At 47.8% G+C, this 71,078-nt stretch overlaps 4 protein-coding genes and 1 pseudogene across 5 annotated transcripts; 2 read left to right on the top strand and 3 right to left on the bottom strand.

Annotated features, from left to right (window-relative positions):
- Nucleotides 1–23,841: 23,841 nt before the first annotated feature.
- LOC120677911 (nascent polypeptide-associated complex subunit alpha, muscle-specific form-like) lies at nucleotides 23,842–26,049 on the bottom strand. Its single transcript, XM_039959100.1, has one exon. The coding sequence runs from the start codon at nucleotides 25,596–25,598 to the stop codon at nucleotides 24,249–24,251; it is 1,350 nt and encodes a 449-aa protein (XP_039815034.1). The 5' UTR covers nucleotides 25,599–26,049; the 3' UTR covers nucleotides 23,842–24,248.
- A 4,877-nt stretch (nucleotides 26,050–30,926) lies between these two features.
- On the top strand, nucleotides 30,927–37,917 carry LOC120696046 (annotated as a pseudogene).
- A 370-nt stretch (nucleotides 37,918–38,287) lies between these two features.
- LOC120696045 (zinc finger AN1 domain-containing stress-associated protein 17-like) lies at nucleotides 38,288–38,840 on the bottom strand. Its single transcript, XM_039979207.1, has one exon. It carries the CDS (start codon nucleotides 38,835–38,837, stop codon nucleotides 38,316–38,318), a length of 522 nt encoding a protein of 173 aa, XP_039835141.1. The 5' UTR covers nucleotides 38,838–38,840; the 3' UTR covers nucleotides 38,288–38,315.
- Nucleotides 38,841–40,375: 1,535 nt separating this feature from the next.
- Nucleotides 40,376–45,543, top strand: LOC120677897 (protein SCO1 homolog 2, mitochondrial-like). 2 transcript variants are annotated; one of them, XM_039959096.1, is made up of 8 exons: nucleotides 40,376–40,569; nucleotides 41,494–41,623; nucleotides 41,991–42,066; nucleotides 43,292–43,504; nucleotides 43,894–43,983; nucleotides 44,071–44,203; nucleotides 44,281–44,368; nucleotides 45,016–45,543. In XM_039959096.1, the coding sequence occupies exons 1-8, from the start codon at nucleotides 40,487–40,489 to the stop codon at nucleotides 45,046–45,048; spliced, it is 846 nt and encodes a 281-aa protein (XP_039815030.1). In that variant the 5' UTR covers nucleotides 40,376–40,486; the 3' UTR covers nucleotides 45,049–45,543. The 2 variants fall into 2 exon arrangements, with proteins under 2 accessions (XP_039815030.1, XP_039815025.1); XM_039959091.1 differs by having other exon boundaries at nucleotides 44,281–44,408.
- A 950-nt stretch (nucleotides 45,544–46,493) lies between these two features.
- LOC120677890 lies at nucleotides 46,494–48,075 on the bottom strand. The gene has a single exon (XM_039959084.1). It carries the CDS (start codon nucleotides 47,795–47,797, stop codon nucleotides 46,706–46,708), a length of 1,092 nt encoding a protein of 363 aa, XP_039815018.1. The 5' UTR covers nucleotides 47,798–48,075; the 3' UTR covers nucleotides 46,494–46,705.
- Nucleotides 48,076–71,078: the final 23,003 nt, after the last annotated feature.

Below are 71,078 nucleotides of genomic sequence, written 5' to 3'. Positions count from 1 at the left end.
TGCAACTTGTTATTGTGCCTATCTATTTGTGCATTTAAGTTTACAGGAGTTGACTGGAACCTTAGCTGCATAATCCTAGGTACCGAGGTTTGAACACTAGTATGTGTAGGTCGCTAGTTGGCTATGCTAATGTTCGGTAGAAGTCGAGTGATTTCCTGTCACTCGCGAGAATTATAGGAGTTGAATGTTTACTACCTGTTGCAACCATAAGGCTTACGGGCGGGACTGTGGTACTTGGGGTGTCCCGTCTGTTTAGTGAAATTGGATAAGGCCGCAGTGTGTGGTAGTGGTAGTTAAGCGTTTGAACGTACTAAACACATGCCGAGAATATGGTAATCGGTAAGCTTAAGTACCTGATTGGCCCGGCGAGTGGACTTTTCCCTCACCTTCTTTGAACGTCGTTTCTCATGCGCGCACATGCGGGTGCAGAGTCGTCGTACTCTGTAGTCGAGGACGGTGACCCTGATCCACAACCCGGAAAGAAAGGGGAAATGTTGCACGTGTGACTCTGGGAGTAACCACGTGACGTGTGTTTAGGTCTGCCTTGCAAGGTTAACAAATTCGATTCGAATCGTCCGCCTCTCACGGATAATGGGACTGCTTAACTCTTCTGCTACATAGAGTAAGAAGTGGAACTTGATGATGATGATGAATATGTTTGATTGATGAAAGATAAGTTTTGTCTACCATGTATGTTGTTGGATAGATGCTCACTTAGAATGGTTAATTGAACTAGAACCTGAAAGCTAAAACCTGCAATTAAGGATCCACTCTTTATTGCTTTTCGGCAAGACAAACCCCTCAAGCCAAAAGCCTTGCATGTCTAGGTAAAGGGCTAAGTATACCCTCAGTCGGGTAAGCCTTGCTGAGTATTAGAATACTCAGCCTTGCTTGTGGCTGTATTTTGTTTCAGGTGAAACCTTTGAGGATATGATTGCCAGTTTGACCTGGCCTTGCACTCTTCTGCCAGGTTGGTCCGTGGAGTGGGATGCGTCCCCGGCCAATGATGACAAGAGCGAGCGATGTCTTGTATCGGGCTTTCTCGAGACATCCATATCGTCGTTAGTTCTCGTGTTTACTTTCCGCTAAAATAAAGGACTCTGTTGAACTTCTGTTACGTTGGTTTGAAAAGTACTTTGTTAAATTTGGAACTTGGTTTGTAATTCTGTTTTTATGTTAAACTCTGTGGTGTGATAGATTGTGAGGTGTTGTAATCTCTGGACTCGCCTTCGTGTGAGTTATGCTGCTTTGTTCGATCCAGGTTTAAGTGGTTTTATCGGGATTTTACCCGACAACACTGCCGGATTGCTCCGTTTTAAGTGCGTGTTAATCCTGATTGTCGTTTTGATGATGGTTAGCGCACTTAAGCTGGATTATGTCGGGCGGGGCTGCCACACTCTCTGGAACGCCACCGTCAACAGTATCGCCAACTCCTCTGACCCAAGGATGGAAATGTCCCTCGAAGAAGATGATGGCACGCTGCCGACGGCCATGGATTTGCTCGAGGAGTTCTTTACGGCCGCGAAAAGGCCCACGACCGTGTCCGCGCCGCCGTCTCCCGGCTGTACTGCATCGCCACGCTGGAGCTCATCTCGGCCTGCGTCATCCTTGGCTCTGGCGGATCTTGAGTGGCGCGGCGCGACGAGGGTCTTGGCCGGCGTGGTGCGGATCTTGGCCGACGGGATCCTTGGAGGTGGAGGGTGCGACCGGAGTAGGTGGCGCAGCGCGGATCTGTGCTGTCGGAGTAGTAGCACCTGCGCCACACACGTACATGCTTGCTTCGGACCGGCTGTCGGCCGTCGCGACGCTGGGCTCCTACGGGGGCTCGCCGCCAACCTCGACAGGGTGAGGGCGCAGGTGGCGAAGAGGGGCAGATGCGCAGGTGGGGGACGGCGAGGGGCGGATGGCCGACGCGTCGAGGATGGGTGGCACGGCGGGGTTGTAAGGATCGATGGACCAAGAGGGGGTGAATTGGGCCTTTTTCAAATTTCTAAAACAAAATAAAGCAACTTTAACCTATGTAATGCTAGTAAGGCTCAATTCACCAACCGGCTAACTAAGCAACCTACACAAGCTATAAAGGAAATAACAAGATATAAAGCAAAGCAAGGTAGAGCTAAGTTATAATCTCTATGGTCAAGCACATGAATAAATTGCATGAAAGTAAGTGCTTGAAAGTAAAGAGTTCTCAAGAGACGACCGGATTTCTTGCCGTGGTGTCGATGTGTTGGCACACACCCCTAATCCACGTTGTGACACTCACTAAGAGTCTTGTCACGTCCCATGTCACCAAGACAAGGGTTCTCGCTAAGAGTTTTCGTTCACCATCCCGGCGTGGTGGAGCTCAAGCCACGTACAATCTTTTTCGGGCTCCCACAATCAACTTGGCAAGCTCCGCAAGAAGCATCTCAATCACCAAGATCGCCTAGGTGATGCCAATCACCAAGAGTAACAAGGTAGGGCCTTCACTTGAGCAAGAACCGATCACCAAGAACGGATGCACACAAGTTTCTCTCTACTCAAGTCCTTAGCCTTGCTTCTTGGATGATTGAATGATCAAATGAGTGGAATGTGAAGCTCAAGGTGCCTCTCAACAAGAGAATGAGTGTATGAGTGTTGCCTGGTGTCAAGAGACTTCAAAATGACCCATTAGAGGGGTATATATAGGCAGCTCACGCGGATAGAGCCGTTGGAGAAAAACTGCCAGAAAAAGTACTCAACGCCTGTTAATCTGATGGCCCTCCAAAAGTCATCGTCGGTTCAACCGATGAATGTAAACTGCCCATTTGAAATACTAGCCGTTACAACTCGGGCAATTTAACCGACGTATCATCGGTTTAACCGGTGAGTGTAGTTGTCCACTGATCAACTGAAAAATCAACTCTCTGGACAACTGCACCGACGCTAACTCAAATCCTTCGTCGGTTTAACCGGTGAGTGTAAGCCTGAAAACCCCTGAAAAAACCGACTCTCTGGACAACTGAACCGACGTTAATTTTAAACATCATCGGTTAATCCAGTGAACACTGTGTCCAGACTTCAGCAACTGCGTTTAACCGACGTATAGAAAATTGATGTCGTCGGTTAAACCGGTGATAAGACTTTTTCTTGATTTTGCTTTTTCTAATCTAAGTCTTGAATGAAATACAAATATTCTTGAGATATGAGCTGAATAGCACTTGTTTGAGCTTCCAAGAACCTGAGTGACCAATGTGTGCATCCATTTTTTTTGATTGACCATGTCATTGCTCAAGTTAATTGGCCTTAACCCCTCTTAATAGTGCGACCTCTACAAAACTATAAATCCTATACTAACCTAAGTGTCCTTCTCAACCTTGCGACACTTAGGACTAGAAAGATCCTTAGTCTTGTTATATACTTGAAATGAATACCGAGATCGCCTTTTTGAATAATGAAATTTAGGGGCATCTTTAACATATGATCCAATGAGCGATAAGATTTCATTAAGCTGCACAAACTCATTAGTTATAATAATGGTTGTCATTAATCACCGAAACATACCTTGAGGGCCTAGATGCTTTCAATCTCGCCCTTTTTGGTGATTGATGACAACACAAATAAAAACTTAAAAAAGTAAAGCAAGAAAGGTTAACGCGCGAAAAGAAAAGCACAAAGAACACGAAGGCTTGAACAGAATCCATTGACATGTCATAAAGAGCAACACGCACAAAAGTCTAATATACATGTCCATGAATCAAAAGCCAATGAAGATACAACAATCAAGTCCTGCCATCTACGAGCACTCTGCTAGCTCTACCCTCCCCCTAACTCCAACTCCTCTATGACTCCACCTAACTCTCTCCCCCTTTGGCATCAAAGCACCAAAAAGGCGAGCTACGGGTCCTGCTGTCGCGGCACGGCGAGGAAGCGGTCCAGGTCGTCGTTGTAGTCGTCGGACGGAGAACCCTTGGTGACGGACGGGAGCTGCGGGTCCGAGCTGATTGGAGGTGTAGCTGTTGTGGAGGCTCTCGTGCTGGCACTGCCTGGGAGAGGATCCGTAGAAGTCGTAATCGGGTCAGCAGAAGAGGTGTCAGCATCTGAAGACGTGACTGCTGAGGCTGCTGGCTGCGTCAACTGTGAAAGTAGGGACTCCTCTCCTCCTCCTCCCCCTGAAGGTAGTGCCTGTGGTACGATGGGGAGGGCGACTGACTGAACCGCTGACGGTGAGTCCTTAAAAAGCGTAGTCGCTGACAGTGGCGAGAAGATCCGACGACCAGCAGACCCAAGAAGTGCGGACAACGAGAACATGGTCTCTGGTGTCGTCGAAGAAGCTGGAGCTGTAGTAGAGGCTGGAGCTGGAGTGACTGTACGTGTAGGTGCTCCCATACCTTGAAGACCTGGCTGCTGCGGGGCTAGTCCGGAGTGAGAGTATAGCTATGTGATCATGCCGAACATAGCCATCATACCCTGCTGCATCAAGTAGGCCGACAAACCACACCTCAGATGCAGCTCGCTCTAGAGCAGCCTCCCTCTGGATGGCAGTGAGCCGAGCCTCTGTCGCGAGCCGATCCTCTCTCTGCTGACTGACTAGCTGCTGGAGTAGAGAGGTGAGCTCGGACGGCTGAGTCACCTGAGACTCGGAGACAGTAGTGACTGCTGGCTCAGCTGGCTCTCTGGATCCTCCTGCCTCGTGATCGTGAGTAGCTGGTGCAGGAGGGAAGTACTCGTCATCCTCAGAGGAGTTGGTCTCGATGTCTGACCAGTGGATCTCGTCGTCTCCTCCGGGAAGTTGTGCCTCTGCCTCAAGTAGTGCCTTGTCCTCCTCGGCCACTCGGGCCTGCACCTCAGCTGGTAGTTGTGCCATTGCAGCTCTGTCTGCCTGTCTGCCCCTCCTCCGGTCCTATGGAGCAGTGGGACGGTAGACTGGGAATCGGGGAGCCTCATCCTGGCGGTAGACAGCACTGATCGGCGAGTCAGCGGACACGATCATAGAACAAATATTACTAATCCAGTGTGCATAAGGAAACTGCCGCATGACCCCCATCCCGCCAGTGATCACATCCTCGATCTCAGCCAAAATAAAGTCCACAATGTCAAAAGGCTCATGAGTGAGGATGTGGAGTAGTAGTAGCTACTGCAGTCCTGTGAACCCCTTTGGGTAGCCACTCCTCGGTAACAAGGTCCTCCGGAGGGCCATGTGTACTGTGTAAGCCTCGGCTGACAGCAGGCAGGGGACCCTAGCATAGGAAGCAGGGAACGGCTGACGGAAACACCGAGAGATCGCCTCGTGAGAAGGTGCTATCCCGCCAATCAACGCCCTGCGAGGTGGATCTGCGTCCCCGTAGACTCTCTCGTGCAGGGAGACATCGACCAAGTCGACTCCAAGGATTCCTGCAATCGTCGCCCTCGTCAAACCAAAGACCTGGCCTCCAAACATGAAATGCACGGCTCTATGCTCGGGACCAATCCAGGCTGTGGCATAGAACACTCGGACCCAGTCCTCAATGTACTTATTATGTCCCATCTCAAGCAGTCTAGGCAGCCCTCCGAAGTGAGAAAAGTGCTCTCTGACATCTGCCCCTCCTGCTGCTGTCCTCAGAGAGACCCAGTCAAGCACACGGTGAGGGAAGATCTGGTGGCCCCTCCTCTGATAGGTCTCGTAAAAACTGGCCTGCAACAAGGTCCATAACCTCCTGTCAACACGGCTTTCACGGCCAACTGGGAACCACTCCTCCTCCTCAACGCTCCACCTGAGCGTCTTGACCTTAGCCGCATTGGCTCTGGTTAAGTTCTGGAGCAGGACCCCTGGCTCCAGACGCACGACCGTGTCCATACGGAACATTGCGCGCTCGGCCTCTAGGGCCTTTGCTCTGCGTGCTGCTGCAGCAGCAGCGGTAGACCTCCGAGGTGGCTGAGGCTGGTGTCCACCTCGTGTCCTAGGTCCGGTGCGACGCTCGGTCGCTGGCGACTCTTCTGCCGCTGCTAACGTCTGCAGAGTGCGGCCAGAACGTCGTGGAGTAGGAGAACTCTGCCCCTCTGACTCAGCTGACGGCTCCCCCTCAGACGAATCTCTGTCTGTCTGCTGTGTCGTGGCCCTGGTGGCCCTGCCTACTCTGCCTCTACCTCTGCCTCTGCCCCTGCTGGGCTGCTCCCTGATCTGGAACGAATGAGCATGCCCCGAAGCCTGCTCCTCGGTGGCCTTGGCCACCATCTCGGCCTTCTTGGCCTCCTTCTCTGCACAGGTCCGCTTGTGCACCGGCTTCTCGACGACAACTTCCTTCAACTTTCTCTTCTCACGACCCATCTCGGTGGCGTGAGCACGAGCGATGCACGGCAGGGTTTGCGGAGCGTGAGCGGTGAGACGCGGCACGGTGGTGGCATAGAGCGGCGGAGTGGAGCAGCGAGTGATGGTGCAGGTGGCGTGGAAGACGCGCAGGCGGCACAGGCAACGCAATGCAGCGGCGCGAGCGTCGTGGAAGGCGCGGGCGGCACGGGGGCGGCACTGCAGAGGTGTGCGCGCTGCGGAGGCAGACAGCGGCGGTGCAGGCGAGCGCGGCTGCCGAGGACTGGCGACGGCGTAGACGCGGGCCGGCGCTTGAGGAGCGGCGGCGGCGCTAGAGTACATGGAGATGAGAAGGAAACGGGCGGAAGTGAAGCCGGCGGCACGGGCAAGAGAGATATGACATGTGGGCCTCCGCGATTTTCTTTAACACCGGTCGATCCGACGCTTAGGTTTTGAACACCGGTTGCGTCGGTTCAGTTTACCCGAGACTCCAGCAAATCTGCATCTGAACACCGGTTGAACCGATGAGGTGAAGTTTGATTGCTAGGTCAGAACTGTGTTATGTTCGCCGGTTGATCCGATGCTGTGACATTTGCATACACATTTTGAATGCCTGGATTTGACTGAGCTGAGACAGAACTTAGTAACGCCGGTTAAACCGATGGTGAAGATCCATTAAACGTTGGTTTAACCGGTGAACGCAAAAAACCTTCACTCAGCTCACTCTTCTATGCTAAGTCCAATAAACTTATAAAATTCAACTAAACTCAAGTTAATGGACTTGCATAGGCGACTTTACCCCTCAAAATATTTAGGATAGCATACAAGCCTAATAGTTTTTCTTTTCAAACACAAAGAAAAGCCGCGAAGCGAGACAAAGCGCCAAATAAAATGTATGAGCCATGTCATAGGAATATTGAAGATAGAGAGCTTCAAACTCATCATGACATGACTCACTAGGCAATAACGCACCTAACACTTTGCTCTATTCACTTCTCATGAATTGAGATCTTGCACATGAAACAAGTCTCATTTTCATCAAGTGATTTCCTTTGTGACCCTTACGCATGCAATGATAGTGCAAGCTATAACCACATGCGAGAGAAGTGTAAACATGAAGTGCACATCTATATGACAAGAAATGCATAATAAGAATTTAAGTTCTACTTGTCAAGTTTGAACCCATGGGAAGCTTCTTCATGATGAGCCTTTCTACAAGCCTAGAGGAAAACAAGTGAACCACCACCTCTAACTAAACTCATGCTCATCACTATCTTACCATGGTTAGACAAGTGTCCTATAAATATGTATGCATTTTATATGGTATAGCAACTTTACATGGCGTTTGCCGCATCTAAAATATTTTGCTCATTTCTTAGCCTAACAAAGGTACTCTCGTCTAAAGGTTTTGTGAAAATATCCGCCAATTGCTCCTCGGATCTCACACCTTGAAGAGATATGTCTCCTTTAGCTTCGCGATCACGCAAAAAGTGATGGCGAATATCAATGTGCTTTGTGCGAGAGTGTTGAACCGGATTTTTGGCAATTTTTACGGCACTTTCATTGTCACAAAGGAGTGGAATCCTATCTAGTTTCATACCAAAGTCCAAAAGGGTTTGCTTGATATATAGGATTTGGGCACAAAATGCACCGGCCTCTATATATTCCGCTTCCGCGGTGGACAAAGCCACGGAATTTTGCTTCTTACTTGACCAAGACACTAGAGAACGCCCAAGCAAGTGGCAACCCTCGGAGGTACTCTTGCGATCCACACGGCTTCCGGCAAAATCCGAGTCCGAGTATCCCAAGAGATCTAAGCTAGCGCCCTTGGGGTACCACAAGCTTATGCTTGAGGTGTGCTTGAGATACCGAATGATCCTATTCACAGCCGAGAGGTGTGATTACTTTGGGTTTGCTTGAAAGCGGGCACACAAGCACACACTAAACATTATATCAGGCCTAGATGCGGTAAGGTAAAGCAAAGACCCTATCATAGAACGATAGAGGGATTGATCAACCGGTTTACCGTCCACATCCAAGTCGAGATGCACATTGGTTGCCATGGGTGTCTTGATCGGCTTGCATTCATCCATCTTGAACTTCTTCAAGATATCTTTAGTATATTTTTCTTGATAGATGAATGTCCCTTTCTTCAATTGTTTGACTTGAAAACCAAGGAAGAAGGTCAATTCACCGATCATGGACATCTCGAATTCCCTAGACATCATGATAGCAAATTCATGGCTTAGTAAATCATTAGTTGAGCCAAAGATAATATCGTCAACATAAATTTGACAAATGAAAAGATTCTTGTTGACGTCTTTTGTGAACAATGTGGTGTCCACCCTCCCTATCTTGAAGCCTTGCATGATTAGGAAGTCACGAAGCCTCTCATACCAAGCCCTCGGAGCTTGTTTGAGCCCATAGAGTGCCTTGTGCAACCTATAAACATGGTTAGGATTCCTCGGATCTTCAAACCCGGGAGGTTGCTCAACATAAACAAGTTTGTTAATAAAGCCATTTAAGAATGCACTTTTCACATCCATTTGATATAATTTGATATTATGATGAGAAGAGTAAGCAAGAAGAATTCGGATAGCCTCAAGTCTTGCAATCAGAGCTAAAGTTTCACCAAAATCCAAAATTTCGACTTGAGAAAAACCTTTTGCCACAAGTCTTGCTTTATTGCGTACCACCACCCCATGTTCATCTTGCTTGTTTCGGGCGAACCACTTAGTGCCAATGATGTTCTTGTTTTTCGGAGGAGCTTCGAGGACCCAAACTTCATTGCGGGTGAAGTTGTTCAATTCTTCTTGCATGGCCATCACCCAATCCGAGTCCTCAAGCGTTTCCTCTATGCTAGTGGGTTCAATACAAGAAACAAACGAGTAATATTCGCAAAATGAAGCATGCTTAGAACGAGATCTTACTCCCTTGGAAGGACTACCAATGATTTGACCAATTGGATGATCCTTGGAGATACGACCATGCTTCACTAGCGGTACATGCGTGGATGTTTGTTGAGGTGGATCATGGATGACTTGTGCTTGTAGTGGCACATTTTGCTCTTCTTGTTCTTGCACTTCGGGTGTTGGCGTTGGAACACTTTTTAGAGATTGTAGATCATCTTTTTCTTTATCTTCATCCACTTGGGGTGCCATGGAGGTGCTTGGTGAAGACGAGGAAGGTCATCCCCTTTGATCATTGCCTTCATGCACCTCTTCCGGCTTGATATCCCCAATGGACATCTTCTTCAAAACTTCTTCAATCTCCTCATCACCTACATTGTCATAGCCAATAACCTCCTCTTGTGAGCCATTAGATTCATCAAACTCCACATCACACGTTTCTTCAACTAACCCGGAGGTTTGATTGAATACTCTATATGCTTTGGAGTTTGATGCATAACCAAGAAAGAATCCTTCATCACATCTACTCTCAAACTTACCGAGCCTTTTCTTCTTATAAATGAAGCATTTGCAACCAAAGACTCGAAAGTAGCAGATGTTTGGTTTCTTCCCGGTGATGTGTTCATATGGCGTTTTCTTGAGGAGTCGGTGGAGATACACCCGGTTGGATGCATGGCAAGCTGTATTGATTGCTTCCGCCCAAAACCTCTCGAACGTGCCATAATCATCCAACATTGCTCTTGCTAGAGTGATCAGTGTTTTATTCTTTCTTTCCACCACTCCATTTTGTTGAGGCGTGTAGGTGGCGGAAAACTCATGCTTGATACCCTCTTCATCGCACCATTCTTCAATCTTCATATTCTTGAACTCGGTGCCGTTGTCACTCCGGATCTTCACAATTGGGGAGTTGTACTCCCTTTGAGCTCTTCTTGCAAATGTCTTGAAGACTTCCGGAGTTTCACTCTTATCGCCTAGAAACATGACCCAAGTGTAACGTGAAAAATCATCAACGATTACTAGGCAATAGAGGTTACCACCAACGCTCTTGTATGTGGTTGGACCAAAGAGATCCATGTGAAGTAGCTTGAGCGGCTTGGAGGTAGACAACATCGTCTTGATGGGATGATGTGTTGCAACTTCCTTTCCGGCTTGACATGCACTACATAGTTTGTTCTTGTCAAAGGTGACATCCTTCAAGTCGGTGATCATCCCTCTCTTGTGGGCTTTCTTGAGGTTGCTCATGCCAATATGAGCAATTCTTCTATGCCAAAGCCACCCAAGAGACGACTTGGTGAAGAGGCATGTCATGGGATATGTTTGCTTTGAAGAGAAATCCATCAAGTAAATGTTGTCATGCTTAAACCCCGTGAATACCAAAGACTTATCTTCTTCAAAGGTTACTACAACACCATTCTTGTCAAAGGTACACTTTAGTCCAAGATCACATAATTGAACAATTGAAATAAGATTAAAACTAAGTGATTCTACAAATAAGACATTAGAAATGGATAAATCTTTAGAAATTGCTATTCTACCCAAACCTAAAACTTTCCCCCTTGAGTTATCACCATAGGTGATATGTTCCTGATCAACGTGGTCTTCAAGAGAGGTGAACATGCTATCATTGCCGGTCATGTGTTGAGAGCAACCGCTATCAAATACCTAATGTTTTCCATCGGCATTGTAGTTCACCTACATAAATCAGAATCATTTTTGAGTTTTTGGAACCCAAACAAGCTTTGGGCCTTGCACATGTGTGACAAGAGCTTTGGGGACCCAAAGTTGCTTGGGGAGCTTCTTCTTTGCTTCCTTTGTGATCTTGCCAATGAATTTGGCCTTCACCTTACCCTTTACCTTACTCAAAAGAAAATGGTTGTTTTGATGCATAGATGAGTAATTTTTAGGTAAAATAGGGAGAGGACGTGACGGCAAGGGACACTCCCTAGCGTGGTGTCCGGTGACTTGGCAATGTGGATAATATGATCCAACTTCTTTAATGAAGCTAGTCTTGATCTCCGGAGAAGGAGTAGTGCCTTGATTTGACTCCGGAAATGAACCAAGACCTCTCTTGCCATAGTCACGAGCATTGTTGAAGAGAATTTCCTTGTGGATGTATTCTCCTCGTGAGAGTTTCTCCACACTACTCTTGAGGCTTGCCACTTGATCCATCAATTCCTTTTCCCTAGAGGGAGCAAGCTTGGGCAAAACATTAGTAGCATTTGCATCAATGAGTAGGTCATCACATGAAGTAGAATCATTGACCTTTTCAACATTTTCATTGATAGATTTCTCAAGACTCGGGTCAATTGCTTAATAGGCAAACTCAAGCTCTTGATATTTGTGAGCCAACTCCCTATGCTCTTGCTTGAGTTTCTTGTGGCTCTCTTCAATTTGTTTAGCAAGTGCAAGTGACTCATTGTGCTTTTTAAGCAAGTCATTGTACTTGCCAAGCAAATCGGACTGAGCTAACTCTAGCTTGGCATGAGTGCTCTCAAGGTGCTTGACCTTGCCCTTTTCCCTCTTGATGACGGATGTATACTCATTGATGAGGTTAGCAAATTCATTTGGATCAAGCTCATCATCACTATCACTATCACTATCCTCCTCACAAACCTTTATGTTATCTTTTGCCACGAGGCACATAGGAGGTGGAGGTAGCAATGGTTCTTTATTTGTGAGAGCAATGGTGACGATGTCTTCTTCATCACTTGATTCTTCACTTGATGAGACATCGATCACTCATTCTTGTTTTTCCACCAAGAAGCTTCTCTTGGTGTTGTCTTTCTTCTTTGGAAAGAGCTTGGTCTTCTTCTCATGGCTCTTCTTCTTCGCATATTTCTTGTTCTTGATCTTCATCTCATCTTCTTCATCATCGCTCGAATCATGGCGATGCTTGTTCTTGCTTTCTTTCTTTCTTTTATCCGGCTTGGGGCAATTTGGAAAGATGTGACCATTTTCTCCACAATTGTAGCAAGTTTTGCTCTTGGAATCTCCCCTTGGCCGGAACATCTTTCTTTTAGGGTCAAAATTGTAACCCCTCTTGTTGATCTTGTCGCTCAAGCGTGTGTACTTTCTCATCATGAGGGCAAGTTCTCCATCATCATCTTCATCATCGGATATACTTTCTTGATGATGAACTTCTTCATCGCTTGGGCTAGATTCTTGCTTGATAATCTTGAGCTTGTGGTGCTTGTTGACCTTGGTCTTGAGAGTGATTGATTTGCTTGAAGTTGGCTCTTCGGACATACTAAGAATACCCATTTCATGAGCGCGAATTTCGCCCACAAGTTCTCCCACTTCCATCGTATCAAGATTCTCCTTTTGAAGCATAGCATTGATGATGTTGTATTTGTGCTTCGGAAGGAGCATGAATTGATGATGTCGATCAGGTCGTGTTCAGCGTGGGCACGCGGCCGCCGCCCCCGCGCGTTGCGTATTGACGACCCTCAGGTCTTGGGGGGAGAATTGACGCTTTGTGGTGGATTGGAGGAACACGAGAAGGGAGAGAAACGAATGATAGGAGCTGGTTGATTAAACAAGCAAGTATATGGACGAAAGAGGAGACTGCCATAGGTACCTTGCGCAAATCATGCATGTAGCGAGATTTCTTTAGTCTATCGGCTTGCTCATGTCTAAATAAGGCTGAATGTCTAACCTCAAGGACAACACGTGGACATGCGCTCAGATAGCTGAAATGCCTAGTAGATGTGCATGTAAAGGGCTGGAAGTCAAAACCGACCAAAATGGACAGGCTTCACAACAACAGGAGCTCACTTCACTCTTCTTACCCTCTGTTGACCACCAAAAGCCTAAACTAGTGGCACTGAAGAGACACAAATAGGATCAATATGGTTCAACTCTCAAATGGCACATGGCGAAGCCCGCCTAAACCCTCAGCAACAAAGAGACACCAAGATAAGTCATGGCATGCAGTGTTGACTGTCTAATACGCAACACGACCAAATTTGCATAACATTGATTTCCATACTTAGATTCGAATTGAAATACAAAAACAAAACGGATACTTAGAAATTGGGTTCGAATTGAACTATTGAAGTATGAGTATGGCCCTGTTTGGATACTCTAACTTGGTTAGAAGTTAGAGGTTTCTAACTTAGGACTAACCTTGAACTAACTCTAACCAAAGTGGTGTTTAGATGCAAGGGTTAGAATTAGATTAAAGATACTTTTCCAATTATTGGCTCCTTTAAATACTCTTTCTAGCTGGATTTTGTGTGGCCATCTCTTGTGTGATCTCTTCCATGACCAGAGGCTGCTCCGTGCAGTGATCCTGCTCTTCGTCCCCGGCGTCGTCAAGTGCCTCGAGAAGCCCCTAGCTCTCTGGAACGCCACCGTCAACAGTATCGCCAACTCCTCTGACCCAAGGATGGAAATGTCCCTCGAAGAAGATGATGGCACGCTGCCGACGGCCATGGATTTGCTCGAGGAGTTCTTTACGGCCGCGAAGAGGCCCACGACCGTGTCCGCGCCGCCGTCTCCCGGCTGTGCTGCACCGCCACACTGGAGCTCGTCTCGGCCTGCATCATCCTCGGCTCTGGCGGATCTTGAGTGGCGCGGTGCGACGAGGGTCTTGGCCGGCGTTGTGCGGATCTTGGCCGACAGGATCCTTGGAGGTGGAGGGTGCGGCCGGAGTAGGTGGCGCGGCGCAGATCTGTGCTGTCGGAGTAGTATCACCTGCGCCACAAATGTACACGCATGCTTCGGACCTGCTGTCGGCCGTCGCGACGCTGGTCTCCTGCGGGGGCTCGCCGGCAACCTCGACAGGGTGAGGGCGCAGGTGGCGAAGAGAGGCGGATGCGCAGGTGGGGGACGGCGAGGGGCGGACGGCCGACGCGTCGAGGATGGGCGGCGCGGCGGGTTTTTAAGGATCGATGGACCAAGAGGGGGTGAATTGGGCCTTTTTCAAATTTCTAAAACACAATAAAGCAACCTTAACCTATGCAATGTTAGTAAGGCTCAATTTACCAACCAGCTAACTAAGCAACCTACACAAGCTATAAAGGAAGATATAAAGCTAAGCAAGGTAGAGCTAAGTTATGATCTCTAGGGTCAAGCACATGAATAAATTGCATGAAAGTAAGTGCTTGAAAGTAAAGAGTTGTCAAGAGATGACCGGATTTTTTCCCGTGGTGTCGATGTGTTGGCACACACCCCTAATCCACGTTGTGACACTCACTAAGAGTCTTGTCACCTCCCGTGTCACCAAGACAAGGGTGCTCCCTAAAAGTCTCCGTTCACCATCCCGGCGTGGTGGAGCTCAAGCCACGTACAATCTTCTTCGAGGTCCCACAATCAACTTGGCAAGCTCCGCAAGAAGCACCTCAATCACCAAGATCGCCTAGGTGATGCTAATCACCAAGAGTAACAAGCTAGGGCCTTCACTTGAGCAAGAACCGATCACCAAGAACGGATGTACAAAAGCTTCTCTCTACTCAAGTCCTTAGCCTTGCTTCTTGGATGATTGAATGATCAAATGAGTGGAATGTGAAGCTCAAGGTGGCTCTCAACAAGAGAATGAGTGTATGAGTGTTGCCTGGTGTCAAGAGACTTCAAAATGACCCATTAGAGGGGTATATATAGGCAGCTCACGCGGATAGAGCCGTTGGAGAAAAACTGCCAGAAAAAGTACTCAACGCCGGTTAATCCGACGGCCCTCCAAAAGTCATCGTCGGTTCAACTGATGAATGTAAACTACCCATTTGAAATACTAGCCGTTACAGCTCGGGCAATTTAACTGACATATCATCAGTTTAACCGGTGAGTGTAGTTGTCCACTGATCAACTGGAAAACCAACTCTCTGGACAACTGCACCGACGCTAACTCAAATCCTTCGTCGGTTTAACTGGTGAGTGTAAGCCTGAAAACTCCTGAAAAAACCGACTCTCTGGATAACTGAACCGACGTTAATTTTAAACATCGTCGGTTAATCCGGTGAACACTGTGTCCAGACTTCAGCAACTGCGTTTAACCGACGTATAGAAAATTGATGTCGTCGGTTAAACCGGTGATAAGACTTTTTCTTGATTTTGCTTTTTTCTAATCTGAGTCTTGAATGAAATCCAAATATTCTTGAGATATGAGCTGAATAGCACTTGTTTAAGCTTCCAAGAACCTGAGTGACCAATGTGTGCATCCATTTTTTTGATTGACCATGTCCATGCGCAAGTTACTTGGCCTTAACCCCTATTAATAGTGCGACCTCTACAAAACTATAAAACCTATATTAACCTAAGTGTCCTTCTCAACCTTGCGACACTTAGGACTAGAAAGATCCTTAGTCTTGTTATATACTTGAAATGAATACCGAGATCGCCTTTTTGAATAATGAAATTTAGGGGCATCTTTAACATATGATCCAATGAGCGATAAGATTTTATTAAGCTGCATAAACTCATTAGTCACAATAATGATTGTCATTAATCACCGAAACATACCTTGAGGTCCTAGATGCTTTCAGGGGTCCGGGTGGCGCTCGGAGGAGGGGCGATGCCACGCCCCTAGATCGGGACGGCGAGCACCACCACCCGCCGCCCTGGCGCCCCCGCAGCAAGGGCCGCCTGGTCCGGGGAGGAGCGGGTGTGGGGGCAGCAAGTGGCCGACGGGAGGCGCAGCGAGGGGCGGATGGCGAGGGGGGAGGGGGCGCAAGGAGGGGCGTCGGGTGGGGGGCTGGCGGCGCGGACGGGAGAAGGCTGCCACAGAATGATCTGGAGAGAGGAGAAAAGGAGGGGAAAAGTGAGGCCCACTCCAATCTAACCCAAATAAGCACCCCTTAGAGGGGATAGTTTTTTTTTGGTGGGTTAGATGCATCTAACCCAATCTAACCCACCATGTTTGGATACTTTTGGGTTAGATGACCCCAATCTAACCCAATCTAACTCTAACCCATGGATCTAAACATGGCCTATATAATACTTACGGACCAAGATAACTCCTAGAAAATAACATGTACTCCCTCCATATTGTGAAGGAAGTTGTTTAGGACATCGACACGGTCTCCAAAAATCACTTTAGGACATCAACACGGTCTATAAAAATTACTTTGACCACTAACTTTTTACTACAAAAATTATAAAACATAGTCAACATATACTTTTACGAAACTACATTTCAAAATAAATCTAATTATATCACTTTTATATTTTCAAACTCAACATAAAAAAATTTGCTTATAGTCAAAGTTTAAAATATTTGACTTAAGACAAACTCAAAACGACTTCCTTTATAATATAAAGGAAGTATATTAATAGATGTTTTCAATAATTAAATATATAAAAAATTAAAATCAAATTTAAAACTATGGATAAAAAATATTATTAATAAATAAATCAGTTAAAGAAATTAAAAATCATTTATTGGATAATTAATAAACTTACTATTGAAAATTAATTTGATTTTCCATAATAAACTAATACATCATTAATAACATTAAAATTAATATCTTTAGTCCTTGAGTTTTAATATTTGTCATCATTAGTCAAGGGAATAACATTAGATAATTTCACGTGGCGCCTTATTCTTCACGGATAAAAGAATGATGGCTCTAGATTCAGATAGACAAAAAAGGAAAAAAGTTATAGAATAAATCAATTTCAATAGCCATAGTAGAATCAGATATGGATACTCATATTCATATTCATATTTTCTACTGATATAGATATTGGATTATATGGATTATTTGGCATCCATATCCACCCCTAAACCAATGGACACTATAAGCCTCATGATATGGCCTCAAGCCGGTAGCCTTGATAGGATCTGTGTCGCACTAGCTAGGTTCATCGGAGAAAGTTAGGCCAATCTCAGTGGGAGTGTCATAAGAGTGTCATGAACATTAAATTTACTGACATATACTAATAGTATGAGGAGAGAGAAAAGAGGAGTACCATCAAATATGAGAGGAGTGTCATCACCACGACACTCTACTGGCACAGTTCTTAAGATTCCAGTCTAGATAACGGTGTCGATGACACTCCCACTAAGACTGGCCTTATGCCAGTCTCAATGAGAGTTTCATGTAGGGTTTTATGACATTAATTACCATCACTTTTGCTGACATGGCAAGGAGAGATAATGATGGAGTTTCATGGGATGTGAGGAGAGTTTCATCACCATGAAACCCATCTGGCACAGTTATCTAGTTTTCAGTCTAATTAACTGTGACTATGAAACTCCCACTGAGACTGGCCTTAGATATAAGCTTCATAAATTTTGTGGCGGTAAAAAATGTGGCATCAGCCATGTTGGTGGAGAAAAAGGCACGTCATATAGGGTGGAGACGATGATGTTACGGACTACTACAGTGGCGACAAAATATACCAACTATTGCATGAGATCGGGGTTGGGTTATGGAAATATACCAGTCATATTGATGCATATGCTTACTTACATACATGTGCACACACTCAGTCCTATAAATACATACACGCGACCCTATCCTTCTCTATGAGTACATCCGAGAAACTGAACTAGCAGATTCTCAGAATTCAAAATGTGTGTAGACGCTTCTCAATCAACTGGCGCATTGACTACTACTAAAAGAATTTCATCGGTTAAATACTGAAATAAAAATTTAGAAAAGCATAAATGTTGAGTCCATTAAATCCTGAAGAAAAAATCAGAAAAGCATAAAGGTTGAGTACACACAAACCAGTATACTAACTCTAATCGCTGCAGTTTTCACAGGGCACCGTACTACTCTTGTGGGAGTAGTTGAAACCTCTAGTGAAATTTTAAATACTTTGGAGGCAAACAATTAAACAAAGGTTCCGAAGCCTCAAGCCCGAAAGTATAGCGAGTAAATTCCACCTATGCCATTAGAAAATTGAGATGATCCCTTATGTGCCATTGAAAATTAGCTTATCCCTTCTATGCCATCATTTATAATTTTTCATCCCCTCTATGCCATTGCTGTTAACTTTCCCTACCGGATCCGTTAAAGAGTATTGGGAAAAGACCAAAATACCCCTCCGTTTCACCCCGTTTCAGAGTAACGGACGGGAGACCGCCCGCAGCGCCGCCCGCAGCGCCGCCTCCGTTCTCCCCGCGCTCGGCTCGACCGCCCGCGTCCGGTCGGCATGCCACGCTCACCCCCAATCCAGCGGAGGTCCCAATCCCGCACCACGCGCGAGCGCCAGTCGACGGAGACGCCAGGTCGCCGCCGGGCCCGTCGTCCCGGCACGACTGGGGAGGCTGCGGCCGCCGCAGGAGCTCGCCGGGGACGCCGCCGCAAGCCGAGATGCCGGCGGGGAGCGGGCTGGAGAGCCGATTCCCCGGGAGCGCGTCGAGGCGGAGCAACCCGGACCGTGGGAGGCGGCCGGCCCGTGCGACGCCGGCGGCCGGTGGCTGGTGGCGCACGCCGGGGCTGGAAGAGAGGGCCGGAGGGCGACGACCGACTGCAGCGAGCAGAGAGGAGCTAGGGTTCATCCAGGGACGAGCCTCTGCCGAGCCACCGCCAAGCCGCCGCCGGGCCATCACCGAGCCGCCGCAGATCCGCGGCCAAGCCGCCGCCGAGCCACCGCAGATCCGCGGCCGCTGCTCCGCCGTGGCCATCGGAGGGAGGAGGCACAGCGAGGGAGGAGGGCCACAGGCCACCGCGGCCGGATGAGGCATGGAGCATGGAGGAGGGACGCCGCGGCCGCCACGGCCGCCGAGGCAGGGAGGAGGGAGGGGGATCTGCCGGCGAGGGAAGCTCGAGTGCTCCATGGCAACCGCTGCGCAGACCCCGACCACCGCGGCGTAGGGCCCGGCCGCACCGCCCGCTGGCCCCGGCCGCCGCCGCGCAGGCCCTGGTCCGGCGCGGGGAGGGAGGAGCGCTCGCCGGGGAGGGAGCAGTCGAGAGGAGGAAGGAGGCACCCGCAACCGCGCTGCCCGCGCGGAGGCTGCCCGTCTGCCGGGGTCGGACCGCCCCGTCGTGCCCGCTCCACTGCGTCGCGCCGCCGCGCGCGGACCGCCCTGCCGTGGCCGCCCGTCGATGGAGAAAGCAGGAGGAGGCACTCCGTCGGCCCCGACGTCTACTCCGTCGGCCCCGACAAGCTCACACGCATAGGCCAACGACACCGCCCAGGCTGCGCCGCCGTGCGCCGACCACGCTCCGCCGCCCGGTCGTGCCACTCCGCCCTACCCGCGGCCGCGCGTGTCGCTCTGCCGTCGCCGGCGAGGGAGGGGGAGGAGGGGCGCCGGTGAGAGAGAGAGAGTGTGGAAGGGAGGAAGACGATGGGGACTGTGCGGGAGGAAGACGATGGGGACAGGCGGGGACGGGCCGCGGCGGCTGGGTGGTGCGCGAGGGCGCCGAGGCGAGGGCCGTGGCGGCTGGGCGGTGCGCACGGGCGCAGAGGATGGAAGGGAGTTCGGCAGCGAGAGAGGTCACGGGGGCGGCAGGGGCAGGCGCAGGTCGACAACGCTGCCAAGCTGGGTGCGGTCAGCGCGGCGCCCCGGCAAGGTGCGGCAGGGCGTTCCTTTCCCCGTCGCCCCGGGAGAGGGGAAGGAGAGGCCGAGAGGAGGAAGGAGGGGTAAAAAAGTCTGAACTTGAACCAATTTGACGCTGTTAACGTGTTTTCTGACGGCAATGGCACGGAGGGGATGAAAAATTAAAAACGATGGCACTGAAGGGATGTGCTAATTTTTAATGGCACATAGGGGATGGATTACATTTTCCAGTGGCACACAGAGAATTTACTCAAGTATAGCAGCATGGAGCCCCGGGGATCCGACGGAGAGGAATCCGACCAATCATCCGACCCTACTAGTTGAATTGTCCGCTGCTCCTGGTTCGAGCAGGACCAGCATTGGCGTCAAGGAATAATTGGGTGACGTCGCGCCCATACCATGGCTCGCGGTCTACGAGGCAAAGACCGGCCGGCCGGAGATACAATACAAGACAGGGCATTCCCTGCCCCGGTCGCCGTCGCCCGGTCTGGCAAGCTCATGTGCCCCCCCCCCCCCCCCCCCCCCCTCACGAGCCGCAGCTGATCTGATCGACGGGTGATGGGCGGCGCGTCAATCCGACGGACGGGTGGCGCGGACGTAACGAGCGCGCGGCTACGGGGAAGCAGGCGAAGCACACCGGCACCAGGGCAACACGGGCCACGGCGCCGCGCCCTGCCTAGTCGACATCAGCGAGCATTGCCGCTGCGGCTACAACGGCCTGTCGCCCGCCGGGCACCTCTGCGGGCGGCAGGGCCATCATGCTGGCCTCGACCGGGGGGGCCCGTGCGCGCGTGGCGTGCTAGGCTTCTTCGGCTGCATTCCTTCTCGCGTAGTACTAGTACAGTAGAATTGCACATCAAAGAGTGGGCGCGGCGCACCATTTTCTGCGCGCGCTCGCCGCCGCCGCTGGCCCCTAGTAGGGCGGCCGCATGCTCCTGTCCTCGGCCGCCGCTCGGGCTCGCCATGGTTGATGGTTCAATGCTCTGCGCTCTCGCTCGCCGACGACGACCCTCTGCCTCGTTGCCGTGTTGAGCTAGCGAGGGGCCGGCGCCGCGGGCACGGTACTCGATCGGGCGCCACGCGTGCACGAGGGATGCGGCGGCGGCCGGCGAGCCGTACGTGCTGGAGAAGAGAATCGTTCGGCCGGTCAGCCGGCGCGCAGCAACCGGTGACCGATGGTTGCCGTGTTGCTCCATACGCGCTGCTCGGCGTTTTGGGGGCATCCGCTGTCGCTCGATCGACCGTACGCAGCGGCAGCGCCAGACCAGCCGGCCGGGCACGGGCCGCGGCAGCTATTTCTGTTCTCCCCCCTCGTCACGTCTGTCCCCTCCCGGGGTTGGCACGCCGTACGCCTCGTGCCGCGGCGCGCGCACCTGCTCTGCTCGCACGGGCCTGGGCAGGTGCGCGGCGGCGGCGGCCGTGGCTAACGCGGAGGAAGCCGTGCGCTCGGCCGCTCGTTCAATAAACCGGCGTAAAAGAATCGGAAGCCGCCGGGCGGACGGCGTGAAGTCGTGAACCGTTGGCCGGGAGCAGCCTGGCAGATCCTGGCGGCCGTGCGTGCCCCGGCGAAGGCACGACGGCGGCTATCAACACAACAGGCTGCCGTTGCAAGTACCATCAGCTTCAGTAAACGGGGACGAGAATGTGATTTGCCGGGCAATTGAAGTACTGCAATGAGTAATAAGTTGGATTAAACTCTACTACTAGTACGTACCATACGAGAGCAGGCTACAATTGGAATGAACCTGCGCTCCTGCATCCTGCTGGCAGGCGCCATCATCGCCGTCCGACTCCGTCCGTCCTCGCATAAATGGCGACGCCAGTAAAGAGAGAAGTCGAGAACTCAACTGCCGCCTCCGCCCCCCCACCCCACCCCACCCCACCCCACCCCCTGACGCGGCAAATTGGCGGCACGGCGGCCGCCATTTAATGGGCACGGAAACTATGACGGCGTCCTCCGCCCGGCGAGCCAGCGGGCAGCAGGCACCACCAGCTCGAGCAGGACGACGGCAGGAGCAGTGGAGTGGCCGGCCAGACTTCCGTTGGGGCTCTGAAAAGCCCCTAAACTTTTGGGCTTGGCTCGAAATCTCACGCGGCCAGGATCAGGGTCCTGTGCGAGAGATCACCCTCATCATCACCTCGCCAGCAGCGCAGAAAGCCCAGCAACAGGGGGGAGAGAGAAGCAATGCAATGCACTGACAGCCATTGTAGAGAGAGAGGAATACTAGGCATGATTGCAGCTGAACAGAGTTATTCCCTGCAAATGGGCGACCATGATTCCCAGCAAGGGGGGTTCACATGTTACCACTAGCCCACACGCCCTCGAACCACCAGACGACGACGGTGGTGAAAGGAGAAGATTGTCAGATGGATGGATGCGGTGCGGGCGGACTGGATCGATGGGTGCGGATATTGAGAGTTTTACGAGGACAGATATTTAGATTGAGAACTAGGTAACTGTGTTAAATGAGTTTTATGGTAATAAAATTCTCTTCACATCTTATGAAATTTTATCATTCTCTCTCTTTTTCATATTAGTAAAATTGATGATATTCAATGTCATAAAATTCTCCATAAAACCTCACTGAGACTAGCCTAATCATGCCGTCCGTCCCTCGTTGCATCAATCAGATTTCGCGCATTACATCTGGCCGCGGCCATTAGGGTTATCCGTCGTGAGGCAATCACTGCCCCCCGCAGCTAACCGGTTCAACCTCAACCAGTGCAGCGCCTCGCCTAATCATCTCCAGGATCGCTCTCCCTCCTCCAACCTTCTCAAAAGCTGCACCCCGCCTAATGATAGATTAGCTTTACTACTTGTCAAAAGGAAATAAAAAAAAACAAAGGATTGGTGTCACTTTCATGACAGGTAACCGTGAAACCTTCTCGCTAGGATGTTACGCTGCCGCCTGCGTAGAGGATGCACGCGCGGCAATGTGAAACCAGATGATTCCAGAGGGAGATTAGCTATATATGTATGCTGGTGATGATCATTAGTACTAGTAACATTTCTTTTTTTTTTCCTGGGAAAGAATGCGGTCGCTTCACGGGGGAGTGCGGACGTGCAGCGTACGTGCTGTTGACGTGCACACGGACACGGACGTGAAACTTGAGAGCGAGACCGGCGTGACTGTGAGTGTGGTGGATGGAGGGAGCTACCGATGATCCCCACTTGGCACTTGCAACACTGTAGCACGCACAGCTTTCATGTGCAGGGATCAAACCGAACGCAGAGAACCAAAGAAGAAGAAGAAAATCTCATCCAAGCCATCAAGTGCAGAGATCAAACGCAATCTCCTCTCGAATGTAAATCCAACGCAGATGACAGCCCCCCATGGATATGAACGAGAAAAAGTGCCTGTCCATCCGAGTGCAATCTAGTGCAGGGAAGGGGGGACACATGCAACAACTGGTCTCTCTCTCTCTCTCTCTCTCTCTCTCTCTCTCTCTCGGCCTAGTATGGCCTAATGGCCCAGAAAACCACATCACATGCTACAAAAACCTTGGCGCGGATTACAAAAGATCGTGTCGCCCCGCCCAGTGTCTCCTCCATCCATCAATGGCGAAGAGGCACCCCGGTTGATTAAGACAGTGACGGCCCGTCACATGCGGCGATCTTTGTTTAATGCCGCGCGGGGCTAACACGGTCAGCTCGGGGGGAGGTAGAGGTACGCTACGGTTGTTGGTCTCCTCATCTGCTCCTCCCCGCGTCCCCTCCCCCACCAGTCACATCCGTCGTCGTCTTCCTCCCTCTCCCTCTCGTCCCTCCATCCATCCATCCATCCATCGATCGCCCTCACGGCGTGGCTCGGAGTGGAGTGGTTAGCGTTAGCTACTCGGCTCCCATCCAAGAATCGATCCGAAGCAGGTTGGCGACTGCCGTCTCTGATCGCTTTCGACTTTTTGTAGCGAGCGATCGATCGATCGATCTCTCTTCCTCTCTAGAGCCTACTGCTACGAGAGTCGAGTAGTAGTATGCGGTTTGGTGAGTGACGGTTGGGACCGGTGGATCAACTAAATTCGCAGAACTTGGCGCCGGAAATCTCGCCGCCAATCGCTGCCGGCCCGCCGCCGGTGGGGATTACTTGTTGCACTCGTGTTGGGGACGGGGGCCCCGGGATTACGCACCAGAAACGGAGTCGGCGAGCGAGATGGGCCGGACCCGGACAGCAACTGCTGCTTCGACTTGTTGACAGTGCCGGCGACATGACGCTGCCGGCCGGGGAGGGAGGGGGGAGCACTAGAGAACAAGAACCAAGCACAAGCAGCTCGCTTCGCTTGCTTTCGGATTCGAATTGCACCATGCCATGCCCCCTCTCTCTCTCTGTCTGGGTATCTCTGTGACATTATTTCATTCGCACGTCTAAATCGCGTGCGATTAATTGGAGAATCTAAGTGGGATGGAGCCGAGGCAAGACGATTAATGTACAAAGTGGGGGAGGAGGAGGAGGGGCTACGAATAACTGCCTCAGGAAAGAAGTGATTACTCCGTAATAAGTAGCAGCAAAAGGTGTAAGGCTAAAAAGGCTAATCAGACCTTTGTTTGTCATGCATGGCGGATTCGGCATGGTTCGTCTCGCCGGAGCCGTAGCATAGCAGTTCGCAGGACGAAGCGGCCGAGGGTCGAGGGAGGCCGCAGCATGCATCCCTACTCCGATGTACAGATCCACGGGTCGAGCCCGTCGCCTCGCCCAGGCCGCCCGGGCGCGCCGCCGCCGCCGCCGTCCGGTGGCTTGTCCGCGCTGCCGGCAGCCGATGACGAGGTCGCCACCGCGCCGGCGTGGGACGAGTAGTTGAGCTTGCAGCTGCCGCCCGACGCGCCGGCCGCGACCACGCCCGACAGCTCGTCGCCGCCGCCGTGGCCGTGGACGTCGCTCCGCGAGTGGTGCAAGTGCAGCCCCTCGGAGCCGGCCAGGAGTCCGCCGTGGGCGAGCCCGAGGCTGCTGGAGCCGGCGCCGGCCAGGAAATCCGACGGCGACGGCGCCGGATCGTGCAGCCTCGACGACTGCGCGAACCCGCCCACCGCGCCGAACATGGACTGCGACGAGGGTTGCGAGTCGAGGAGGTTCTGGAAGGAGAGGTAGCTGCTGGCGTCCTGCTGCAGCCGGAGGAGCGCCGAGGACGTCAGCTGCTGGAAGGCGTCGGCCGTCGGGGCGACAGGGTTGGATGACGCTGCTGCCGCGGTGGTCGCCGTGCCCGTCGCCGCATTGGCATTGGCGACGCCGATGTTGGACGAGGACGGCGTCGATGACGAGGTCGACGACGACGACGACGTGAAGGGCGGGAAAGTGGAGGGCGCGGTCGGGAGCTTGTGCGGGAATGGGCGGAGGAGGTAGGGCGGCAGCGAGGCAGCCGCGGCGTCCCCGGAGGCGGCGGAGCGTAGGGTGGACGGCGGGGGGAAGATGTGGTCGAAGCGGGTGCGGAGCGACGCGGCGGGGACCCCGAGCCCGACCCCGACGCCCGCGCCGAAGGGCGGGGACGGGATGCCCGTGAACTCCTGCACCATGGCGCGGAAGTTGGAGGTGTCGGTGGTGAGCACCGTCGTGGGCGCCCGCCGCGACGCGCGCGTCCGCTTCCGCGACCCCCTGGGCGGCGGCGGCTGTGCCGGCGCGGGAGCGCCCACCTCGGCTCCCTGCCCCTGCGCCTGCGCTGCCGCCACGGCCTTGTTAGCACCCTGGGGCCGCGCGCCCGCGTCGGTGTGCGCGACGCGCGGCGAGGACGGCGTGGATAGACCCGAGGCGCCGGCGACCGACCCCGACCACGCCCCCGCCTGCTGCTGCTGCTGCTGCGGAGGCGGCGCGGACGTGAACTCTTGGAGGCCGAAGTAGGACCCGTGGAGCGAGAACGCGGCGGCCGAGGGGGACGGCGACGGGCGGAGCAGCGCGGAGAGCGGGGAGGAGTCGACGCCCCCTCCTCCTCCTCCTCCCCCGCCCCGCGAGTCGAACTCGTCGTCGCCGCCGCTGGACGACTGAAGACTCCCGCTGTTGCCGGAGTCCATCGCGGCGGCGGCGGCCGCAGCAGCTCCGCCGCCGCAGTCCCACCACCAAGCCTAGCTGCTCCCCTTCCCGGTGGTGCAACTCCCCAGAAACCAACTACCGCCTCCCACCACAAGCAGCTAAAAAGGCCGGATCTTTCACTCCGGGACTCACTCACTGATCCAGGAGGGACGAGTAGCAGACGCGGAAAGAGGGGAAGCTTTGGGACGGACCGGTGTCGTGGTATAAAAGGGGAGGGGGGAAGAGAAGCTGTGTGACGAAGGAGGCGGAGGGGGGGAGAGAGCCAGAGAGAGAGAGAGGGGGCGGCTGCTTCGGAGCACGTTCCCGCGGCAAAAGGGACGGCGACTGACTCACGGCTGGAGGACGGCCGGCCGGAGGAAGCCAGCGCTGCGCTGGCCTTGGTTTTTTTCCAGTGTTGCTGTGCCGGAGCCGGGGAGTGCGACCTGGCTTGGCTGGCCGCGGGCGCCCGGAGCGCGTGCGTGGTTTGGTTTGGTGAACGGCATCCTCCCGACGCCCAGCGAAACCTATAATTAGTCGCCGGGGGAAAGGTTGCGTGCGCGGCAGCTGACGGCGGGCCCGCCGGCAGCGATCCACAGGTTTGTTCCGTCTGCGCCACTCGCAGTTTGTCCCCGGGCCTCCATCGGCTGACCACTGTAGCACGGTTGCAACTTGCAACGTACTACCACGCCAATGATGTGAGCAGTGGCTACAAGCTGAGCTGCAGGGTACCGGTGCAGGTAGGAGAACACTAGTCCTGCACAATTCTAATCTCTTGAGAGTTACCCATTTGGCGCGATGGTAAAGAGCCTGGGACACCCTCCGGTGTTTTTGCCACGCCGAGCTCAAGTGTTTCTCTCTCTTTTCCTTCAAATTTCGTCCCCAATTTTTTGCCCAATTCACCCCAATTAAATTAGTTAGTGTCTAGATGCGAAAAAAAGCTATTTCACATTTCTGGTGAGTCCAGGATCGATCTAACCCCCCCCCCCCCCGGAAAAGCGGGTGATCTCAAGTCTCATTTCTTCCATTTGCAGTGACATTTGGTTTTGTCCAATTGATTCAATCATCGCTGTTTTGTTCTATAATTCCAATTTATTTTATCTATTTTCTTCTTCTATTGATGTGCATTTTCTATTGGAACCATCAATTCCTATTTACCGATCTACTTAAAACTACGAGTTACTAGTTTCAATGGAAAAACGCCCTAGCTCGTTATGGAGTGGGATAGTTGGTATTGGCAAGGTGTACGCAAAATCAAAATCAGGTATGCTTTGTGAGCTATCATGCGTTTCATTCTATCTTCACTTCGTTGTCTTCCATGTTCTAGTACTGATTAGTTAAATTTCTTATGAACTCTAATAATGCTAGGATCATAGTATAGTCCTCATCCTAAAACAAATGTTTAATTTCTTCACGATGTCCCCACAACCGTGTACCGTAGCTCCAACCCGATTCTACCATCGCTAGAGGTATCGACTTTGCAAGTCTAATCATCGTTGTTCCGATAAGTCTAGGAATTAGCACTAATAGCAATAATCTTATCATTGAGTTTAAAAACATAGTATTGCTTACTTTTATGTTTCTCGCGTTATGTGTTTGCATGTAACGGTTGCCCATTCTCCTTGCTCTCTACTAGCTTGTTGGAGGATCATGCCGTCTTGTATCAACCACCATTGACACCCCTTAGTCCGTTAGTCGTACGCACCTTAAACTGCGTTTATGATGTCACCACATGATCATGCCCTTTGTGAACCAGCCATTTACTTGCCATTGCATCCTCTCATTGTCGCCTGTAGCAGTTCCCGACCCCAATGCAATTTTTCACCTTACCGATTTCTGTCACACCGTGCTAAAATTGGATGCACACACCATGTTCTCACAGCTTAATTGGTTGCCAAATCACACAGCATTGCTTGAGAGTCCAGTGACACCGTCATCCTTTTCTTTCTTGACCTCCTTTAGAATACTCTGGAGTGGAACCCTTGATGACACCCAAAAAAATTGTCATCAAAGTCTCGTGTCGTTACGGTCTTAACTTGGTAATAAGTAAAAATCCTTATCTTATATAAACTAGTATCGTTTTATTGCAGCTCCGTTTGTATTCCCAGGACAAATGTTAATCTAGTCGCTACCATATTCTTAAGAAACCCGTAGGTGTTTTTCCATAGCCATCTCGTGCCTCCAGTAACGTATTCTAATGCTTTTAGCATGTGTGCGCCCCGCATTGGGATCGAGAGATTCCGCGGTTTGTGTGGCCGAACTGGCCGGACCAGCCCTCTCGTGGCTCGAGGCCCATGCGTTCCATGGCCGGGTTGCCTATCTACCGCCGAGACGCGGCATTCGCGAAACGCGGTGCCCGTGCGCCCGAGGCACGCGCGCGCGTCACACGGGATCGTCTCGATCGTCGCCGCCGCTCACGGATCGATCGCACATCTGCCGCAGGCCGCACAATGGCGTGGGCCAGAAGCGTGTACGCTGAATGCAGGTGCAGCTACGCCACCAAACAACAGCAGCAGGGTGACCGCGTGGGCCCGGGGTTGAGGAAGGCACTGTTCACACCGCACCCGGCCCCCCGTGTGGAACGAGGACACGTGCCGCCGGCCTTGCACGTGGAAACGAGTTGCCGCGCGCGCCGGCAGTCGTCGTACGGCCCGAAACGATGTTCCGGAGAGCTGGTGCTGTTCCGTCGGCATGGTGGTGCCGGATCATGGCTACCGTTGGATTCTGCCGGATCTTATTATGGTCTTGTTTGGTTCCCACAGCACACGATTCCCGAGAAAGAAATTTTGTATGCATGAAGTACTAAATGAAGTCTATTTGCAAAAAAATTTTAGATATGTGTGTAATTTTTCGCGACGAATCTACTGACGGTAATTAATCGATGATTGACTACAGTGATGCTACAGTAACCATCCTCTAATTACGCGGTCAAACGTCTCATTAGATTCTCCAGGGTTTCTAGCGCAGGAATTTTGAAGTTGGTTTTGGAAACTGCGTTAATTTAATATCTTTAATTAGCGATCAAAGTTGATACAATTTTTAACATAACACAAACCAAACAAGGCCTATATTCGTGGCAACCGTACCCATGATCTCGATGAGTATTTACGGTAACTAAAGCCGCCTGCGACGTATGGTGGCGAGCAACGCGACTAGTGGCTGCTGCCGTCTGTGTGCTTGTTAGGCCCGGTCAGCTGATCGACCAGTAGGTGAAAGATGGCTTCCTTCAGCCCCACGCACGTCGCTGCCACTCCCTACAAGGGACGAAAGTTCCTGCCAAGGTAAAAAAAAAGTAATCACCAGCGTAACTTTGCTTTTGTTAGTTTAAAAATCGCAAGCACCAGCGTTAACGTCGGGCGTGCGATGACTGACGCCAGGCGCGCGGCGGGACGCGAAGAAGAAAGAGAGACCCGTCAAAATTACCTGGTAGAATAAGCGGCCCGTGCGTCCCGGGCAGTGCTCTCGTTCGTTCGGCGCGAGCGACCCGTCGCGGACGCGCGAAAGAATTCTTCTAGAGCTCTTGACCGGTGGATGGTAGCGCTGGTCGACGGTCGCCGCGGCCCCCTTTCCTCTCCGCTTCGGGGGTGAGCCGTCAGCCGTGGCATCTGTGCCTGTCCGGAACGCTTTTCCCCGGTTCCTTTTTCACATCAGGTAGGAGGGGGGATCTACTGCTGCCACTTTGGAAGCTAACACTACCTGCCAATCAAGCTGCTAATGGTTTGGGCTAAGACCAGTTTTAATGGTTTGGTTTTGCTACTTGGGCTCATTTGGTTCGGTGGCAAATAGGGTAAGGTGTCTACCAGTCTGGTTTGGTCTGGTTTAGCTGCTATAACGGATTGATTCGGTTTGGAATGGAATCTTAAATGGAATATGTAGATACCGACCATACTCGAATTTGCAGCCGTTGGATGAAGATCATGCGGCCGTCCTTCATCTTCAACCTCCAGGCAGGAGCAGCCTTCGCTCTCCCATCGCTCCCATGAGTCCCATCTGCTATAGCTCTGACGACTCCACTCCGATTCATGTCTTGAACGTCCGCTCCTCAATCAGCTCCCATCTCCTCCTCACGTTGGACTACGCAGGAGGCCGCAACAGAGAAAGGAGAGGAGGGCGAGCTCCAAGAGGTGCACGACTGCTCATCGAGCATGCAGGTAGAGGGGTCAATGGCGATGCGGCAGGAAGCTGCGAATCGACGACCTCTGGCAAGCAGCTCGACCTCCGACGCTCCGATTTGACCTCTGTCGAGCAGCTCAACCTCCCTGGCCTCCAAATCGACCTTCGACGAGCAGCTCGAACTCCAGTAGCTACAGGCACCGGAGGGAACCAAAACCGAACCACACCGGCCTGATTCGTCGCGGCTGCTGGTTTGAAAACCCATACAGTTTGGTTTGGTTCGGTTTTTGAAGTAACCAGATTAGTGTGGTGTGGTTTTATCCACGAGCATCTAAGCAATTGGTCTGGTGCGGTTTTGGTTTGGGTCTTAGACCATTAGCAGATTGACCTGCCAAAGTTACATCCGTGACGGTGGAAACTCGAATTGATACGAATTACTTGTACTAGCTCTGAGTTAATCTATATCGGTTTGCAAATTGCAATAGAAGTAACTGATCTTTCGAGGGTGCAAGTCTTTCAAGTCATAGATCCATCCACCTGCAGGTTTTTAAGCGGAGGACGCATGGATCTCTTGTGAACGGTTATTATATAGCTTTTTCAAGAAAATTGTAACATCTACTTTTTTGCGCCGGCTTTTCTAAGTTGGAGTGGAACCTCACGCAAATAGTACCATCAAGCTCTCGCTCTCTACTTTTGTCCACGAGTACCGTGGGTGCCGTCAGGTTGACCTAGCATTAGGAGTTAGGACCCCGTATTCAAGGCTAACATTACAGCTTCTATAACTGGCTCCTTGTAGACATACAAAACTAGAAATTTTTTTCAAGAAATGTCAACAGTAGACACCTGTTCAACCAGTCTGACTGGGTCACATTTTCCTTTCCTGTTTCATGGAGGCCCCTGAAAGCAATAAAGTACTAGTCTGAACAGGGGCAGCCCAAGACAGAAAATAAGTTTTCAGGCCCATTAACACATCCTACGACAGCCGTTTCCACTGATGGGCCGAGGCGACTCATCTTCCCCACGGCTGCGATCCACCGATCAGGCGAACTGAGCTGGTCTCAAACCGCTCCACCCGTCGCGCTTCCCGGCTTGCACCGCCACACGTGTCGCCGGAGCTGGCACGTGCCGCCGCGCGGGCCATCCTTATATATCACGGTACCCTCACTCTCTAGACGCTCTCTGAGGCAGGCTGTGAGCGACCGCTGCAACCGGCCACGACGATGCTGCGGAGGACGCTGCCGGCGTTGCGCTCGGTGAAGGACGGCGTGACGGCCGCGGCGCGGCAGGCCGCCTCCGGCGACGCGCACTTCCCGTCGCTGCGCGGGCACCCGGCGGCGCGGGTGAACGCCCGCGAGTCCGCCGAGGGGCAGGCCCGCCTGGCCGCTGCGGAGGAGGAGCGGCGGCGCGGCGCCAGCCCGGAGGCCACCACGGTTAGGGAGTTCCAGGTGTACCGGTGGAACCCCGACTCGCCGGGGCGGCGGCCGTTCCTGCAGTCCTACTTCGTCGACCTGGCCACCTGCGGGCCCGTGGTGCTGGACGTGCTGCAGAAGATCAAGTCGGATCACGACCACACGCTGGCGTTCCGGCGGTCGTGCCGGGAGGGCATCTGCGGGTCGTGCTCGATGAGCATCGACGGCGTCAACACGGTGGCGTGCCTCAAGCCCGTGGACGCGGACGCGTCGCGGCCGAGCATGATCACGCCGCTGCCGCACATGTTCGTGGTCAAGGTGTTTAGTATTGATCTCCACCAGTTGGTCCAAACAGCGAACTGGGCCCTTGACTCGTGTCCTGATCGGGGACGCCCAGCCCAATAGATGGCTGGTGGGCCCCCGTCGCGCAGTGCCATATATAGAGGAGGTGGGGACTGCGGCACTGGTCACGAGGTTCACCCGCCGCCGCTACAGTTCCCACCATTCAAACCCTAACCCGATCTAGAGAGGGAGGCGCTGACAGCGACGGGAAGCCGCCACCAGCACCGCACCGGCACGACGCCGTCGTCCCCGTACTGCACCACCCGTCGCTGCCTGTGCGCAGCCTCCATCGCCGAACGAGATCGCGCCGGAATCGTGGACGACAATGACAGTGAAATGTATGTCTCTCAATATAGAAAATCCTGCCGATCTACTCCTAGGCGATCTAAAGATTCTAACAATGGTATCAAGAGCCTACTCTAGTGAGTAGATCGAGATGGATTGGATTCGACCACGAATCCAAAGAAAACAGAGTCTCGATCTTGGATCGAGAAGGGACAAAGAATGAAAACCGAAACCCTAGAGAAAAAGGGCGGCGGGACTCACCTGCTGCCGCCGGACGTCGCCGCCGGGGGCAAAGTCTCCAGAGGCGCTGGCTTGCCGGCACATCACTGTCGTCGTGCGGGAAAGGAACCCGAGCCGCCGCCGTCCTGCTGCATCGCGCGTGCGGGCTTCGGGCATACGGCACCGCTCCCAGGCCGCTCGACGGCGGCGCGCTCCAACTCAGGAGAGGGCGCGCGCCGGCGAGGGGGCCGGTGGCGGCGCCGCCATCTCCTTCGGCCAAGCCTCTGGCGGCCGCCGCTTAGACCATGAGAAGGGGCAGAGACAAAGAAAGACCGAGCTCGGGGCCGCGCGACAACGGCACAGCCATGGCGCCCACGGCCGGAGCGAACGGCGCGGCGGCCGGAGCGCCGTCGGCGGCCGCCAGCTCGGGTCCGAGAAAGAAGGAAGAGAAGAATGGCTGCTAGGGTTAGGCAGGCTCGGTCGGCGCCTGGTTTTGCCCGGGCGAGATCTCCAGAGGACCGTCGGATGAGATCCAACGGCCACCAGCTGCTGGGCCGGGGAAGACGCGCCGCGCTGGGCCGATTTGGCGGCCCTGTCGGCTGCCGATTCAAGCGGGCCGAGCGGTTGCGTGGGCTGCACGCATGCAAGCAGGCCAGGCCGAGGCGCTAGCTGCTGCTGGCTACTGGGCCGTGCGAGTGCGAGCGGGCCGAACTGCTGAGCGGGCCGAGCCAAGAAAAGTGGGTCTTAGGCCGTTTTGCACAGTAAAGGTTTTGTTTTCATTTTATTCTTTTTCAGAGGCTCATGTACTTTGTATAGTTTTGTTCTCTACTCAATTTTGAACCAACGAGATTAATTGTTTAGAGAGTGGACAAGTACAAAGTATTTGCTTCTGAAAAGAAATTAGGTTATATGCCTATGTTTCCGTTGCAAAATAAAAGTTTTATTCTCCATTTAAATTGGAACCAACGGGAAAATGTAAATAGAAGAGTAGAAAGATATTGGTTTAAAGTTAACTTATGGTTTGTTATTTTCTGACCGACGTTGATGATAGCAATATTATAATTTTTATTATGAGTTTAAGTTCAATATTGAATCTATGAATTGCATCGAAGTGATCAATTTTTCAGAGAATAGAGAAAGACAAAGAAATGCTCCTGAAAGAAAGAAAAGTTCTCCGCTGCAATAAAGAATGATAAGCTCATATGTGCTTTTCTCTATGGAAAAAGGTGCTTTTAATTAAGTTTAAGGTTAAAGAAAAGCTTCCGCTGTTGTAAGTCAAAGAAAGGTGGTGTTGGCACCATTTTTTTTTGCTATTGTAAGTGTCAAGTTGAGCATTAGTTTGCTCTTAAAAGAAAAGAAATTTAAATTTTATTATGATGTTGTCATTTTCTGACTAAAGTTGATGATGACAATATTATAATTTTTTATTCTTGTCATCTGTTCTATTTCTGCCCGACGGTGATATAGAATTGAAAGTAAAGGAAAGTTGTATATTTTAATTTTGACCAACGTTAAATTAAGACATACAATTCTTCCCAAGTAGAGAGAATTAACAAACAAAAGTTGATTCCGATCAACATTACAGATAAAGTTTTAAGGTTACTCAGCTGTATAGTTGAGGTTAAGAAAGAAAAGTGCTTGTTCCATTCTGATTTTTAGTTGATATGGGAAAGAGATGCAACTTATTCGGAAAGGTTTTTGGTTTTTCTCTCACTAAAGTTTTTGTAATATAGAGATTTGTTAGATTTTCTGATTAAATTGGAACCAACGGGAAGATTTAATCAGAAAATAAAATATATATGCATGTTTTAGTCATTGTGACCAAAGTTTCTTCGTCCTTCAACAACAGTAAAGATAATGGTTGAAATGAGTTTGACGCATATTCAATTTGACCAACGTTGAATTAAACATGTGTTACCAATGCATTTAAAGTTTATTACCGCAAGTCGGAAAAGTTTTGGCACTTGTGCCATTCATATCCTGCATGACAGGGAAAGTTTTTGTGATGACTCACGTGCGACATGAGTATCACATAAAAGTGAAGAAATCTGGGGAAGCTTTTAGAGTTATCCCAACAATTCTCATGCGCTACTATAGTGGCATGTTGGATAGTGACTTGAAAAGAATCGAAGGACAAAAAGAAAGTTGTATGCAAACCAAAATTGCAAGCATGACTTGCAAAAGTATGGCAAAATGAAGAACTTGATGAGTTCTTGAAAGTGCAACAAATCAAGAACTCTGAGGAGCTCTTGAAAAGAAACGAGAAAATAGTACTCCTATTATTTTGTATGACTTGGTCATATGAATAAAGTTCTAGTAATGAAATGCTCCTCATTCACAAGTGTTAAAAATAGTTTCGAAATTATGGCAGCAAAGTTTGTGCCATATTTCGAGGGGGAGAAAGATTAGAATGACAAAAAAGATTAAAATTTAGAGAGAATTTCCCCGCAAAGTTAAATGCGATGCATTTTTAAAAACAAAGATGATCTATTAAAGTGAATATGACCGACCGAAAAGGAAGTACAACGGTCATAATATTAATACCCCAACAATAAAGTAAGTGAATTTTTTGGAGTTTTCAGCTCCAAATAGGGAGAAAATATAGTTAAGTCTCAAATCAACCGAAAAAGAAAAGGTGGTGCTTGAAGCACCTTACGAGGCTTGTAAAAATTGAACCGAGGCTTGTAAAGAACAAACACAAACAAAAGCTTGAAGATATTCCATCTTTGCAATAGATGGGATAATCTGGGGGAGTAAAGTATGTCAAGAACTAAGGCTTGAAGAGAAGTGGGACTGTATGTTCACTCCTATGATTCAAGCACTGAAATTGTCTCAACATATGTTTTCACATTGTATGAATGTCATAAATTGAGTTGTCTCATTCATCGACGTGGCGAGAAGCAATGGAAGATATAATGAGACCTAAAAGTTCCAAATTTATTTTGGAACATGGAATAAGTTTCTAATGGAGCCAAGACAGTAGGCTATAATGGGTCTACAAGATTGAAACGTGACTCCGGAGGGAACATGAAAAGTTGCTAAGCACGACTTATGGCAAAAAGTTTTGTGCAAAGAAAAGAATAAGTTATAATGAGACATTTTATTCAGTCTCATAAAAGGATTCTTTTAGAATCATAATGCAATTAATGGCATACTGCTTTTAAATTGCATTAGATGGATGTTAGAGCAATATCTCCCGACGGAGATTTGCACAAAAAAGTATATACATGACATAACCAAATGGTTTTGTTGTGAAAAGAAAAGAATATTGCGATACCACTTGATGATATTAGATCATAGAATAGTAGTATCTAAAGTTTTATGAGAACAAAGAAAAATTGGGTTTTAAATAAAGGTCAATGCAAAATGACAATATGCAAATATGCAAAATTCAAAAGATGGGAAATCCTTTTCCTGAAAAGATTCAAAAAAGATTATTTTGACCTCTAGTTTTGATAAGAATAATCTTGGTAAAGAGTCATTCGCTCTAGGAAAGGAAATTCACCGGAATAAAAGAAAAAAAGGGTATCAGGACTATCGTAGAAAGCATATTAAGAAAAGAGTTCTAAAGATATATAGTATGCATGCGAGTAAGTTTACGTCTGTCCTATTGTCAAGGGTAATAGTTTTGGAATTTTTAGAATTCCAGGAACCGTTATATGATCGATCAAAAGAAAGGTTCCTTGTGCTTCAGCTGTTGGAAGCAAAATTAGTGCTCAAAAGAATTTACCCTGACATAGTGCAAGTATCCGGGACATTTGGGCAGAAGTCCAGTCCAGCAATAGATCACTGGAATGGAGTTATAGAATGTTTTGCAATTTTGCAAAATATTGTCAGCCTCATGCTAAGTAAGAAAAGAACATGTACTCTCAAAAGTATGTGAGTAAAAGAAATTAAGTTTTGGCGAGATGTTTAGTGAAGCCCACAGTAGTAGCTAACACTCGCGCTTGGAGTTTTATTGTGGAAAAGCTCCAAAGCAAAAAAGTTGTGATTCATGGGTTGTGTATCCAAAGTTTGGCATTATATGAGTCTACAGGACAGGCAAAATGGTTAAGGAAATCATTACCTGGAATTGATAATGGTTGACAACAGCAATATACCATTCGAATGTTTTCACTCCTATTGCAACATGTCAAGTGTGCTGCCAAATACATTGACAATGGGTTATATGTTGCAAAGGAGAAAATCAAAAATCATATGAAATCATGGAGCACCAAAGTATCAAGCAAGTGCTTGCGGATCCGCTTACCAAAAGGCCTACCGCCCAAGTCGACATAGGTTTTACGGGAAGCCTACGATTTCTGGATTACTAAAGGGCCCAAAGAAATGTTAAGGTCTTGTTTTAATACAGAAAGGTACATTGTGGCTGTTAAGCCTGACGGTAACTAATAACTATCATGATGAGGCACGCTCTACGTACTGATCTGCAATGAGATGAGGCTAATAGCAAAGTAACTAAAGAGAAAGTAAAGAGTTAAGTTAAGTTCAAATTGAGAAATTTTAAAGTACAAAGGTGAGATCAAGGGGGAGAATGTTAGTATTGATCTCCACCAGTTGGCCCAACAGCGAACTGGGCCCTTGACTCGTGTCCTGATCGGGGACGCCCAGCCCAATAGATGGCTGGTGGGCCCCCGTCGCGTAGTGCCATATATAGAGGAGTTGGGGACTGCGGCACTGGTCACGAGGTTCACCCGCCGCCGCTACAGTTCCCACCATCCAAACCCTAACCCGATCTAGAGAGAGAGGCGCTGACAGCGACGGGAAGCCGCCACCAGCACCGGCACGACACCGTCGTCCCCGTACTGCACCCAGGGTTAAAAAAACCGGCCGGAACCGGTCCGGTTACCGCGGTTACCAGTCTTACCGGCCCGGACCGGTTCCGGTTCCGGCCGATTAGAAACCGGCCCAAATTCAAATTTTAAATTTGAATTTCAAAAAATGGAAAAATCTCAAAAAATTCCTAAAAATACTTCAAGGTGCAACGAATCTAATGGTGTCAAATTTTCTCAAAAATTCGTTCATTTAGTATAGTTTGCGGGGAGTTGAAGTTAAATCAAAAAAGAAAAAGAAAAAATGGGCCGGCCCATTAAGGCCCACCAGGCAAACCGGTAAAACCGGCCGGTAAACCGGTTGCACGGGAGCTTTTGAATTTGGATACGAATTCAAACCGGTCAAACCGACCGGTAAACCGGTAAAACCGGCCGGTAAACCGGTCAAACCGGCCGGTAAACCGATCGGAACCGGTTGCACGGGAGTTTTTGAATTTATTTGAATTTGGATTTGAATTCAACCGGTTTCCACCGGTTACCGGTCCAACCGGTCCGGTAAACCGGAACCGGTGGCCGGCGGTTTGGGTTATCCGGTCGGGATAAAAAACCCTGACTGCACCACCCGTCGCTGCCTGTGCGCAGCCTCCATCGCCGAACGAGGTCGCGCCGGAATCGTGGACGACAATAACAGTGAAAAGTATGTCTCTCAGTATAGAAAATCCTGCCGATCTACTCCTAGGCGATCTAAAATTCTAACACAAGGACCTCGTCGTGGACCTCACCAGCTTCTACCAGCAGTACAAGTCGGTGGAGCCGTGGCTCAAGACCAAGAGGAGGCCGCCGGAGCCGGGCGGCGAGCACCCGCAGTCGCCGGCGCAGCGGAAGAAGCTGGACGGGCTGTACGAGTGCATCCTGTGCGCGTGCTGCAGCACGGCCTGCCCGTCCTACTGGTGGAACTCGGAGGCGTTCCTGGGCCCCGCCGCGCTGCGGCACGCCTACCGCTGGGTCTCCGACAGCCGCGACGACTACGGCCGGGAGCGGGTGCAGGCGCTGGCGGAGGGCTGGGACAAGCTGTACAGGTGCAGGATGATCAAGAGCTGCACCGCCACGTGCCCCAAGAGCCTGGCTCGACCCCGCCGCCGCCATCTCCGCCCTCAAAGGCCCTGCACCAGCTCCGCAAGGCCTGACGATGTCTTGCGTGTTTCTGATCTGGGAATAAATTAAAGGATGCTTTCTTCTCTTGTGAATTTCGTTGCTACTATAATGCTTTCTCTCCTGCCTGTACTGTAACGACGTCGACCCGAAGAAAGAGTTTACGCTGTTCCGTCCCCAGAGCTCATCCAGATGAGAACAATGCTACTCTGTGGTTTGCTCTCTTTGTTGGAACGCAAAATTGAGTAATTTCTTAACGCAAAGTTTTGAGTTAGCACAACATCATCACACACGAAGCTCACAATTACATGGAAGACTTTCGATCCAGCGAACAATTACATGAAAGACGTACGAACATTCACACAATCCAGCGACTTCTTCAATGGAGGAACCCTGGCTTTGTATTGTAACACGCCACAGCTACATCAAAGCCTCAACAGATCTTGAAGCTCCGGACGGACACCGCTAGCGGCCGCCGGCCGCCTTCCTTCTTCTGCAGCGCGTCGCGGCCGCACTGCCCCACGGCGAGGGCCGCCGCCGCGCAGGCATGGTCCCGTGGGAACCGGTGCCTCAGGCACACCTCGAGGCCGCACCCCTTGCAGCGGATCGTGTTGGAGAAGGTGAGCGCCTCCCTGCAGCGGCGCACGGGGCACGCCGGCTTGCGCTTCCTCGCCGGGTCGCAGCGGCCCGGCCGCGCGTGCTCGTCGAGGATCTCCCGCTCGGCCTGCCCCGGCGCCGCCCGCTCGATGGCGTCGCCGCAGTCCGGGCAGACGACGACGGTGCGGCCCTGGTCGGCGGCCTTGGCGCAGCCGTGGCCCCGGTACGTGCGGTGCGCCGCGCAGAAGAACCCGCCACACCCGTCGCACTCGAAGGGGAGGAAGTCCAGCTGGTTGCAGTCGGCCTCGTCGCAGTGCGCGCCCAGCTCCGGGAACAACTCCGTGCCCCGCCGCGCCATCGCCGCCGTCCTCTCTCGTCCCTCCCTCTCGCGCTGATGGGGGGGGGGGGGGGGGGGGTGGCTGGGTGGGATCGGTGATGGATTTATAGGTTGCCGTGGACGTTTGTTTCGGACTCGAAGTGGATTCGCTTGCTGCCACAAAGAGGAATCGGACGTTTGTGTCGGACTTGGAGTGGATCCGCCTTCCGTGAAGCGCTGGTTACGCATGGTAGAATTGTAGAAAGGGGCTATTATTTTTCGTAATTCCTAACCATAATCGAGTAATAATTTCTCAAAAAGAAAATGATAATTCAGCAATTTCTGTTTCCCTGGCCAGTCGCTTCTTTTTCTCTATGCCGCGGTTCTGCTTCGGATGCAAAATTTGTAGCCCAGCCTGATGCTGCCACTACGGCGGATACGACCCGTTGGTGCTGGTAGTTGATGTTGCTCTTGATCGACGGGTTTGTTTGATTTTGGATCCGCTAAAGGAGCTACACAATTTTTTTTTGGCTAAAGGAGCTATGCAATTTTTTTATATTTTTTGAAATACAGTACAAACACAGGTACACTCATCTCTACGAATACATGCACGCAACCCTACCGATATGACTTGAAATTTTTTTATATGGTCCTTGGATCCTTGTCAACTAATGATTAATTAGCTAGTTAATTAATAATAGTCTTCCCATAAAAGAAAGGCGATAGTTTCCCTTATCTAGCTAAAGATTAGCTAACAAGCTATCGGTTGGGTGTGTTTGGATCCACCAACTAATTGCTAATTATTAACATTAATTGACCCATGTGTTTTTTAGGGAAATTGACCCATGTGTTGGGCAATTAAATAGAAATGTTGGGGGTAAAATGATCTTTTGACTTTTTTAGCTGTGATTAGTTGGGTTCAACCAGCTAATGAGATGATACTATTTCAATTAACTGAAATATGATTAGCATATTCCAAACAGACCTATTAGATGCATTGGTTGAAAATTACTCCTCCCATTCTAAATTATATAGGCTGTTTTAGTATTTCTATATGCATAGTTTTTTCTTTGAACCTAGATATTAAAAATCATAGAAAAGCATAAATAGAAAACATAGATAGAGCTATTGTCTTGCATAGAAAAAACTGTGTACTCCTTCCATTTCAAATTATAGATCATTTGACTTTTTTACACCAAGTTTGACCACTCGTCATATTCAAAAAATTTGTGCAAATATAGTCAAATTTGAGTTATTCTTAAAGAACTTGTATTAATAAAGTAAATCACAACAAAAAAAGTAATATTTTGCATAAATTTTTAAATAAGAAGAGTGGTCAAATTTGTGATAAACAAGTCAAACGACCTATATAAATAAATTGAAACGGAAGGAGTACCTAGAGAAGCTAAAATTAACTGGAACGAAGGCAGTACATGTAGTGGTATAAATGGGCCCAATTCATGACCTTCCTGGGCCACCAACTCGTCGTCAGCCCACAATCGAGCAGAAGATCCCTTTCTTGGGCCACAAGATGGTAAAACTACCTTTCTTGGACCAGAAGTCGCGCACGCCCCCCTCACGCCGCCCAAAGAATTTCCATTCCATTTCGGCGCAATTTTTACCTCCTCCGCTCCTCCCCAACCCCAACCCTCCCCTTTTCCCTTCTCTACTCTTCTCCGGAGCGCCACGCCATGCTGACCCCGCGCGTCCTCAAGCTCTCGCTGCTCCGCAGCCTCCGCGCGGCCGCCGAGCTTGCTCCGCCGTCGCGGTCCCGGTACGCCTCTCTATTCTTTCTCGCGGTTATCGGTCACGTGGTGTTCTTATGCGGCTGTGCCTGCGCGCGCCAAGTGTTTGAGCTAATGCTGCAGCGGGTGGCGCCGCCCAGGCCGCGATGGCGTCCTCGATTGCTGGAGATTTTCGTCTGGGTATAATCGGATTGGTAGGTTGGGGTGTGTTGGGAGTGGGGTGGGGGGGGGGGGGTGGGGGTGCGGTGGGGGGGGGGGGGGTGGGGGGGGGGGAGGGGTTGAGATTCGTCTTCGTTTGAGAGTTCCTGGAGGGAGCAGGGAGGGAGGACTCCGGGATTGACGCCGTTGCGTTTCATGGGAGTAAATCGTGGCACCGAGTACCTCGAAGTAGATGCTAAGCATTCTATTGGTGCGACTAGCCATAGCCTGTTTATGTATGTACCCTGTGCACTTCATTGCCAGATCGCTACTTGCAACATTATGCTGAATGTGCTGTTAGTCTGGGTGGGGGCTGCTTGTAGATGTGATTAAGCAATGAATTCACCTGCAGTACTAGTGTTTGATGGCAGGATCTTATCATGATGGTCCCTAAATTTGCTTGAAACCGGGCTGTCCAGGATCTGTTGATTCTTAGTGTAAGTGTGAGATATGTATCTTTTTATGCCTGTGAGTGCCTCTATGTAGTATGACTATAAATTCGTACCATGTAATAAAACAACAGTATCCAATTTCATCTGTAGTTAATGTGACAAATTATATTTGTCTTACTGTCCTTCACGTATTACTACTATTGTTGACCTTGGATTTAGTGCCGCAGTTGATAGTCCAAAGCATCAAAGTAATTCTTGAATGTATTAAGTATGATCTGTACATGGTTACGATTGCAAGGATGTATGTTTTAATAGAATAGTTTGCTTTTGTCTTGAGTTATTGAGATTTTTCTGCTTCTACAGGGTGCTCCCGGCACGGGGTTACCATTCGAGAGGTTATTCTAGTGGTGAAAGCTCCAAATATAGCAGGCCAATGAGACAGTTTTCTGAACAGAATGAGTCAAGTCCCCGGCCATTGATATACTACATTGCTGTATGTTGTTTCTACGGGTTGCATCATCTTCTTTTTTTTTACGAACAAATCTTCTTATTTTTCAAATCTGTATTTAACTATACGGTTATCTACACATCCATTTCATGTCAAATCATTTTCATGAGATTTTTTTGGAAAACATTTATTTGGACATGCGCACTGCAATTCAGCCTGAATGAATCTTTAGAAGCATTCTGTATCATGGTGTGTACCCTATGGATGCTGTAGTCTCTTCTACATAAATGAAATGACAGCACTTCTGCCTTTGTGTTTTTAAAAGGAAGCTCTCTTCATCAAAACATTTTTAACTAAAAACTCTCAGGATTTCTGTGTCAGAATTGTTCTTGAGCAGATATTTGTTTTGCAGCCATCAGCTCTACTATGTTTTGCTGGACTAGCTGCTTTTGTTCATTACAATGATGAGAGGCGTGCAGTTCCCTTAGGTACTCAGAATTTTCTAACACAGCAGTTTTATGTGATATTTGGATGTTACGCATTTCGATGCTATTTTATGTTTGTTAGACTTGATGATATGACAATAGTTCTTTAATGAGTAAAGTACATGGCCGATCCTTAAACTTGTTCGGTTGCATCATTTAGGTCCATATACTCTGAAATTACAGATTTGGCTCCCTAAACTTAGCCTCGGGAGTTATTTAGGTCCCTATACTCTTAAAATACAAATCTTGTTCTCTAAACTTAGATTCGGGTGTCACCTAGGTCCTGGTACAATCAAAATGCAGTGACATTCCAATTAAATTGATGAAATTTATTTTTTATAGATATAATTTAATTATAGTCAAATAAAGAATATTTTAACTCAAAGTGTACAAAACAATATTGATGAGTATGAATCCAGAAGGTCGATGATGTTTCACTTTGAAGGCAACATCTTAGCTTGTTTAGGTGCGCATGACAACCGTACTTTTTCTTCGAAGCTTGTTCAAATTTAAATTACTTGTATTTGCATGTGCCAAACTAGAAAGTAAAATTAGAAACTTATGAACACCATGAATCACCAAATGAAATGTGGGGAGAAGCTGAAGGGGCAACAAAACAATTTAGAAAAGAAGGCAATGAAAGTAATGGCATGCTTGAAAGCACAATATTTGATCCTATTATGCTCTATTAGTTGGATGTACTTGTATTTTAAGCGTATATGAATCTAGATGACACCTGAAGCTAAGTTTAGAGGTTTAGATTTGCATTTTAAGAGTATATGGACCTAAATGATACCTGAGGCTAAATTTAGGGAGCAAGATCTGCAATTTAAAAGTATAAGGATCTAAGTGGCATAATCGAACAAGTTTAAGGACCGACTATACACTTTACTCTTCTTTAATTCTCTGTTGTGCTATACAGATAGCATTTCTGTATACCCTGATATCATATGGAACTTCTTGATGATGGACTAGTGTGGTCTCAACACTTAATATGTTATGGACACTGTTAGCTCCATTCTACTAACTATCGTGGATATTACTGTTGCTATTGCTGGGATGATCTTTTTTGAAGAGAAATAGTAGAAACTGCATGACATCAGTTTTAAATTTACGTTTTTTTTGCGCATAGTAACTTTGCTTAAACAAGTGGTTGACATAAATTCTTTAATAGTGTAATAATTGTGATCACTATTTCAGTTTTGCATTTTACTTCATGGTATTTCAGCTAAAGGAGGAGGACAGACCAGTGTTCCCAAAAGGTGTACTACCAATAGACCTGCAATAGGAGGACCATTTAAGCTATATGATACAGAAAACAATGTGGTGACTGAATCGAAGCTTCGAGGAAACTGGACTCTGATGTACTTTGGCTATACATCATGCCCAGATGTGGGGCCAGCAGAAGTTCAGAAGATTGCTGACGTCATTAAGCTGTTAGGTGTGTTTCTATATACCACATTCTTCTTAGACATTTAGTGATGAGCTGGCTATATAATTGCGTGCATGTAATCAAGTATGCACTCTGCAAGGGTTTACGTGTATGTTTAGTTTATCATGTCCGTATACAAGTTGGCTACATCCTCAGTTTATTCAGTTTCTCTATGATCTTTTGCTGAAAAATAATTCCTAGTAATGTCTTTCATACTATGCTTACCCAGTCTTGGCCTCTGTTAGTTATCGCTAATTTTTTTACCTACTCTGTGCCAGCTGGTTTAGAAAATTTGTGATAGTCTATATTTTGCTTGCAATGAATAAAGTTGTCTTGGCTCAGCTATAAGCACTATTGATTTGCGATCCTCATAATTTGTGCCTTTTTTTGTTTACTAGAGTCAAAGAATGTTATCAAGATTACGCCACTCTTTATTACAATTGATCCTCAACGTGATTCACCTGCTCAGCTTAAGGCGTACCTTAGTGGTAAGTTACTCTGTGGGATCGGGATTTGAACACTCAAATTTTGAGTTAGATCTGCAAATGATAATTTGTGTCTCGTTTTAAATGCAGAGTTTGACCCGAGAATAGTAGGACTAACAGGTCCCAGCAGTGCAGTAAGACAGATTGCACAGGAATACCGTGTTTTCTTTAAAAGGGTGGAGGAAGTTGGTCAGGACTATCTTGTAGAAAGCTCCCATAGCATGTAAGTGCACATGGGGATGAGTTGTGCACATTGCCACGCTGATATTGTTTCCAGAAATTGACTATATGAAGTTGCAGGTACTTGCTAGATCCATGCTTAGAGACAGTAAGATGCTTTGGAGTCGAGTATGAGGCATCAGATCTTGCTGAGGCCATAACAACAGAGGTGAAGAAAGCATCTGCTTCATCAACGAATTAGTCTAGCGGTATTACCACTTGACATTCATTTGTTTTGTTGATTGCACTTGTGTAGCAAAAGCAAAGATAGACCTTTTTATACACTTGGGAGCTTTTCCTTTCTTTGAGTAAACAATTAGCTGAATTGTTAATACTTGGTAGCTGTTTTTTGAAGCTGTACTTTTACTGCCTTTCGAAGTGAAAATATGCATTTCCATCTGATAGTGAATTGGTAATATGAAATCCACTGCCTACTATAAAAATCAGATCTACAACTAAAAGAATTTCAATGCATAGTTATTCTGTACGTTCCATTGGCAGCATTATTGTTGCTGTTGTACACTCTATCGTCAAAACTGTTTGATATCCCTTGTATTTTCATCTTGCAGACATGCACTGAAGTGTTCCCTTCGTTTATATTTTGACCAAAATGTCCCATCCTGCAAAACTCTGTTCTTATTGTCTCATTCTTTTGATTAATGATTTAATCTTGATCACATCATGCTATTCTCGTTCTGTAGTGATTTAAACATGTCATGCATAGCAAATTGTATTTTCAATGTTAGTCTGGCTCATAGAAATTTATAGTTTGCCACTTGACCTGCTAACACAACTCTGCTATAATGAATTTTGCAGGGCCCAACATGGCCGTATCAGCAGTCCCTCTAATCTTTTGCTTCAAAGCACCTCCTCGCCCGTGTATAGCCCTCACAAAAGGGGTCACAGTGGACCTTCCATTCAGCTTCGCCTTGAATCACAACCGATGCAAGCTCCCATTTCTCCCGCTTGCAGTCTAAGATCTGAGCTCAACTGTACAGAATGTCACTCTTTTTATGCGACGAAGTCTCTTCCGAGTTACAAATCACTTGCAACTACAATTTTGTGACCGGCGGATGATCTCACAGTACACCGCAGCATTGATCTGCTTGCTCTGGGCGTGCCAAATGTCCTGCTGCTTGCAGGCTCTGTAGCGCAGGTTCATGAACCGGCTTCATTGTTCTTCCCTTTGGACGCTGAACAGGTAAACGATGCGAGGCTTTACAGCGCTGTCCATGTTACGTCATGTGTAGAGCAGAGATCTATCTCACCGGAGAACAACTGTGAACCCACGCTTTTGGTTCGTGCCCCGGATTAGCTTTTTCTCCACGGGACGGGACGGAATGCCACACCGCTTTCCCCTTTGCCCTTTTGCAGGTACTCGATCCGTGTACCGTGTGTCTGCCCCCGGCAAGACAGCGTCCACCTGCCGCCATTATGCCTGCCCAAGCCCGATCATTTCATATTCGTGTTCGTGCTAGGGCACTAGGTGTTGACATCTCGCGAGAGCCCTTTTTTTGGTCTAGACATTGGAGCGACTAGAATCAGGCCTGTAGCCTAGTAGTAGTTCTAGCACTTTTAAGTCCTCTGCTCGTGTTCTTAAACAAAAGTCGTCTGCTCGTGCGTTTGGTATAAATTGAGCGTGATCTAGTGGCTAGTGGTGGCGCTTTGCTTGTTAATTATCGTGTGATTGCTTGCTGATCGTGAATCTGGTGACTAGTCCTCTGCTTTGCTTGTTAATTACCCGTTGCACGTTGGGGTGGTTAAAATACGGTTCGCATTGCCCTTGGAGCTCGTGCTGGGTGAGCAGTGATTCTTCGCCAGCGGTCAGGGCGTCAGGCTGCCCCTGCAGGCCGCCATACAAGATTCTTCTATTCGTTGTGGTCGCAGAGGCTGCGCTCTGTTTTGTGGTGCCTTGAATTGGCAGGTCTGGACGGCATCGATGCCACGGTGAGCACGTAGCGTCAGACTGCTGCGGTGCTGCCAAATAGAGAGGCCAGGGCACAAGCTTATGTATTGTGGCATCCGTTTCAAAATTTGAGCAGAACATAGAAATATAAAATTCTTGACGCGAAGGAGTGGTTGTCATGATTCATCCTGTTCGCTGTGCCGGTGCTGGAGGCTGCTGTTGGAGTGGTGTGAGAGAAAAATACTACTGGGTGGCTGGAGGCTGCTGCTGGAGTGGTGTGAGAGAAAAACACTGTTGGCTGGTGTTGGAGCAGAACACGGTGATTGAGATTTGAGTTTCGTTCGGAACAAGAATTTTTTTTTTTTGAAAGAAGGAACAAGAATTTCCCTTGATTTTCGGAGGATCTCGGCGCGAAACGCACTGGATTCACTTGAATTTCGTATCAAGTTCCTATTGCAAATCATTCTAAGATTATGTCAACATTCACTTCGCACGAGTTTATACATGTTCCAACACATACACCGGCGATGCGATCTATCTATACAACGAGCTAGCATCCTCGCTGGCGTCGAGCCGCAGCGCGTGGTGGCGCACCGGCGGTCACCTCTTCCAGCTCCGGCTCCTCGCGAGCGGGTCCATGCCGCCGCCGACGACCCACGTCTCCTTTGCGATGTCCATTGAGAGCTTCAGGAAGCCCGGCGCCGTGCTCATGAACACCAGCTCCTGCTTGTCCTCCTCTGTTTCACTCTCACCGTCTCCCGGCAAGGCGTCCGCGGCCCCCTTCTCTTCCTCGACGTCGCCGGGCAGGAGACCGCCGGCCCCTCTCCTGGACATGGAGAGCCCCTTCGCCGGCGCCGAACGGCACCGCATGAGGAGCAGCGCGTTGGGCGGCGGCGCGGAGGGCGCGTCCGCGCTCTCGTCCGTCACCTTGCTCTGCGGCTGCAGCCCCTCCTCGTCGTCGTCGTCTCGGTCGCGCTCCTCCTCGTCGTCCCCGGCGCAGTCTTGATCCAGGGGCTCCTGGCCGCCTTCCAGCACCATGAGCCACTTGGAGAACACGCTCGCCGCGGCGCTCCCGCCGCCGGCGCCGGGGCGCCCGCCTCCGAGCTCCTCGGCGTCGCCGTTGTCCTCGTCGGAGTCGGTGGTGGAGTCCGCCGCCGCGCCGTGGATGGACCCGAAGCAGCGCGCCTTGTGCCGCAGGCCCCGGAGCGCGCCGCCGAGGAAGGGCAGCGCGTCCCGCCTGATGCCGAGGGTCTCGAGCCACCCCACCTTCTTCCGCCGCCCGTGCAGCCGCTCGATCTCCTCCACCACGGTGAGCCAGCTCCTGGCGCCGTCGTCCTTGCCATGCTTCGCCGCCGCCGAGGCCGGCTTCGCCTTCTTGGGCCGGCTGACCTTGATCTGGCCGACGCACGTGACCTTGGGCGACTGCGGCTCCTCCTCCTCGTCCTCCGCCCTCTGCTTCGACTTCGACCCCCGGAACATCGGGCTACTCCCGCGCGCTTTCCCGCCGCCGGCAGCGGCGCTCGCGCCCGGGCGGCGGCGCGCCGCGGCCGCCTTGTCCACGGTGGTCCGGGACGGGCTGCGGATGGGCTTGGGCATCAGCGCCAGGTGCTGCCGCGCGGGGAAGCAGACCAGCAGGTCCGTCGGGCCCGTGCCGCCCTTCCTGCCGCCTCCCACCGCCACCGCCTTCTTCATGGCCGCGATCGGCTCCTCAGGCGGCAGCACGACAGCTGTGTGTGAGATGGAGCGTGGAGGAGGCTGAGGAGCAGCGGCGGCGGCTGAGGGGTGGATGCGGAGGAGGCGCTTTAAAAGAAAGCGCGCGGACGGGCAGCTTTCTTTGCGGTGGCTTTTGCTCGGCTGCTCCTACTGCAGGCAGGCAGCCACTCTGTTAGTCAGCTCAGTGATTCATCGTTTTCGGTTGCCGCTTTCTCAGTTTGACGTGCCTTCAGTTCTCTGCGCCTGCTGCAATTTTAGGACGGCCAGCATTTCCTCGAGAGAGCGACAGGCAAGCAGAGAACATACGGAGACAGCGAGACGTCCATGAAACCTGCAGTCCTTGTCTCTCTTGCAGTCCTGCCTGCATCGTTCCATTCCATTTAAGGAATCATCTGGGAGAAAAAAAGAAATGCTAGGTCTTGTTTAGTTGTAAAATTTAAAATCTATCACATCGAACGGAAATCTTACATGTATGGAGTATTAAATCTAAAAAAACAATTAATTAATTGCATAGTTTGCTTGTAAATTACGAGACGAATCTAATGAGCCTATTAGACCATGGTTAGACACTAAATTACTACAGTAATCATTCACTAATGATGGATTAATTAGACTCATTAAATTTGTCTTGTAGTTTACAGACGAGTTCTATAATTAATTTTATAATTAATTTATATTTAGTACTTCAAATATGAAAAGATTCTATTTCAGAAAGTTTACACCCCACAACTAAACGAGGCCTTAGATAGGCTTGGTTAGATGTTGTTGGTTTATGTCAGTGTACTTGTGAATTTACAGCGTAATTTTCGGTAGATTAGGTGATCTTTTTTTTTTATTCGGGCCTTTTTGGAACCTAGGTGTGTTGTATGCCTGGATTATCCAAGTTTTAGAAACAAGGAGATTTAGAATGAACCAAACGGGGCCGGCCTCCTTTTTATCTTTATGTGTAGCCTTTATTAAGGCTACTGTTTACTTCTCTCTTTTCTTAATTCTTGCTTTCGGTGCCTTGCCCGGTAGGATGTCATGCTGTACTTGCACCACTACAAGTTGCAGTATGGTTAGTTTTGTGCATCACCTAATTGACCACCTAATCCACGGACTGGTGGAGGTGAAACAACTGTTCCTAGCATAGCATAGTTTACTTTGGTCTTTGCATCATGGCTTTATGTTACAACCATACCTTTACAATAAGGGCCTAGCTGACTGCATTATGTTTGTTGTATAAATTTCGTAGTGTCATGTTTTTTTTTAAGAAGGCAGATGCGTTGAATTTTGGTTTCCACTACTGGAAACTGAAATTTCTTTGTGTGCTAGAAATTGGATATAGGGGAAAACTGTCAGAAAAATTGATTTTGACGGCAAACCGACAGGCAAATCCCGACAAGCATAAAGTGATAGAGAAACTACAATTGCCTCTCGGCCGATAGGCAAATCCCGACAAGCATAAAGTGACAGAGAAATTACAATTTCCTATCGGTTTACCGACAGAAATAATTTCCCTGATGGGATTTCCCTGTGTGGTGACTCACAAAAAAATTTAGCTATATCAGATTAAAGAATCCGTAGAATCATTTCCCTGTAGGACCTTACCGACTCCATCAATGTTATTAACTTATTCCTGACAATTGCCACGCAAGGATAAAGTATTTTCATATCGGTTGCCACACAGTGAAAGCTAACTGATTTTTTTTAAAAATAAATCCAATACACAAATTACCAATTTATAACTGACATTTCAAATTCAATCATAGTAAGATATTGCACATATAGCTAATTTCAATCAAACAAGCTTATATATACAATCCATGTAAGCAACAATCATTTCTCAAAATTTCTAGCATGTACACATCAAAACCAGTTCTCTATATTTCTTTCCACCCGATGCAACCGCCCTCACACCGCTCCGTCTATAGCTGCTCCACCTGTGGCTGTAGCTACCTCCACATACTCTCGTCATCAAGGACCACCTTAGCTAATGGATGTCATCCCCGGCCATTCCCAATGCTACCTCCTCCGTTTGAAATTATAATTCATTTGGTTTTTTTAACGAAGAACTTGTATAAACAAAGCAAACCACAAAAATAATATTTTACATAAATTTTTGAATAAGACAAGCAATCAAACTTGCAGTCAAAAAAGTTAAACGAATTATAATTTGGAATGAAGAAAGTATCTTCTACCACTACAGTTAGCGGTGCCCATGCCACCATTCTGTCATACCTAGGAGCGGATCCATGCATGCTTATCTCATGTGCACATGCTCCCCATCAAAATTCTAGAGCTATGTTAATCAACAATTTTTCACCATATATAAGCTTCATAAATTTTGAAATCTTTGAAGCACGCCCTTTCTCAAAGTTTTCCTATAGCCGCTCCTAGCCTTACCCGTAATTAGCTGTTGTTGCTATTATTTGCTCATCGTAGCCGAAACTACTGCCGCATTTTAAAGGTAATTTCCACCCAAACCATAAGTACACAATCCCAAACTCTAAACCGCCTAACACATTTTGACTCAAATATGAGAAAGATGCACACCTCCTGCTCTGCAGTAAATCTCGTTATCAAAACCCAACTTTTTAATTTGATGATTAAATGATGAAATAGTCTAGTCTGTTTTAGAAAATGCAAATTTCAGCTTTTGCATCGACAGCATCGTCACCTAGTTTTCTCCTGCTTAATTTTTCAGGATCTGTTGCTCCCTGTAATCACAAATAAATGGCATTTTAGACATTGCGATGGTCTTCAAAAGACAACTTTTGACTATAACTTTCTAACAAAATATTTACAAAACATAGAAGAAGCATACTCTTCTGATCCTACATTTAAGACAAATGTGCTTGTATCGTTTTCAAATACTCAAACTAACATATAAGAGTAATGTGTAACTAAACATGAAATGATTGACTTAAAGAACTTTGAACACCACTTATTTGGAACAATTGTAATTAGAGAAAGTATATTTACCCGTTTCATCAAAAAAATAAAGAAAGTATATTTACCCACAAAAAAGGGAGAGTATATTTCAACAAACGAAACATGTTTCTTGAAATCATCATCCACACACAATTTGCTTTATATATTATTCTCTGAGACCATGCTTTTGCATGTTTGGCGCATAGAATGATTTGATAGCCCTTTGGTGTCCAGCCTGATTATATTATATATGGCAGACTCGCAACAGCAGTGAGGTTTGCTGATGCAACCACTGGTTTGTTGTTAGTGGTAAGGCAGTTAGCAAACCTTTTTTCTTTCCACTACACAATTGTTAAGGTTTGTTGCTATAATTACAACGCAAAGTACACTCACTTATATATATGTAGGCACTACTCCCTCCATTCAAATGGCAAAGTATATTTTGTTTTGCTAGGGCAAGCTTCCTAACTAACAATCACTCTATTAATAATATACATTTTTTGACACAAATTATGTCATTGGATCCATATTCAGTTTCGTTTTACTATGAGTAACTTTTGTATAACATTAAAAATACTAATAAAATAGTTTTAGGTCAAAGTATTATCCTAACAAAAGAAAATATGCATTGTAACCTTGGGGTGAACATGTGGAACATGGGGAATTCACTACTACAGAACAAGCCTTTGTTCCAGGCCATTTGTCCCGACAACCTTTGGGCCCGGGACAATATGTGGCTTTTGTCCCGGGTCCAACGGCTAGCCGGGCCAGGGGGGACAGTGGCCTTTTGTCCCAGTTGGAGGCACCAACCGGGACAAAAGGGTGGCCTTTTATCCCGGTTGGTGGCTCCAACCAGGACAAAAGGCCCGCGCAGCCTTTTGTCCCGGTTGGAGCCACCAACCGGGATAAAAGGCCCCCCATTTGTCCCGGTTGATGTCTCCAACTGGGACAAAACTCCTTGACCCCCTTATCCCCTTCCCTCTCCCCCCCGCCCGAGCCATTCAGCTCACTTGTTCTTGCTGTTCTTGGCTTGGGAGAGAGGAGTTCTTGCTCATTTCTTCACCACATTTGTGAAGATCTTTGATTCCCCGTCCATCCATCGGTGCTAAAGGTTTGGGGTTTGTTTTTCTCTTCTTCCTTAGCTTGTATAGCTCATTTCATGCTTTAGAAATAGAGAAAATGTGTAGCTAGCTCATTTCTTGGACATTTAGATTGCATATGTAGGTGTGATTTTTTTTAGATTTAGATGAGTATGTGGATAGTAGAAATTTTTAGAATGAGTGTAGACACTTCATGTGATGTACTTGTATATATGACCATATTGTGGATAGTTGATTTTTATATTCATGAATGAATTAATGAAATGAGTATATTAGAATTTTTTGTATTATGAATGGATTATTTTGACACTCTAGTGATGTATTTATTCAGGCTCACATTGAAACCATCTAGAAGCTAAAAAAATCTTTATTTCAAAATAAGTATACGTCGTTAATCTCCATCCAACAGTGATGGCACTACCTTTCGGGGATACACGATGCGCTATAAGGACGTCGCGAATCGGTTGGTCGCATCACCAGCACTTCCGATTGATAAGAAGACAGCATTTGACGCAGTCAGCATGGTCGTTGTTATACTGAGAGCATATCAACGAGCACGCTGCCTGTGCCAAGTGCTGTGCCTATTAATCGTAAATGTTGGTGCTGCGACTGGCCGATTGGTAACATCCTTGTACCGCACCGTGTCCCCCCGAAAGGCAGTGTCATCACCGCAGGGTTGAGGTTACTGACATATACATTTTCAAAAATAAAGGTTTTTTTTTCTTCTAGAGGGTTTCTGGATATTGAAAAGAGTGTACTTCTAGAACTGAAGGGTGTCAAAGTAATTAGAAGTTATAGAGATTTCTTTCAATTAATTAGAGATTTCTTTCAATTAATGGTACATTTCGTCTTTTTTATATGATTTCATTGTTATTTGCAAGAGTTATTAATCTGATCATTGTAATTGTAATAGTAAATAATATTTGTATTGTAATGGTAAGAATTTATAATTTTGTGGAAAATAAAGGTATTTTCAGTAAAATATGGCTTCAGCAGCTGGAGGGAGTGGCGCCGGTGGGGGTGATCGTTGTCCTTCTGGAGAGAAAGGCACAACTCGAGTAGGTCGTCGGTCCAAAAAACCTAGTGCTTTTCATAGGGCAGCGCTCCGTTATTTGGAAAAAAAATATAGAGAATGCATGGCAAGGGGCGAGGAACATCCGTTTGATCTTGAGGATTTATTGCGGTGTTACGGTTCGTCACCACCAAACTCGGAGGTTTCAGCTCCGCCATCTTCTTCAGCGCCAGCAAGAAATCCGTTAGAGTATTCTGCGTTCCAACGCAAGGACGGTTGAAAACCTATGTGTTGTTGTCCGAATTTTTAAGTTTCATGTATAGTACTCCTTTGTTAAGTTCTGTAATGGATTAAGTACTCCTTTTAATTAATCAAGATGTATGATGGATATTGCAGATCTTTTAATTATTCATGTTATGTTACATTTAGTTTAATTTAGGTTTGATATATTTTATTTATTCGATACGTGTAAAGAATTCAAATCGATTTATTTAAAATGCAGATGGACCGGCAATGGATGTACAATGCTGACCGGCGTTCGAAAGAATTCATTGATGTCCTGCATTATTTTTTGTCTGTGGCTGAGGCAAACAAGCAGAATGATATTATGTGCTGCCCGTGTGTTCATTGCAACAATAACAAGGGTTACTCATCTTCAAGAATCCTACACAGCCACATTTTCGCAAATGGTTTCATGGAGAAGTATGTTTGTTGGACGAAGCACGGAGAACATCGGGTTACCATGGAAGACAATGAAGAAGAAGATTTTGACGACCACTTTCCCGGGAATACTGGAATCGGTGCATTCGATGACGATATTCCCATGGAAGAGCCCGAAGTAGATGTAGCAGAAAATGATCCCAGCGACGATCTGAGGCAGGCATTGCACATTGTGCAGGCAGACTGTGAGAGTGAAACGGAGAGGTTGATGTTCCAGAAGTTGTTAGAGGTCCACCGTAAGTTGTTGTACCCAGATTGTCAAAATGGATTGAAGAAACTTGGCACCACCTTGGAGTTGCTGCAATGGAAGGCGACAAATGGTGTATCCGACAAGGGATTTGGTGAATTACTCAAACTTGTTAAAAAAATGCTTCCTAAGGACAACGAATTGACTATCACAACGTATGAAGCCAAACAACTTGTTTGCCCTTTAGGATAGGAAGTGCAAAAGATACATGCATGCCCCAATGACTGCATCCTCTACTAAGATGAGTACGAGAATTTGGATGCATGTCCCGTATGCAGTGCATTGCGTATGTCCCGTATGGGAGCTGGATTACGGTCCCAATTTCAAGGTGCCTCTATTTCGTTGCCAATGGGTTAAGCTATCTGGAGGAGGGGTAACAAAAGATGAGTATGAGATGACAATAGTTGATCTCAACAATCTTGGGTATAGAGACGAGTCATTTGTCCTAGCCCAGGATGTCGCTCAGGTTTTCTACATTAAGGACTTGTGTAGCAAGCCAAAGAAGGAGATAAACAAGCAAAAGGATGAGCCTAAGCGACACATAGTTCTATCAGGAAAGAGAAACATCGTTGGAGTGGAGGACAAGAAAGACTTGTCAGAAGAATATACTAATTTTGTTGCTATTCCACCTTTCGAAGTAAATGCTAATTCATGCATCCTGCTAGCCAATGATGATGCTCCATACCTGCGCCGTGATCATAATCAAGGGACATTTGTGAAGAGAAAGTCTATTACCGCTAATCCTTCATGTACTTGAATCATTTTATATTATTGTATAAAAATGTAATCGCAATTCGAATACTTTATATATGTACTGTACAATTATACTTTATGTGTTATATATATCATTTTTTATATTTTTCACTTAATTACCAGACTCAATTATAATTTCATTCAATAATTGATTACTCAACTAATTTTATTTATTTCATGAAATTACATTCACATTAACACACTATACTCTCTCACTAACACACAAAATCTCACTAACACACACACAATATCTTTCAAACTCACACACTACTCATTAATATCATGAAATTGCTTAATTTTATGTAAAATTCACTTTTTAAATATTAATATCATGATAGAATCCACTTTCTGTCGAAAAGCAACAATTTGAAAAAAATTGTTCACCTAATATATTTTTGCATGGTCAAAATAACAAATACGATTTCAAAAAAGTTAGATATTTCGTTGACCCAATCACTTGAATGAAAATTAATTATTTTTTGTTGCGTGTATCAAGTTTATATAGAGATAAGAAATTTTGTTCCATAATTTTTGGAATCAAAATTTATTAACTGAATTAACAAATGAAAGCCTATTTTAAAAGAGAAGTAAAAATAAACAAAAACAAACATAAGATTTGGCGGGAATGAGGGAAAACGGGCCCCTTTTGTCCTGGGTGGTAGATCCACCCGGGACTAAAGGTGGGCCGCAGGCTGGGAATTTTCCCGGCCCGCCCAAAAACACCTTTTGTCCCGGGTGGAGCCACGACTCGGGACAAAAGGCCCTTTTGTCCTGGGTGGTGGCTTCACCCAGTACAAAAGGCCCCCATCCTATATATGTGTGCGCCTTGTTACTCTTCTCCCAACACTTCTCCGCCATCTCCGATCCGCTGATCTCCGCCGCCGCGTCCACCATCTCCGATCCGCTGCTTCTCCTCTGCCGTGAGCCCAGGAACCTCGTGGAGCCGCCCAACCTCGACCACAGCCCCTGCAGTGGCCGGAATTTGTGCCGAATGCCACCGCAGGTATTTCCATCCGCCGCCACGATTCCTCGCCGCCGGTGGACTCCATGCCGCCCTGACCCCCGGCCCGCTGCACCTTCGCAGGTCCCTCACGAGTTGAATCACGGGATCCAGGAGCCCGGAGGACCCCTGCAGCGCCTCCTCCACGAGCTTCGCCCGTTCGCCGCCGCTCGCCATCGCCGTCGACCCTGCTGCACGCCGCTGCGCTGCATCTCCGGCCGACCCGAGCCCCCGGTGAGCACCACCCTGGTGAGCACATGTTGAATCGACCCCCGGAGCACCGAGAATGTTGAGCTCCGGCGAGCTTGAGCCGAGTGCCGCCGCGGAACTTGAGTTCCGGGGACGCAGCGCTGCCGCGTCCCACGCCAGCTAGGTCCCGGCCGCCCGATCCGCAACCAACGCACCAGATTAGACCGAGATCGGATCAAACCCGAACCGCCAGATCCAGATCCGACGGCCCTCATCCTTAGATACCGCTTCAGCCTGCCCTTTTTGTTAAAAAGCCCCTGGACTTTTCGGGAATTAACTCGTGATCCACTGCAGTTCAAAAATAATTCCAGATCAGCCCTATTTTTAGCGTTTAGGCCCCCTGAGCTTTCCAGTTTTGGAACCCGCCGTCCAGTCCCTGTCTTTTTGCACGTTAGACCCTAGATCTAACCTTTAATTATGTTTTAGTCCCTGGTTTTTATGCAGAAACCCCTGTGGTTCCAATTTTCTCGTAGTTTAGGCCCTGGACCTTGTTTTAGCCCTAGATTTTGCGTTCTAGCTCCGTTTTAGGTGTTCTTTATGTCCACGCGATCGTTGTAACGCGTAGAATAGTTCTAGCTCAGTTTTGTTTGCTATTTTTATGTATTGTTATACTGTTTCTTAGCATTTGTCTTTGTTTGCATGTATGTGTATGTGCTGGACCTTGTTTGGGCGTTGCAATCGTGAGTAGACGTTGATCCTTCGGAGGAGTACTAGGAGCCACCTTCCGTGGGGCACTTCAAGCAGCAGGAGCAGTTTGAGGAAGGCAAGTATAACATGAACATTCCTATCACCTTTAAATACAATTTCATACTGTGCAAATATGTCAAAAGTTTATAATATTTCTTGAATATTTCATGTATATTACTTAGCGACTACAAAATATTGTAGAAAATTGCATTTTTGACTTTGTGAAATACATAGAGAATTACTTGGAGAATGACTTAGTAAATTACTTGGAGAATGACTTAGTGAATTACTTAGTGAAATACTGTGTGAATTAATAAGTGAATATTTCATTGAATTACTTAGTGACATACTTGGAGAATTACTTAGTCAATATTGATGTGAATTACTTAGAGGATTTTTTAAGGGTTTTATTTTTATTCATATTTTAGTTACGATGGACCCGCGACACATAGACGCGGAAGACGAACAGTTCCTGTTGAATATGATTGCCGAAGGTCAAGGAGATTTCCCTGAACAAGCTGATGATGGCAGCAATACCGACATATATTTGAATATGTCCGGTGATGGAATTGAGCCACCATCTATTCAGGATGACGCTGCTGCTGAACAAAGTGCTAATGTACATATCACAACTATAATTATTTATAGTGACAATCATATTTTCATCTGAATCTATATGAATACTATGAATGTTTTTTTATAGCCGTCTGGATCATCATCGCAGCAGAAAAAGATGAAGCGAGGCCCAACAAAAAAACTGGAAGGGCGGTTCATTATAACAGAAGTTGGTCCAGATGGCGAACCGATCGCTCTAGAAGCTGCCGCCAAAAAATTCATAAGACAATCCAGATGTATTGTTAGGGACCACATCCCAATCAGCTTCAGGCTCTGGAAAGCTTCCAATCCAAGCGAGGAACGGGGTGCGGTACCCGAAAGAGAAAAAGAATGGTGTTGGCGGGAGCTTAAGAAAAACTTCATGGTTCCAGCTGAATCCGAAGAGATATGCAAGCGCTGGACGCTGAGTAAGATGGCCGAACAGCTGCAATCATTCAAGAAAATTTTGACGAAGAAATATATCAAGACCGGGACCACACCCGTATTTACCAGCGAGCTCGAAAAGCTCAGGGGTCACTGGGATGCATTTGTGGAATACAAGTCTTCAGAGCTTGGACTTCAAAAGGTGCAGAAGGCCAAAGACAACGCCTCGAAGAAAGCGTACCATCACACTCTAGGCCAAGGAGGCTACAAGCTTGCAATACCCAAATGGGAGAAGATGGAGTAGGATCTGCTTGACAGAGGCATCCAACCTGCGACCATGAACTGGCCTGAAAGGTCAAGGACCTGGTTTTATGGTCACAGGGGAAGTTTGGACTCATTGACTGGTGACTGCATCTATGGGCCAAACATCCAGTGAGCAGCCCAGAGACTACAGGAGGCCATACAAGCAGCGGCCGAGGGAACATTCCAGCCGGATAGAGAGAGGGACGAGCTGACTTACACCCTTTGGAATCCAGAGCATCCGGGCCGCACAAGAGGCAAAGGCGTGCTTCCGTGGAAGTATGGGTTCAGGGATTACATTGAATCATATAGAAGCCGGCAAAGAAGAAAGAATGATGAGCGGGAGCACTTGCGAAGGCTAGAAGAACGGCTCATGTCACATGATCAAAGACTGGAGGAAGAGGTTCAACGCCAAGTGGCCATAGCAATGAGCCAGCAACAGCAAGCGCAAACAATGCTTCCAGAGCCTAATATCGCAGCCGATCATCCAGGCCGCAGTTGAAGCGACAGCCCCGCAGCGATTTCCAGTGGATGAGACCTGCAGACTACCATTAAGAACTTAATGTTCACTGTTGCGTACGGTACCGCCATGCCAACCCAACCAGGCGACGTGTACCACGGGCAGCAAATTCCGCCAGGATACACAAGAGTTTGGCGTGGAGCAGGTGTGCCAGGGTTTGGAGACGCTTGAGCTTGATATTCCTAGAGGCGATGGGGAGAGGACACTAGCAGAAGCCATTCATGGCTACATCCTATGGGATAAGCGCTACATTGTCCTAAAGTCGGATGATCAAACACCAAGACCGGCATCTCAGCATGCTTCTCCAAGGCCGGCATCCCCGCAAAACTCCCCAAGGGCAGCACTGTCTCGGCAAGGTTCACCGGTACATTCTCCATCACCATTATCTCATGCGCCGATGAACACTCAAGTGTCGCGCCGATGAACACTCAAGTGTCACCGTCGCCTCCATGGTCACCCCCTCCGCCGCCGGCAAAGAAGCAGAAACAACCGCCGGCAAAGAAGGTAGCTGCACCGGCTAAAGAGCCTCCAAAGATGAAGGAAAAGGAGAAGAAAACCAAGGAGGCTCCTATTAAACCCTGGGACATGAGCCTTTAAGAATGCGATCGGATAACTCAAGAAAGAGTTAAAGTGCACTTCAAGCCGAAGCCGAAGCCGGAGCCCGAGAAAGTGATAACTCCGATAGATTTGAAATTTTTTAAGGGAATGTGCGAAGCAAATAAGAGAAAATTCATTCCGAGAGATCCCCCTTCAGACTACGAACGCACAATTATGAAAACTACTGAGAAAAAGAAGAGACAATCAAAGTCGTCGTCGTCCGACGTTCCACAGCTCGGAGCCCAAAAGAAATAATCAATAGAGCCTCTCGTAGTGGGACAGATGACGCAACAACAAGACTTTGTTACATTTTTGAAAGAATCAAACCTGACGGCGGCTCAGATTGCAGGGGGAGAAGATATTCCAAAGGCCGATGTGGTCGTCAAATGGACGTATGAGCTGGGCAAATCTCTTGTACCCCTCGAAGTAGTGTCCGTGCTTCCAACGCAAATGTATAAACTGCACCAGCACTACATGCGTGCGATGGCTGATTGCATCTTCATGCAGGGCGCAAAGATTAAAGATGATGATTTCTTTAGGGGGGAGGCCATTATATGGATAAACTGGGAAGAAATTTACCAACTATTCCATCAAGAGGACCTCGACATCTCTATGGTCAGCTTGTGGGTTCTGTAAGTATTTTACTCTCCTTACGTATTGTTTTGCATGATCTCAACATACTGATCCCTTGATTTATTCGGTATCATGTAGAATGGAGATACAAACTTGCAGGAGAAAGGGATACTCTCACCTTGGCTTCTTCGACCCAATTACTTGTAATTGGAGGATTCTACGCGACACTTCCGATGAGCTATTCCAAAACTTGTTCAAGTACATAAGCGTTCATCACAACAAGCAAATGATATTGTTTCCTTACAACTTTGCGTGAGTGATTCCTTCCGTCTAACTCTTTCTATTCTGTAATCGAATTGTTTAAACCTTAACTACCAAGAACTGCCTCCGTATAATCTTACAGTGAACACTGGGTCCTAATTGTCATAATTCCCGAGAAGAGCCTACTCGGGGTTATGGACTCATTGAGGAGAAATCCAGAACAATACGAAAATCTTCTTAACATGATGAAAAAGTAATTCTACCCCTACTCCGTCGATGATCGATAATTTGAATCACTTTATTACTTGACTATAATTGTTCTAATCATGCACAGGATTTGGAAACAATTCGCTAAAAATCATTCAGACAAATTTGACAAGGAATTGAAGATCAAGACAGATTTTGCGGTACGCACTTAGATGATTCGTTGCACGATTCATTAGTTTTATTATATATTCATGTAAATACCTGATAATTTCTTCTCTCTTAAAGTGTATGAGGCAGAAACAAGGCACTAATTTATGCGCATACTATGTATGCGAGAATATCCATGGTCTGGTAGGTCCTCCAAGGGCCTGGACAGATTGGGAGGAGGAAGTAAGTAAAAAACTTGCTAATATTTGAACTCGTATTTTAATTAGTCGAAATTAATTATCCCCTTTTTCCATAGGTCGAGGAGATGCGCGATAAACTCATACCGGAGGAAAAGATTATGGTGATTCAAGAATAATTGTCCGGATTTATTGTTGAGCAAGTCCTCGATCCAAAAGGCGAATTCTACTATGATGGACTATCTAATATTGACAATCGCAGCAAATATGATAATATACGCGTATATATGTAATTAAGAACGAATATACCTATGTAAATATATATGTGTATGTATTAAATTTCTATTTATGGGTATGTATGCATTATATATATAAGCACTCCAATAATATATATATATATAATATTGGTCCTAGACATTTTCATATGTAAAGGAATTCACATGTATAGATATGTGTATACATATATATATATATAAGTGAATTAATTTATATATGAAAACTATCTAGGACAAATATTATATAAGTAACTATATATATATGTATATATTAGTGGAGATCATACACACTGAATTCCAATACATAAGTTTAATTGAAATGCAAAAGTATAATTGAAATAGAAAAAGAATTGAGAAAATGAAAACAGAAAAAAAAGACCTTTTGTGGCTGGCGCACTCTTTTGTCCCGGTTGCCAGACCCGGGACAAAAGGACCCCCCTTTTGTCCCGGCCTGGCGTTCCCGGTTGGAAAACCGGGACAACAAGGGTTTCCCAACCGGGACAAATTAGTGTTTCTGTAGTAGTGATTATTTGTAACCAATTAACCACTACTACAAAAAAATTAACCGCGACCTTTAAAAATAGTCTCGGCGGGCACAATTTTGAACCGCCTCGGTTAATGCCAGGCGATCATTTTTTTATTAACCGAAGCGGTTGTAGAAAACTACCTCGCAAAATTTATTAACCAAAGCGGGCACTATTAATATGACATCCTCAGTTAATAGATATTAACTGAAACGGTCATCCTAACTTAACCGCCTACGTTAATAATTAACCGAGGTGGACAATATAACTCAACCGGCTCGGTAAAACAGGCCCAACACACCAGCCCGAAAAGCCCAATTGCGAACATATATATAAATACTCCCTCCCAAAAACCACCCTAGTCCTATCCAATAAATTTTTTCACCTACCCCAACTCCTCCCTGCCGCAAGTGGCGCCAGTGGTGCTGACCTCTCGTCCCCTCTCTCTCACCTCCTCCCTCTCCTCCCAGCGCCGACCTCACAGTGGCGGCGGCGCAGCGGCCCGAGCGCGAGGCAGCGGCAGCCACGAGCGGGGGCGCGTGGCAGCGCGGCGGCCTCGAGCGCACGGAGGCGGCGGCGGCGACCCTGAGTGGGAGGCGCGGGGCGGCGCATTAGCAGCCCCGAGCGGGAGGCGCGTGGCGGCGGTCCTGAGCTCGTCACCGGCGGGTGGCAGCCACTAAGGGGAGCTCAAGCTCGCGCTTGCCCGATCTTCTCTGGGCGCACCAGCAGGCGCCAGCGGCAGGCGAGCGTGACGGGGCGAGGCGATGTCGGCGGCGACCGATGGGCTCGGCGGGCTTTCCCTTTTTTATTTTTTTTATTCTATTTACCGAGGCGGGCATGAAAACCGCCTCCGTTAATACCATGATTAACCGCGCAATAATGGATCTACGGTCGACCGGAAGTGGGGCATCTCACGGTCGACTGAACCATCCACGTGGTGGGCCTAACGCTCACATGCTTATCTTCTACCACGGCAGCATCTCTCCCATTCCCTTTCCCCTTCCCTATTCTTCCTTTTTCCCTTGTCTGGATCTAGCAGCTTCTGCGCCCCGCGCGCGCCGGGCCCCTGCTCCTCGGAGCTCATTGACGGGACCCTGCTCCTCCTCCCCACGCCGCCGGGCCCCTGCTCCACAGAGCTCGCCGATAGGACCTCTGCTCCTCCGCGCCCACGCTGATGGGCCGCCGGGCTCTAGCTCCTCGGAGCTCGTCGACGGGGCCCATGCTCCTCCGACTCGTGCCACCGGGCCACCTCTCCGTCCCCGGCCCCCGGCACCTCCCCGCGCGAGTGGCGGCGGGGAGCGGCGGGTCCGGCGGTGGCGGGGCGGCGGCGGGGAGCGGCGGGTTCGGCGGCAGGGCGCGGCGGGGAGCGGCGGGTTCGGCGGCGGGGCGCGGCGGGTTCGGCGGCGGGGCGCGGCGGGTTCGGCGGCGGCGGGGAGCGGCCGGTCCGGCGGCTGCGGGGCGCGGTGGGGAGCGGCCGGTCCGGCGGCGGCGGGGCGCGGTGCGCCGCCGCCGCCCCCTGCCCAGATGAAGTTTTTTTTTGCATACAATTTTTTTTTGTTTCTTCCATTTGATAAATTTCTCTCTGTCAAAATTTTTCTCGTAAATTTTTTTTATCTCACCATTTTTGTTTCTTGAAATTTTTTCTACCCACCAAAATTTCACTCGAAAAATTATTTGACTCATAAAAAAATGTCTGAATTTATTTTTCTCAAAAAATGATAAAAAATTTCTAAAAATGGGAAAAAATCTGTCGAAAAATCGACCGTACGGGAGCCTCCCGTACGGTTGACCGTAAATTAGCATGACCCGATTAACCGTGGCGTTGGCTCTGAGGCGGTTGCAAAAACTGGCTCAGTTAATATTTTTTGTCTGCTTTGAAAAAGATTTCTGTTGTAGTGAACTCGACACCTTAAACAAGTGCACCTCTCTATAATACTAGTTAGTCAAATTACTATATTATACTCACCACCGCCCATAATACTAGTTAGTCAAATTACTATATTATACTCACCACCGCCCGAGAAATAAGCAACAAGATTCCTCCCCAAAGAAGATGAAATAAATCAGTAGCATAATTGAAGAGCTAGCTGACTCCGACTGCTTGGCCCAAACTGATCATATAATTTCAATCTTACTATTAATAACTGAGCCCTCTTCCTTTTTTTTCCGAAAGCCCTCTCCTTTTTTAGTCTCCACCGACATGCTAGAAAAGGAAAGGGATCGTAAAAATTCTCAAAAAAATATAAAAAGTCTTACCAACTATTTTGTATAATCTTTGCACCAAGTCACCAGATCTAGATTTCTTCTAAATTACTCACTTCCTATATATATGCGTCTCAAAATTTTCCCACTTCTGCCATTATTACTACATGAAGAAACTCACTCGAAGTCAAAGTGAAACCTCTTGGGCACTGCGATGTAGACTGAAATATATGTTGTTGACGTAAAAATCAACACACTGGAATCCGAGGGCAAGTGTTTGCCGAGTCACGGAAAGTCTACTAAGCGTGCTAGTCAATTTGACCTGAAATTGACAAGGAAAAAAAGTCAAATTCGAGAGCGTATCGGCTGGGATTCCGAATATCTCTCAGATGGGCGTATCGGCAAGCTTTGCCGATACTATAGACGACAAAAAAATATTAAATGCAAACGCGTAGTAAACGAGCATATCGGCAGGATCAGCCGATACACTAAACGACAAAACCGGCTTTGAACAGCCGATCGTGTATGTATGACAAGATCTAAGCTACGAATGTGTAACTCAGATGATGTGAAGCTAAAAAAAGATCCAAACCGGCTTTTGAGATAACAAAAGTGTTACTCCAAAACCTAAAGCCGATCTAGTATGTTTTTAGATGTGATAATGGCCAAAAAGCATAGAAAAACCTACAAATCTAGCCGATATCGATAATTGGTGAATAAATCTAGACAAGACGACAGCGATGCGCACGGAAGTCAAAGCCTAGATAAACTCGATAACTTTTGAATAGATTTGAATGAAGCCACAACGATGCGCTCGGTAGCTAAAACTCAAATATACTCGATAAAATGAAAACTTACCAGCAAATCAAGTCGCTCGAATGTGAGGCGTCCTTGATCAACTAGAAAAAACTCGTCAAAAAAAAGAGAAAAGGCGAAGTCGCCGAAAAGTGCAAAGGAATTGTAAAGTTTGTTGTATTGGATGTGTATCAAGTTTTTCCGGTCCCTTACAACTGATATATATAGTCTAGCGCTATCAAGTCCTAGCCGATTACGGCAAACATTACTTGACCCTAAAGAAAAGACTATCTAAAAGATAAACTGCTTAAAATATTACAACTGAATCATCAAGATTTTCGCAGAGTCCGGATCCTCTTCTCCTTCCTTGACTTCATCGGCCGGATACCAGAGCTAGCGGATCAGCATCTTCAAAGCATATTCTTCTGGCCCATCGGACGAACTCCATCGGCCGATTCCAACCCTGTGCATCTTTTGGTTTCTTACAAATCGGCCACCTTCTCTTCACAAAAATAACCTTCTTTGACACGTGTCAAAAAACGGTGTCAACACATCCCCCCATTTCAGAATAATTTATTTTGTTCCGAAACTACTCCAACCAGCATTTAAAGCCATTCCTCGTACCCCGTGCATACGGCTTACCCCACACGATCGGGTAAAACTCTTCTTTGCCCCTGGCCTTTCACCTTCCGTCCGCACAAACGCAACGCGCCGATTCACCTTTCGTCTTTGCATCGGCAACAAGTCTCCATTAGCTACAGAGCCTCCTCCCTTCTTTCTTCAACAAAAACCTTAGGTCTTCCTGTAGCAAATGGCGGGCTCCAAGCGCCCCGATGAGGGTCCCTCCAATGCCCCGCCGGCGATCCGTCGTCGCGTGGAGTAAGCCCCTCTTTCTTCCGTCTTCGGATTGTCATGCTTTTGTTCAACTTCGATCTCTAATTTCTTTGCCTCTTTTCTGTAAAGTGACGATGCCTCTTCCGGTTCCTCCAACTCGGAGGGACGCCCTTTTCCTGGTGTTCCCGAGAGCACCAAGAAGTACATTCGCCAACTCCTTCACGAGAAGGACGAAGCTCGGTAGAATTATTCCCAGGAGACTATCTGGTCTCAGTTCCTTGCCGCCGAACTGGAGGCGGCGCAATCCGATCGGGCAATCCTCCAGGCCCAGCTCACTGCCGCCGACTCCAGGGTCGCTTGTAAGCTGCCCCTTTCGAAGCATTGCCCTTTCCTGTTTTTCTGACTCTTTTTCTGACATCTTGCTTCAGTCCTGGAGTCGCAGGTCCAAACCCTCCATGCCGCAGCCGCCACCGCGACCGGGTCGGTGAACGCTCGTGGTGACACCATCGCTGCCCGTCTACAGGACATCCCCAACCGCGTCCGGGAGGTCGCTGGACATGGGGTCCGCCACGGCGCCGCTGTAACCCTCGCCACTGCCCAGTTTCAGACTGGTCACGACCTCCTACAGATCGAACTGGTCCACCTTCCGCTGGGCAGCGAGGACTGGTGGGTCTTTGAAGAGCTCGCCGACGACATGGAGATGGCAGCCGCCGACATCTCCGAAGATGTCAGTATAGAGACGGTCATCGGCAACATCTTTTCCGATGATTAGATTTCTAGGAGTAGCATATTCCTTGAAACAATCTTTTGTTGTATCGGACAGATCCTCAGATCGGCCCCTTTGTAAACAGTATTATTAATGAAGTATTTCCTTTTTCTTACCAATTCCCATTGCAATTTCCCAAGTGACGTTGCAAAAAAAAAACAACTCTGACCCGAATTTGAACAATCTGGATTGTGTAGATTTTTTGCACTAAGGGTGACACATATCGTGTCGGCCATAACAATTCAACCGATAACTCAATTAATCGGCTATCCATCCACCCAAACGCTAGGGTAATACTTCTTCAAATATTTTCCGTTAAGAGCTCTAGAATACTCTTCCCCTTCGAGTGTCTCTAAAATATAAGCATTGCCAGAAACGCATCTGTTTACTCTGAATGGTTCTTCCCACGTTGGTGACCATTTGCCGAATTTTGAACTCTTTGTTCCTATCGGCAGTATCAACTTCCAAATCAATTCGTCTTGCTCAAAAATTTTGGCTTTTACCCTCTTATCATACCATCGGCTAACTCTGGCTTTATTCGCCTCAACATTTATAAGAGCATTCAGCCAATGGCCAGCCAAATCCTCTAATTCATCTTTCATCAGAGCAAAATATTCATCGGCCGTCAATTGATTCTGAAACGTGGCACGCCGTGAATCAAGTTTCAACTCCCATGGGAGAACGACTTCATGTCCGTATACCAAATGATGTGGAGACACCTTTGTAGCGCCATGACAAGCCATTCTGTATGCCCATAAAGCTTCATGAAGCACAGTATGCCACTTTCTAGGATATTCATCAATCTTTCTCTTGATCAATTTGATGATCCCTTTATTAGATGTTTCTGCCTGACCGTTAGCTTGGGCATAATATGGAGAAGAATTCAACAATTTAATCCCCATTCCAGTAGCAAATTTCACAAATTCATCTGACGTAAATATAGTACCCTGATCGGTCGTAATGGTCTGTGGAATACCAAACTGATAGATAATATGTTCTTTGACGAATTCAATCATCTCTCTTGATGTAACATTTTTCAGAGGAATTGCTTCAACCCACTTGGTGAAATAATCAGTGGCCGCCAAGATAAACTTATGATTTTTACTAGATAGAGGATATATCTGGCCGATCAAATCAATTCCTCATCCTCTAAACGGCCACGGCTTGATTATGGGATTCATGGCTGACGCAGGAACTCTTTGCACGCTCCCAAACTTCTGACATTCTTGACAACCTCTGTAATATGTGAAGCAATCTTCCAGCATCGTCGGCCAAAAATATCCGTTCCTCCTGATCACCCATTTCATCTTATAGGCCGATTGATGGGATCCACAGACCCCTTCATGAATTTCACCCATTAATACCTTAGCTTCTTCTTTATTGATGCATTTGAGCAAAACTCCATCAATCGTCCGATAATATAAATCCTCCTCCAACAATACATACTTGATTGCCTGGAATCTGATTTTTCTGTTCACCTTCTTGGATGGATCTTTCAAATAATCAATAATCTCTTTCCTCCAATCATCGGCCGTTAACTCCAAGGCCATTATTCCTTCCATCGGCCGATATCCTGAAGCATGCTGAGCCAGCCGATTTGCATTACTATTATGAAATTTGGGAACATGCTCGATGGTTACCTTCTTGAATTCTTTCAGGAGCCGGAGACATTCTTCATGATATAATTGTAAAATATCATCTTTGCATTCATATTCCCCAACTAACTAATTGATCAACAGCATAGAATCTCCAAAAATCTCAACAACATTGGCTTTGATTTCTCGAAGTAATTGAATCCCCTTGAGAATAGCACGATACTCAGCTTGATTATTGGTCGCAGAGGCTTCAATCGAAAATGAGAACTCAAAATTTGCCCCCCGAGGGGAAATCAGCACCACACCAATTCCAGAACTGTTCCCACACAAAGATCCATCAAAGAATAAAGTCCAAGGAATAAGATCTACCATGTTTAACTCTTCTCCATAATGTTGCACAATAAAATCGGCTACGGCTTGACCCTTAACTGCTTTAGCCGATTCATATTTCAAATCAAATTCTGATAATGCCAAAATCCACTTCCCCATTCTCCATTTTAAAATCGGCAATGATAGCATATATCTAATAACATCATCTTTGCTCACAACAACACATTCAGCCGACAATAAATAATGTCTAAGCTTGGTACAGGAGAAGTATAAGCAAAGACATAATCTATCGACAGGAGAATACCTAGTCTCAGCATCCAGCAATCTTCTGCTCACAAAATAAATAGCTCTTTCTTTTCCTTCAAATTCTTGAATAAGGGCTGATCCGATAGCACGCTCATCAGACGATAAATACAATTTAAATGGCTTGTGCTTTTGGGGAGGAACCAACACCGGAGACTTTACCTGATAATGTTTGATTTCACCCAATGCCTTCTGATGTTCCTCTCTCCATATAAATTCCTGATCGGCCTTCAACTTCAGTAAAGAACTGAATGGCTGAATTTTTCCCGACAGATTAGATATAAATCTTCGAATAAAATTAATCTTGCCGATCAATGACTGAAGTTCAACCTTCGTCGTAAGGGCTTCAACTTTGTCAATGGCTGATATAGTCTTCTGACTAACTTCAATCCCTCGCTCATGTACCATAAAACCCAAGAATTAGCCAGCCGATACACCAAAAGCGCACTTGTTTGAATTCATCTTTAAACTATGTCTTCTGGTGCATTTCAAAGCTCTACGCAGATCAGTCAAATGTTCTTTGTGCCCCTTTGACTTCACAACCACATCATCAATGTATATCTCCACAATTTTGCTGATGAGTTCATGAAAGATATAATTCATGGCTCTCTGGTACGTAGCACCGTCATTTTTTTAATCCAAAGGTCATGACTACCCACTCGAATAAACCGAGAAGTCCTGGACATCTGAACGTAGTCTTGTGGATGTCTTCCTCTGACATAAAAATCTGATTGCATCCAGCATTGCCATCCATAAAACTGATCACTTTGTGCCCAGCAGCAGCATCTACCAACATATCAGCTATCGGCATAGGGTAACCATCCATCGGCGTAGCTTTGTTGAGATCCCTGAAATTAATGCACACTCTTAGTTTGCCATTTTTCTTGTAAACAGGAACCACACTAGAAATCCATTCGGCATAACGACACTACCGAATAAAATTGGCTTCAATTAATCGTGTGATTTCGGCCTTTATATTCGGTAAAATCTTAGGATTACACCGTCTTGCTCCTTGTTGATATGGCCGATATCCCGGTTTTATAGGCAAATGATGTTCCACAATAGATCTATCCAAGCCAGGCATCTCATAATATTCCCAAGCAAAGCATTCTTTGTATTCCCTTAATAAACTTTTCAGTTCCTCTTGTATTCGGGATCCAAGTTGGCACTAATAAACGTCGGCCTTGGTCTATCACCATCTACAATATCAATTTCTTCTAACAAATCGGCCGATGTAAATCCATGTCCCAATTTCCCTTCTTCTTCTAGGAACTCATCCATTATGAACTTTCTGAAGAACTGACTGCTTGGATCGATGTAGAATTGTCACTGGCCGATTCATCATCGGCCGTAGCCTTAACATGCCAAACTTGTGATTTGACTCCTTTCTTGTTTAGAGTTTGTTCTCGCTCTTCTTCAATGATCTCCAGCTGGCGTAGCCTCTGAACACGTCGCTTCTAAGACCTGGCCAAACCTCCAGGACACCACTGAAATTGATCCGTGTGATCAGGCTCACGTTCTGGATCTCTTCGCATCGGCTGATCATCTTGCACTCTGTCATCGGCCACCTGTTCTAGCCGATCGTGTACAGGCACTCTTCTCCTAGCAGGATCACGTAGCATTGTCCTGCCCCCCAGTCGATCATGCACCGATACTTTTTTCCTAGCCGATCATGCACAGGAGTGCGCTCATGCCGATAGGGCTCATGACGTGACCTTTCATATGATCGGCTGCCTTGACTATTGCATTCGGGACAATCATATGCCGATGGCAATGTCAACCCTTCTTCCCAACAGTAGACAAAGAAAGGACACCTCCAATGATCTTGTTCGCGTCGCTCCTCTTCTTCTCTATGCTGCCGCCTTTCACGATCACGCTGAAACTTGTTCAACAGCATTTGAGATGTTACACGTCTATGTGGCGCCGATGAACATTCAGCATCCTTCATCGGACCCTTTCCTTTGACCTCATCGGCCGCTATCTGCGCTTTAGGATCAACAGCTCCAGATTTCTTGGCCGATGATGACGTCAGAATCTTGGCTTGAGGAGAACCTTCATCTCTGGCCATATCAACCATGTTCGTGGCGAAAGGATGTCTGTTGATCTTCATCATCTTCTTGGGAGCCTCAAATTTTAATCTCCCTTGTTCGAAAGCCATCTGAATCTGCTGTCGGAAGACCTTGCACTCATTGGTATCATGCGACATGGCATTGTGCCACTTGTAGTACTTCATATTTTTGAGCTCGTCCTCCGATGGAATCTTGTGATATGGCTTCAACTTGATCAACCCTTCCGACAATAACAAGTCAAAGATCTTGTCGGCTTTGGTGATGTCAAACCCATACGACTCAGGCTCTTTCTTTCCAAACAGACACGTCACTGGCTTTTTGCTGTTCTGTATCCATTCAGCTGATGCAACCGTTTCCTGCTCCTCTTCAGACTCATCATTAGTAGAATATTCCACATAGTTGATCTTCTTCTGAAAAGGCTTCTTGTACTCGTAGGATCGAGTCTCTCCTGTCATCCGACTCGCGATCTGGCTAATACTTTCAAACTCCTGCGATGCATATTTATCTTTAATGTGCGGCAAAAGCCCATTAAATGCTGCATCAACCAACTGCTGATCGGACAGAACCAAACTGTAACACCGGTTCTTGACATCTCTGAACCTTTGGATAAAAGCAGCAACCGATTCATCGTTTCTTTGCCTTAAACCAGTCAAATCGGTCAACTTCAATTTAGTAACCCCAGAGTAGAAAAATTGATGAAATTGTCTCTCCAGATCGGCCCAATGTAATGTGGAATTTGCTGGCAAAGTAGTGAACCAAGCAAAGGCCGATCTAGACAAAGACAAGGAGAACAAACAGACTCTGAGTGCAACATAGTTGCCCGCTTCTCCCAACTGTAGAAGGAACCTGTTAACGTGCTCCATCGTAGAAATTTCTCCCTGCCCTGAGAACTTCGTGAAGTCAAGCATCTTGTACTTGTGGGGGAGAGGAATCTGATTGTAAGCCGGAGGATAGGGAGCCTTGTACATAACAGATTGTTGCTTCGGCCTTAAGCCAAACTCCTCCCTCATCACTTCAGCTATCTTCGTGCTCCAATCAACTTGTGTTTCAACATTTGGTGTTTGTTGGGGAGAAGCCACGCTCGCTGCGTTAGTCCTCATTGCAAG

The sequence above is a fragment of the Panicum virgatum genome, chromosome 2K (assembly GCF_016808335.1).
Source record: "Panicum virgatum strain AP13 chromosome 2K, P.virgatum_v5, whole genome shotgun sequence".
Classification (NCBI taxonomy): domain Eukaryota; kingdom Viridiplantae; phylum Streptophyta; class Magnoliopsida; order Poales; family Poaceae; genus Panicum; species Panicum virgatum.
Note: the sequence above shows the minus strand (reverse complement) of the source record. Positions and strands in the feature narration are given on the sequence as shown.

What these genes read in the sequence shown, in the direction of transcription:
- LOC120677890 (XM_039959084.1), bottom strand. Translation starts at nt 47,797, where the DNA reads ATGAAGAAGGCGGTGGCGGTGGGAGGCGGCAGGAAGGGCGGCACGGGC.
- LOC120696045 (XM_039979207.1), bottom strand. Translation starts at nt 38,837, where the DNA reads ATGGCGCGGCGGGGCACGGAGTTGTTCCCGGAGCTGGGCGCGCACTGC.
- LOC120677897 (XM_039959096.1), top strand. Translation starts at nt 40,487, where the DNA reads ATGCTGACCCCGCGCGTCCTCAAGCTCTCGCTGCTCCGCAGCCTCCGC. An exon ending in GCTCCGCCGTCGCGGTCCCG is followed by an intron (nt 40,570 to 41,493) that starts GTACGCCTCTCT and finishes CTGCTTCTACAG; the next exon opens with GGTGCTCCCGGCACGGGGTT. An exon ending in GCTTAAGGCGTACCTTAGTG is followed by an intron (nt 43,984 to 44,070) that starts GTAAGTTACTCT and finishes TTTTAAATGCAG; the next exon opens with AGTTTGACCCGAGAATAGTA.
- LOC120677911 (XM_039959100.1), bottom strand. Translation starts at nt 25,598, where the DNA reads ATGGACTCCGGCAACAGCGGGAGTCTTCAGTCGTCCAGCGGCGGCGAC.